Raw genomic sequence first — 69,945 nt, 5'->3', positions numbered from 1 at the left:
AGGCTCAGTGTCTGTGAAACACCCTTCCCAGGCTGGATGTGGCTGCTGGAGCCTGACTTTGCTGAGCACGGGGATGTGGCACCTCACTGCTGCGTGCATTGCAGAATTACAGCCCCAAATGGCCTCAGCTCTCCTCATTGCTATGGCAACCTGCAGGCATCGTGGTGTTTGGACAGGAGGTGTGTGCTTTCCAGTGGCACTGCATGCCTTCCTGCAGAAATGAGTGTTCAAACAGAGGAACCAGGAGGGAAAATCTTTTTTATTTTGACTAAGATGCCTCATTAGTTATTTATCCAGGCCTCGAGGCACTGTAACATATCATTACTAATACAATCACATCTCAGCAGTCTTTAAGGAATGAGCTGAACAAGAATGCAGGCAGCTGGGCACTCAGAAACATTCCTTCGTGCCTCTTCATCACCATGGGAAGTTCATCCTCAGCTGTGCAGCAGCTCTGCACGCACTGCTCCTGATCTGGATGCAGAAGCCACAAGCAAGTTTGCAAACTGTTCCATCACTGGCTAATGAAAAATTGTGCAGTGCTGAGAAAAAAGGTGAATGGAATAACAGATCCCATGCTTCATTTGCAGAAAGGGACAAAATAACAACAACAAAACAACAGAACCAACAATTTGTGGTTTACTAGATATATTTAAAATACAAGATTAGAGACTTCATGAACTTGATATGGAAAAGCTGCAGGAAGCTGTATGTGATCTTTCTGGCCCTGGGAATGACAGCTTGCTGCACGATGACAGCCTGGCCCAAAGACATGCATATGTGGAGAATTTGGTGTATGGGGGCTATAAAGGGAGTTATCACACACTGACTGATAGCCACGCAGTATGGAGGAACCTCATGCAAAGTAATTCCTAATCCGAAGTAAGCCACTGCACAATCTTTACCCCAAGAATTTGCAACATACCAACTTTGTCATGTAAATGGGTCATTTTGGCAGGGTTTACAGTGTGCTTATCACTGTTTGTTCATGACTCCTTCAAGCTGGGACCAGAGATCAAGCCATTGAACACTGACTACTAGCTTTGGGTACTGCCCAGCAGGAGCCACGACCTGGTGCTGGCATCAGCGCTGTCAGTGATGGCATCCAAACCACATGTGTTTAGGAAGCAGTCAGGAGTCATTTCTCATCAATCAGCTTTTTCAGTTGGGTTCATTTAGTTCCAAGCTGGCTAATTACTGTCTCTTTACGATAAAGAAAAGACTGCAAGCCAGGCAGAATAATTCCTCCTGTTACTGGTGCCAAGATAGCATGTCTGTGCCATACGGAATGTGTCAATTTTATTAACAGTAAACAATGGCTCTTCAGTTAAGCAATATCTTAGCTTTCTCTGGCTCCTAAGCATAAAAAAGAAACCAAATTTCAGTCCCTGCAGATAATGAGCAGAGATCACCACAGCCACAGAGAACTCCACATCCACACTGACAGCAGCACATCCACTTCTGTTTCGCTTTGATGGCTGTTGCATGAAGTTAAGAATTAAACCAATCTCAAATACATCCTTGGACAAACAGCTGTGGAGAGCTGCGTTGCTGGCTGTCAAGGCACAGGACGAGTCCCTAAAAACATGGTAATAAATAGAGTTGTATTACCAAACATTTTAAGCAATTCATTGGAGTCTGACAATAAAAAAAATCTTCTCCCATTACCTCTCAAGAACAGTAAATGTGGAACTGAGCTACTACTTATATCAGAGGAACACCATTCTGACACTGAAATGCCAGTGGAAACCAAGACCTGCAAGGTGCCTTGCTCTTGCTTTCTATGTCCACTGAATGCTGCAGTAACTCACCCTGTGAGCTGGAACTGATGTGAAGGCCTGGTGTTCCCAAGCATGCTCTGCAGCAGGAGGCCAGGCCTTGATAAACCAACGTACACCACTCGGTTCCTGCTGTCCCAAGCATTAGGCTGGGTGCTGCTTCTGCACCGAGTGCACGTGGGCTCCATGAGTGCTGAGCCTTGACAGCTCGTGCCCAGTGCTGCCCATGGGAAATGGCTTGATTTAGCCTCTCTCAAGCAAAGCCCTATTGAAAGCAACAACGTGACTAGAGATGGGTATTGTGTTATTAGATCCCCTTAGGGTATATATTTTGTAAAATCATCTACGATGGGAAAAACATTTATATAAAGAAGGATGTCATGACTCACTTTCCAAAGCCACGGAGATTCAGAGCAATCACAAAATCGTTAACAGCACAGCCACCCCCTTGTAGTATTCCAGAATTTCTAAATACAGAATTCCTTTTAGATTCGGGTGCCCATTTCTGTTATCTTGAAAGTATTTCTGGAACTCACAGCCTGACTCTTGGCCAGCTTTAAACAAACAAACAGGGAGAAATATTTGTGTAGCTAGAGTGGTGTTTGCTTAACGAGTCCAAGCTGAAGGATTTCATTTTTGCACTTCATTTCTTTAATGCTTGTGAACCAAAGGAAAAAAAAGAAAAGCTTTGGATGTTAAATCACAGCCATTCCAGCTATTGGCTTGGAATAACAATCATTCAACTTAGCAAATATCAAACGTGGGAAGGGATTTTATCTGACGCATCTATATGATCATGTGAACTCCTTCCCCAAGGAGAAACGGTCTCTGCTGGAGACTCAAGAGGAAAGAACTTTTTTCTCTTCTTAAAAAAAAAATTAAAAATACAACACCAACATAAGAAGCCACTGTTACATGCTAACTGCGTCCTGGCTCAAATGCAAAAATGCAACCTCTGAAATGTCAGCTGGTATTCTGGGAGGATTCACATGATGTGGAAGACTGATGATGAAGCAACATCTCGCCTGTTTCAGAACTTCATCTTGAAAAGCAGAATCACTGGTGTGGGAAACAGTGGAGAAGGAAGGCAAACACCAGCTAAAAGAAATATCTGTGGCCAGCACGATCCCACACTGCTCTTTATTGTGAGAAGAGACTGGGTCAGGCACTCATCCGACTTTAAAGGCAACACTCGGGTGGTTAAGTCAGTTCAGACCGTGCTGAGGACAGCCCTGGTCAGGCTGTGTGCTTCTGCATGCTGCTGCCTCCCAGCCCCACTGCGCAGCTGCTCACACTGTGAGGCCGTGCCCCAAGTAATGTCCCAGCAGCAGCCGCTCATTTGGGCTCTGCATTCCCTCCCTGGGAAAATGAGCAGGCATGGTGCTGGGATTTGCCTCTTTCTCTCTTACTGCCTCGCATGGTCCTGTGGCTCTCCTGAAGCTGCACAGCTCATTGCTGCTTTTTGTGATTCCTGACTTTTCCTGCCCCTGCTGTTTCACTGGATGTTGTGCCACGGCAATCGCTGACCCAATAGGGCTGCCCAGCTGAACTTCAGTGTGGGCTTCATGCGGGAGATGGGATCACAGAGAGAGGGAAGTCTTGGTCTAATGAAAAATATATATCAGGAGAGGAAAAATAAAAAAAATATTTGAAGCAATGGATCAGGCAATGTTGGTAAGCCCATGTGCACAGTGCTCAAGTAGGAGATCAACTTGTTTCGTGTCCATCCACTTTTGAAGTGGCTACTTAAAAGCAGGACCTTTGATGCCCTGCACAGCTCGAGGTGCTCTACCAGCAAAACCAAGCCCAGCTCAGCCCTGCTAGGAGCAGGGAGCTGACACCTGGCTCTGTGCTCACAGTGTCACTTGCAGGGATGGGACACGAGCCCAGCTCCAGCAGCTGCTCTCTGCTGCAAGGCTCCTCTTGGGACAGCTGCTAGCAGCAGTGTCAGAGCAGGGCTCTAGCTGCCCCAGAGGGCTTGCAAAGCTGCAACGGCCCTTCTGTGCAAGATCCTGTTCCCCAAAGGGCAACATCCTGTGCTGCTTGCAGGGATATCATGTTCATTCATTACAAAAGGACACCTTTCACTCCGTCCTCCTTTTTAGCAGCCATCTGTTGCTAGTCCTTCTCATGGTTCATTCACAGCTGTCGCTGCAGATCTTTTGTACAAAATATTCCCTCCAGCATGTATATATATATGTTTAATAATTACTATAACCTTTTTTTTACTGTTGCTGTCATTTAAATGCTTCTCAATATATTTAAGTTTCACTAATGCTTCCACAAGTAATGAAATAGCTCAGTAATATCACTGGATAAAGATGAACATTTCTCCATCTGTTTTACCAATAACTTACAGCAGTTTCCAAACCAAAGCACATGATCTGAAAAGAACTGAAGTCAGTGAAAATATTTCTGGGGACATATAAGGGTTTGGAACAGAGAGATTGAACAGAGGTGTCCTATAAAATAAATTGCTGGCCAAAGAAAACTGGAAAGGCACAGAGATTACAATTCCTCTATCGTAACGGGAATGACTCATACAGTCGCATAGTCAGTTGGGGTGAAAAAGAAAACAGTTACTCAATCTCTTAGGGATTTAGACACAGAAGAAGATATTATGCAAGTTTTAGCAGCGTTACTAATGGCCTTGAAGCACACAGCGTTACTATGACTCTCACTCAGCTCGGCGGATCACAAATAAGATGACTCATGTGTCCATGACATGATAGGAAAATAGTCTAAGAAGAGCAGAGGCAGGTGTTAATGCAGTCACAGTGCATTCAGTCAGGAGAAGATGAAAACTATAAAATCGTGAGCAAATGACTGAGGAGAAAAGAAGCCTGCATATTTGAAAGCTCAATAGGGTGGACTAGGTTGAATTTGCTGGTCTCCCACTGCAGGGGCAACTGCAGCAAGTAACACTTGATGGCCTTTGTGTGTTAGTGATGAATACGTACCTGCATCAGTGGTGTGTGATAAGAGCATGCCCCATCGAAAGTGGTCTCAGAGCTCCATAAACTTCATAATATTTATACTTGGGAGGACTTTCTACCCTGCTAGAATGTAATGACTTTGTAGAACTATTAACTCTATCCAAGTAAAGACTGACAACTGCAAGTGGTTTCAGCCATGACAGTGCTGCACTGTTGTCTAAACGCTGACTTTCTCAGAGATGAGGGACTTTGATGGCTACTTCGAAAGTGCAGTTTAAGGTCTGTGCTATGGAATATAGCTCAACCCAAAGTCTGAACTAAAGAGCGGCAAAAACAGTTCCCCACAAAAAAAAAATCTGAAACCCTTCGTGCCCTGAAGATCCAGTCACAGTTAAAAGCGCAGTTAAAAGCACTGTTTAAAGCTAAACACTTCACAGAAGTGCAATAGTTAGGTAGGTTTTGTTAGAAAGCTGACACCAATACCTTAAAACTCTGAAGTTTATGCAGTCCAGTATGCAGGAAGACATTTGAGCCTCTATCCAGGTCAAAGCACCACTACTGCAAAAACACAGATCGCACACATCTCTTTTAAAATCATACAGATGATTTGACCCAGACATTCTAATTTCAGTTCACTTAGTTAAACAACTGCCTGACAGATTCTGGACATTCAAAGGATCATTTAATTATAACCTGGATCTGTTGCTTGCAAAAACACATCCCATGAAGAGCAGGAACCCTTGAATACTCCAAGGAGCACCAGGGAAAGTTCGGAATTTTTGTTATCATGAAAGGGAGACCCTTGAGATTAACAAGAATAGCACTAATGCACAAGCTTGAGTGACACTCTCCTATTAGCTCAGCTGCACAAAGAACTGCAGAGAAGTATTTTCAAATGATTCTATCTGACACAGTAGTTTTAAATGCCACCTAATTTGGAGGAAAAAAAAATTCTAGGTACTTCAAACAACAAATATATAGGTATTAATGAGATATAACACATGTAAGGAATCCTAATTCTTATTCTTTATTCTGCTGTCAGAAGTGATTAATGCAGCAGAGCGGGGTATTTTTGTAAAATGAGGATAACCTCCTGCCATGTCCTGTCTCGTTCCCATAGCTGACAGCAACCAGGCTGACTTCATCCTTATCGCCTGTTAGAAGTGTGTGCTTTGGGATGATGTTACACAGAATCAGAGGAGTATTTATGTGGGGAGGCAAAATGAGCACTTGGAAATGTTACGCTGACAGCCCAAGGAGAAAGCCTTCTACCTCTACTCTTTGTCTTTTCTTTGCACAATCCAGTGGAAGATCTCACTGCACTTAACAACTCTGCTGGACAGGTATTTCCTGTAAAGAAAACAGTATAAGCCTCAGGATTTAGCCAAGCTTCATCCCTGTCCTGGTAATGCACTTATGAAGCGATCTATCCAAGATTGCTGGGAACACAGAATTTTGGCCTTTATTATGCATACATTCATGTGCACAGACAGTGAAATACCAGGGATGTGGTAAAAGCCTTCTTACACATCCAGCTGCTGCACCCAGAAGGGACGATGTGTTAACCAAAAGGCTCGGTATGATCTGAAGGAAGCACAATTTCAGTGATTTACGGCGTGATCTCCTTCTGAAAGAAGCCTGTGCCCTTTCATGAGCGAGGCTGACAGGAGGATGGTTCTGCTGACACAACGCTCCAGGCCTTAGAGCCGCTGTGGAAAGCAAGCGTCAGTTTTACTGCCTGCTTTCTGCCTTGGCGTTTCGGGTGGCAATGAAGCTGTCATCCTAACTCTTTGTCACGGAGATGGAAGCAGGCTTAGCGATGTGCAGCAGCTGGGATCACACACATGCTGCAGCCCGGCTGCTTGCTCCCAACCCCGACCTCCGCCATTTCGCAACGCTGACGCTAATTAAGGACTTCCTGAGCGCTTTCCTAAGCTTGAGAGTCAACTTTTGTCACCCTCCCGCTGTTACGCCCTCACAGCCACCTCTCAGCCATGCGGTTTGCTCCCACGCCAGGCTGTTTTTCCCAGAGGACCCAGCCCAGACCCAGCGCCCAAAGGTGGGCACAGCCGCAGGCCCGCCGCCATGGCGGCTGCCATGGTAACCACGGCGAGCCGGAGCGCCCCCTGTGGGCCTCAGGGAGAGAGAGGAACTGAATGGCTACGAGAAATGCCAATCACCGCCCTCACAGCGATCAGTCTCTCTCATTGGTTATTTTGTTAATAGAACCACTCACTACTTAAGCTTTTCAACCAGTCCGCGCCTTGCTTCCGTTCCGATCCTTCCGTCCGCGGTTCCATCCTGCCTTCGTATTGGCTAGCGGCATAGAGAGCGTAGCCAATGAGCGGAGGCGGGGGAGCAGGAGACGGTCACCTGACTCTCGGGGCTGAGGGCGGAAGCAGGAAGTGGCCGGCGGGCCCGGTGGTGGCGGCGGCGCCATGGGGGCGGTGCTGGGGGTTTGCTCCTTGGCCAGCTGGGTGAGTGGCGGCGGGGCTGCTCAACCCCGCTTCATTCCGATCGGTTTTTCTCCCCTCACCTGCACGCTATGGCGGCGGGGGCCTCGAGGTGAAGAGGGTTTGCGGGGCGGGTCTGGTGGGTGGAGGTCCGGCCTTGTCAGGGACCGCGGTCCGGATTTTGCTCCCTGGGGTGGAGCGAATGCCGGGAGGTAGCGAACCGCAGGGCTGTGGGGCAGAGGGAGCCCGGGTCGTGTCGTGTGGGGCCGTGCCAAACGCGGGGTCGCTCAGAACTGCGGACCGAGCGTGACCCAATTGCGAGTGGCGCTGACTGAGAGCAGCTCCGAGCCCGCAGCTGGGCTGTTCCCGTCCGCTTGTGGTTGCGCAGCTGACCTCAGCCCCCAGGCAGCGCTTTCAGCTTCAGAGAGAGCTTTGTGTTTCTTCAGATTCCCTGTCTGTGCGGCGGTGCCTCCTGCCTGCTGTGCCGATGCTGTCCCAACAGCAAGAACTCCACCGTGACGCGCCTCATCTATGCCCTTCTCCTCCTCCTTAGCACGGCTGTTGCCTGCATTATGCTGGCACCGGGGATGGAGGAACAGCTGAAAAAGGTATGGAGGAGAAAATCTCTTGTTTACTGTTTGCGTATCCGGAGCTTGTGCAAATGGCTGTTGATTGGTTTTACTTGGAGTGGAACACAAAGGAGGCACAGCACCCAAATGACCTGGGAGAGTCCCTTGATTTATGAAACTGAAACTCAACCAGGCCTGACGCTTCTCAGACATTACTGCCAACATCTGTAGCTTTCCACCTTAATCTTTCTGAATGCTTTGAATGCTTGCAGTGGTGACCTGGAGAGAAAGAAAAATGGCCGTAAGATCTGTGCAGTCTGGCTGAGCAGAAGGTTTTTTGTTAACAGATTTTCTAGAGGAGAGCTGACTGGGAACCATAACTGTTAGAATGCTTAAAGAATGTGATTGAAAATACAGAAGTGAGTTCACAGCTAAATTTGTCTTTGCTCATTTCCTCAGGTACCTGGATTTTGTGATGAGGGGCTTCACACTCGGATCCCACATCTGAATGGCTTTGTCAGCTGTGATGTGTTTGTTGGATACAGAGCTGTCTACCGAATCAGCTTTGCCATGGCGGTGTTTTTCTTTGTCTTCTCTCTGCTCATGATAGCTGTGAAAACAAGTAATGATCCAAGAGCTGCAGTGCACAATGGGTATGTCTGTAAGCTGGCCATCTGGTCTTCTAACTTCTTTCCTCTACTTCTCTTCTCAAGTTTGCCATTGTGCTCAACAAAGAAATTGTTTCAGTATATGTTAGTGGTTTGAAGTTTCCTTGGAACTGAATAAAGAGTAATACTTAAGTCTTTTAAAAGGCTTCCTGTTTGTGTAACTTAATCAGTGTAATGGGAAGCTAAACATCACTGCTAACACGAAAAGGAGGTGATCATCTTCTCTGTGTTTCAGCAGAGATGCTGGATACTGTTTATTATGTATCCCCTTCCTTGTGCTGTCTGGCATTTGTTGGGTCATCCTCTGGGCCAGTCTGACTCAATCAGAGAGTCTGCATGCAGTGCAAAGCCTTAACACCATTCTTTAGACTGTTGAACGCAATAATTAGATCTTGCTTTTCCCTTCTCCAAATTTAATGGTACAGAGTTAGCCTTCCTCCCATTGAGAATGTGCTGCTGACTCATGTCTGTTTGCTTGGAGCAGGAGCTGCTATGCAGAATTCTGGCTGGCCTGAAGTCTGCAGCCCTTTAGGCTGAGGGCTCCCAGCCCTTCCTGTTGCCCTAGGTGCAATGCTGCGTTTACCCTTTTTTTTTCCCAATTTAGTGAACTTCTAATCCCACTACACAAAACTTCTTGCTTTATTTCTTAGGCATTCACCTGTGCACAGTGGGCTGCTTGCAGATCTTGTAAAACTTGAATGTCGTATGCAGAGTAATACCCATGCTTTTAACTTTCTTCTTCTAAAGGTTCTGGTTCTTCAAAATAGCTGCCATTGTGGGCATCATGGTCGGAGCATTTTACATTCCTGAAGGGCCTTTCACAAGAGGTACAGTTAAATCAAAATCATAAAATTCTGTTTAGTAAACCCAAACTTTGTCACAGACTTCCTGGGTTCTAGTTGTGACAGTGGAAGTTACCTTGTAGAAAACACAGATTCTGTCCTACTTCTTAATAATGTTATGGTGATCAACTGAATTAATGGCAAGGAACAATCTCTTCCAAGTGCATAGGTGCTATGTATCACTAATTCAATACTCTGTTAAGTCAGCTTCTGGGAAGAGACTTCTGATGCGGTTCTGATTGGAGGCATCTCAGAATGCTGACTGTGATTAATGCTAAATAATGCCCCAGAGTCTCTGAGAAATCTCTGCAGGATATTTTTACTGTCTGGCCACATTATGGGAACCTCAAGAGAGTTGCTGAGCCTCAGATAAATGTGGCTTTACAGTGTACACAAACAGGTCTCGTGTTAGATCTTAAATTCATTCAATGCCTTGGGCTAGACGTTTCCGTGCTCATCAGCTACTGGAGTCATGCATGAAATAGCAGTCTCCTTGTGTGCTTCTGAACTGTGAGTGACAGTTAGTATATAGTTTTGGGGTTTTTTGTTAATTGTCTGGAGTAGAAGTAGCTTTTATCCCTTTTCCTGGCTTAGCATGTAAATAATGACAATGAAGCTTGTTTTGTTACTCCTTTTTTCTAGCCTGGTTTGCTATTGGTGTTTGTGGAGCCTTCTGCTTCATTCTGATCCAGTTGGTGTTTCTTGTGGACTTTGCTCACTCCTGGAATGAGAGCTGGGTTGGGAGGATGGAGGAGGGAAATTCAAAGTGTTGGTATGCAGGTAGGAATCTTAAACTGGCGGGGATTTGTCTTGGCTGGCCAGAAGTCTGCAGAATATCACGTACTACTTTGCAAACATATCCCAGTATGATACTGTACAGCCTTCATGAGTCACTACTGTAAACATTTGGAACTAATAACCAGAGTTGCCTTTTTCTCATTAAATAAAATGCAAAATATTCTAGGCTTGTGACTAGCAGCTCTGACAGCCATAATAAACAATGCTCAACTTGTCCAGTCTGCAGTGTGAGTGCAGAGCTAGCAGCCTGGTTCTCTTCAGTTCCGACTTTATCACCTTGTTGACTCAGAAGGCCAGTTATGTCAGTGATAGTGGCTGCAGTACAGCAGTGTTCCTTGGCACATTGCTAACTTCCCTACTGAAATTAATGCTAATAGTTGTGGTTCTTTGTTCATAGATGTCAATGCTGTAAAAGCATTTTCTAGCTTCATCTCAAGAATACACAAGAATGAAAATGTAAACAGTGACCTTCAGCCCATGGAAAGTGTGCAGAAAGTGCTGTCCTTTTGGGTGCTCTGGCTTGTGACCAGCTGAATTGCATCTGGAAAACAGATCTTGTTCCCCTGATGAAAGCATTGGCTTTTCTCTGAGCCACACTGCCCAGAGAACCAAAGCAGGCATCTGGCCACATTTAATAAAAATGCCTTCTGCTAGTGTAGCTTTCTTAATCAGGTTTGGATGTGAGGAAGGGGAATGGTCCCTTTACACTGGTTGTTAACCTGTAAATCACCCTAGTTGCTCTGTTAAAGCTTTATGTCCTAGAATAATAATTATAATAATAATAATAATAGTTATTTTTCCCCCTTCAGCTCTGCTGTCCTGTACAAGCTTGTTCTATGGCTTGTCAGTGGTTTTTGTTGTGCTCTTTTATGTTTTCTATACAACACCTGAGGATTGCACTGAGAACAAATTCTTCATAAGCTTCAATATGATCCTGTGCATTGCTGTATCTGTTGTTTCCATCGTTCCAAAAGTTCAGGTACTGTTTATTTTATTCTGGTATACAATGCAGGAAAGTAAGAAGGGTGTCATACCAACACAGCCAGGCAGAATTGTAATGCTTGGCTGCCATAACAATGCTAGCTGGGGATATTTAAGGAATAAAGATTAAAAAAAAGAAAAGCTCTGAGACAGATGCATTCTGTGGTGATGCATTTCCTGAAGATAGGCTTTTTTGTTGTTGTTTTTTTGCTAACATTGTTTTGAGGTTTCCATGGGTGTCACTGCTGGCATGGCTCTGGTGGTGAAGGTTCTGGCAGAACAAAGTGCCCATAATGGAAAAAGTAACACAAGAACGGAATTTATTGCTGTAATGCTCCGGCTTCATCATCGTGTGAGAGTTTAATATCAGTAGGAAGCTTTCATGTTACTTGATTCTGAACTGGCAGCTCCAAATTGCATACTAGATTCATATCCACAAAACTGTTCAGCAAGTTGGGGTTAACTCGGGAAAAATCTGTGGCTGAGTCTTGAGCACAGAAGATCTGGGTTTGGTTTCTTTAGTCCTGCTGTGTTTGAGTTGCTTGCTGTGTGAATTATACTATTGTAAGTTTTATTACTCCTGTTTTTTAAACAGTATGAAGCCCAATGCATTTCTGAAAATTGAAATTCATAGGCATTCATTTACCTACAGTGGCAGCTGCCCTTTTCACGTTGGCTTGTCTTTCAACAGGAATATCAGCCTCGATCTGGCCTCCTCCAGTCCTCTATTATTACCTTTTACACCATGTATCTCACTTGGTCAGCCATGTCCAACGAGCCTGGTAAGCATGGATTTGTTCTGAGTGACATATTGGTGTGAAATCATTGGTGTGACTCAGTGCAGATCACTGCATGAGGGCTGCTGATCTTCTGTCTAGATAAAATCTAATGAAAAAGTAAAGCTACCTTAACTATGAAAATGCCAGCTTATCTCTTTCTGGAACTAAACTGGTGTTTTTGTGAAGGAAATAAATCAGATATGCTGATTTATTTATTTAAATAATAACGCATTGCTTAACTCACAAGAAGGAAAAAACATCGCGTGCTGATGTTACCTATGGGGAATCAGAGATGAGCAGTTAAAGGGAATGGTGACTTAGAACCTTCTGCCTTCACTGAAGCTGTTGAAGCTCATCTAGTCTTAATTTGCCTCAAAATTCCTTTCAGAACGGAACTGTAACCCAAGTCTGCTGAACATCATTACTCAGATAGCTACACCTACAATTGCTCCAGCAAACACCACTGTCATACCTGCTACTCCAGCTCCGCCCAAGTCCCTGCAGTGGTGGGACGCCCAGAGTATTGTTGGATTGGTTATATTTGTCTTCTGCCTCCTGTATTCCAGGTGGGATCTGCACTGCTATCAAATAGTAAACAATTGGGGTTTGTCTGTCTTTCTCATTTGACGGTGGCCCAGCAAAAATACCTGCTTTTGTTCATATGCTGTGGTCTCAGGCCAAATACAACTAATGAAACTGCATTCTGTTTTGTGTATGACCATAAGCTTTGTTAGCCCAACTGCAGTAACACAGCAAAATGTATGCAAGGCCTGGGCTAGAACTGCTGTATGGTTGTGTGTGGTTTGTTTTTTTTTTTTTTTTTTTTTTTTTTGTTAACAAAAGCTCAGATGTAAGGAGCATCTTTGTGGTTTTCAGATGGACTTCACCAATGTCATTTGCTAGTTCTGACTTTCACTGTGATCCTCTTCTTGTTTCATTAGCAAACATAGCTACTTGAAAAGGGAGTTGTTGACCATGTTTTTCTTTGGGTCACACTGCAGTATTCGCTCTTCAAGTAACAGCCAAGTGAACAAACTGACCCTGTCTGCAAGTGACAGTGCCATTCTGGAGGAGGCTGGGGGAACAGGCAGCGGGGCTGCAGAGGAAGGAGAAGTGCGCCGTGTCGTGGATAATGAAAAAGATGGTGTCCAGTACAACTATGCCTTCTTTCACTTCATGCTCTTTCTTGCCTCTCTGTACATCATGATGACACTCACAAACTGGTACAGGTAAGAGCAAGACAGAAATTGATAAGCTGCGTGCCAGTGCCAGCATTTCTAGGAGGATGGGAAGCTCCTGCTCAGGCTACTCCTGACAGGCTGCTGAAGGTGCTCCCTACGCCAGTTGCATTAGTTGTGGCTTGTCATTTTTGAGTTGCTGAATTAAGGATATAAAAAAAACCTGCGTAAAGACAAAAAATCAGTGCACTCCTAGTGGGGCGCCTCTTCTGCAAAGGTGTTAAGTGTGCTTACCAAGCTGCAGTGCAGGCAGCAGGAAGGATCCATGTAAGATAATCTCCATATAAGAAAAGGGGTCTCCTGGGATGCCTGTCTCAGGCCAGCCATAAGCCAAACCTACTGGCTCTGCCAGCCTGGGAAAGCTGTGCAGGGACATGCTGCTTAAAGAGGTGTTTCCCAGATCTGCTGGGAATGCTTGCACATACCCTCAGCTTTTGCAGCTTACAATAGCTTTTCCCACAACCGCAACAGTGTGTAAATTAACAAATATGCTTGTGGAGCAGCAGCTAGCAGGAGTCTATTGCGCAGCTCTCTGGAAGACTTCTTTTAAGAACAGCACATCAACGTATGCAAGCCGATCTTGTTTGGAAGTGGAATAGAGAGCAAAAGGCCCGAGGAGCCATGGGGAAACTGCTGGTTGTCCCACCAGTCTGGCACGAAGGCCCTGGTACTGGAGTGTCCAGGAGTCCTCTGAATTTCAACTTGATTTGGGAAGTAGAAGGAATAGAGGAAAGCATCTTCTAAATCTAATCGCTTATTTCTTTACTTTTCAGCCCTGATGCGGATTTTAAAACAATGACAAGTAAGTGGCCAGCTGTGTGGGTGAAGATAACCTCCAGCTGGGTTTGCCTCCTTCTCTACCTTTGGACCCTGGTGGCTCCCCTTGTCCTTACTAACAGGAACTTCAGTTAAATAGCTGCATCTGTCTGGGCCTACGGGAGCGGGGAATTCTTTGCTTAAAGCCAAAATGTTCATGTATTGCTTTAGTTATTAAGGCAAATACTGTCTTATGTCAATATTAACATGTGGGTGGATGCACAGTTAAGTATTGCACAATGCTTGTTGCAGGATCAAAATTCTCAGTTACCCTTCTATTTTAACCTTAAGTCATAGTTATCTTATTACTGCATTTATGAAGCTCACTACTGCTGTGCTGTCAAGGCACAAAAGAAAATTTATGTCCAGTAGCCCCAACCTTAGTATTAAACAAAATACAATTTATCTAAATATGAAGTAATATATTTTAAAGAACAAACTATGTTCACAATAGTGCACTGCTGCTAACACTTCTTCCTTGAAGTGTGAGCCACACCGTTTAATTTCTACATTCCACTACACACGTTTATTTAAAGCAGCTTTTTCAAATGATACTTACCTTCCTATGGTGTGGCAGAAACCCCTCATTCCCCACCAAAACAACCAACCTTTCAGGCTGGAAAGCTGTTAACTCTAATTCCTTTAAGCACAAGCTTGCCCCTTCTAAGAGGCAATTTCTATGGTAACTTCTTTGGTAGTATGTTTGACAAATATTGAGCAGTAAGTGTAAGACGAGCTTAAACAACTTTATGATTGTGGTGGAAAAATAGAGCTTCTAATTAATTTTCACTTCCCTAATATGCTTTTAAAAGTGTCTATGAAATGATTATTATTGGCACTATGGTATTTGCACTGTAAACTCATTTGAATAAAATGGACTAACTACTGGAACTCGCCCAGCTCTGTTGAGAAGTGTTAAGGATTGAGGCAGTTATTCTCTAAGGCAAAGTGTTATTTACATGATTAAAATGTTAGCTGGCTGCTGCAGTCACCATGGGGATGTGACTGGACACTTTCTCCATGTAAGCAGTAAATCACAATGTATTTCTTTTGAAACAACCTGCATCTTCTCTGCAACTTTTCTGAACGTCACATCCTGTTCCTTGAAATTCCTCTGTTATCATTCAAGCAAAAATTTAGTTCTGCAGTAAAAAGCAATTCCTCTTGCAATATAATAGTCCTGCAGTTATGCTTGGTTGCAGCCATGTTTTAGTGTGGAGTTAAGTGTACACTGCCATTTCCCTCTTCCAGTAAACTACCCCAAAATGACACAAGGCAACTGTATGGAAAGTACCAAATTAGCAGCTGTTACAGTAATGTATTTAATCACCCAGTCATGCATCATAAAATTACATATTTTGACCACTCCATTTTTATAAAATGCAATATAAAAATAAGATTTTGTCAAAATAATGTGTACACTTAACCATCCACCACCTCTAGGCCCACATACAACAAAAGGCAAAATTACCAGTTGGAATAACACTGTGATTAATTCATGCCAAGATGACATTTAACAAAAACAAGAACAACCAAAACATCAACCCCTGTCCTGAAAATACCTCAGGGTTTCTAATACCCATTGCAAGAGTATAAATTCAAGTATCTTTATGTACAGTATGCAGCTAACTCTTGTCCTACATCATGCTGAAAGCCATGGCTACCCCATACAGTTTGAGTACAGTTTGAATTTGTCACGTGTTGGGCTGGCAGGGATGGCTTTCCAGAGGCATGTAACCTCTGAAAACAAGGTTCTGTCAAGGAGAATAAGATGTCAGATCAGTTTGAGTGCTGTGAAGTGGGCAGGGGGAAGAGGAATCAAACCCTCTAAATTAAACAGCTTTTCCTACCTGTTCTCTTAACCTGCAGATAAGGAGACTATACAGTTAAAGCAAGTGATTATTTTCCAACTCTGACATGATAAATATTGAGAACAGACTTTTTTGTTTGCTGGCAAGTGCTAAAGCCTAAAGCATGCTCTCAGCTTTGTAGTCAGGTGCACATAAAACTGCTGTGCTCCCTGAGCACTGGCTTCAAACCTAGAAAGGGGTAGAGAGACAGCTTAAGCAAGTTCTAAAGCCAAGGAAGAACAGATCTAGAAGGAATAGTTAAAGGCTTGGTACAGGTAAGTGTGGTTGAAGTGATGTATCATGACATAGAGGGTGCAGCTTTAAGAAGTTTTGGAGGTGTAACACAAGCTGTTTTCAGCTTGGATAACGTATCATTTTCTATTAGGTTAAAGATTAAAAGAAAGATTTAGTTTTTCTGTAAGCACAGGAGAGAAGGGGTAGGTGAGACGGGTTTGTTTTACTGACCATGCAAGAGAATATATGAGCCTGAAAAGGGATTGGTTCCTTTAAAGGTTCCTCAGGTGCAGCCTTCTGCTGACTGCCCCTTTTTTCATGTGATGGGTATTACACTGAATTCTGAATATTCAGCTTCCTTCTCCAGTATTTAAATAAGTGGATCAAAAGAGCTTTCCTAACAGAGCTGTCAAACAGTTTGTTTTTATTTGGTTGTATATTGTGGCTGGAATTAAGAGGCATTCAAAGGCTATAAAGACCAGACCGACCTCTATGTTCTGTCAGGTAAACAGTGGGGGCAGCCACTTAGTTTTTGAAGTCATGGCCTGCATACTAAGGTCTAAATCAAATCAAATCTCTGCAAAACATGCACCTCATTTTGGTCAAAAGTGAAGAGAAAGTTCCTAGCAGTACTTCTTTACTTTATGTAGCAGGAAGCGTTTGGTTTTTTTTAAACCTATGCTTAAGGTCACAACCCTCAAAGAGGAGTAAGACTTATAAAGGTAGGGAAAAAATGCTATAAATGAGGGAAATGAATTCCTTTATATCTTCTAAAGCAGGTCGAGTGATGAGTTCCTTACTCACACTGAAATTCTGGACTGCCACTGAGGAATAAGCCTCATTGCTCACCCCTTCTCAAAACCTGATCTGCTTTTATAGTGCTGAGATGAGAGGTCTGGCATTTGGCACCCCCAAGATTCTGGATGACGTGTTGCCAGGTCAGCAAGCCATGACTGCGGTGGCACAGGAGGTTTCTGGAAATGCAGTCATGCTGTAGGGGGTCTGAGAGGGAAAAAGACATTCAAGACAGAATTTGGCACTTTGAAAAACGAATGTCTGAAATTCTCAAGATACCAGTTTTTTTTCTTACATTCACAGAAACGCAGTTGGTGCTTAGGTCACACTTGGCACTACATAAGGATTTCAGCCAGAGGAAGTGCTCTACAGATAAGTCCCCTGGTAGAAGGGATGTTCTTTTTCACCAAGCAGTGAAATATTTCACCTTGAAATAATTGGGTGTGCTTTCTTGTTTGTAGTGAGGTTACCCATCTCTACACCTCTGCAGTGCAGAAGAATGTGTGCAAAGAGTGTGCTGACAGTTAAGCTCTAATTCTAGACCACTTAAACAGATGGAACTGAGGGAGTGGGAAGAGGTGACTAAAACGCAGGATACTTTACCCTGATGTGACACTGGAGTCTTAGTTCTGTTTCTAGATGAAGACCTTTAAGCACAGGCATACAAGTTACGGGTAAACATTACAGAGATGAGATTCAAGTCTATCTTCATACAAGAACATGACAACTAAAGACAAAAGAGATCAACAAAGCAGAAACCGGAGTTGTAACATTTCACAAAAGTGCAGACAGGCACAGTAAAAAAAATAAAATAAGAAAATGCTACAATACCAGAAAATTTAAGAATGTGCTTTCAAATAGCCTGTCTGCGTTTGGTTTCACAAAGAGTTAAATTCAAATCCTGTCCAACATAGCAAGCTTAAGAAGCACCTTGCTTTCCTATGGGAATGTTGGCTCCTTACATCATGCCAGCTGCTACAAAGCTGCCTCACAAATTCTGTGTGAGTTACTTACCAACTTTCTCATTGCAACCAGCTGCAGAAAAGAACAACTGACAACGTGGAAAGGTGGGTGACAGCTTTTCGCATTGGGTTCCCAAACCTCAGTATCTGAACTTGTATTTAATCAAAAGTCTCATTACCTGATCCGAGAAATTCACTGTCTTCTGAAAATGAAGATTGCTTCTGTTTATCCTGTTATGTTGCTGTCTTAATAGTTAACTTCTTTCTGTGAGAAAGTTTCAGAGAATTCCCATACTGCTATTCATAGATAAGAAAGCTTTCTATGTTAATTTGAGCCAAATATTCATTCAGATATTCCAGAAATGCCAGCTCACAATCTGCACCCAATGACAGGGGACAGGCCAAGAAACGCTTATGGTTTTAAGCAATCTCCACTGACAGAACTACATTTCACAGGGTTCAGAAGCAACTGACAGCTGTTTTTCTTGGATTATGGGTGCTTTCAGAAGGAGAAGGGAATGGACAACCATAAAGCTAGCAAATGGCCGCTTTTAACTGGGGTGGGGAGAAGAAACTATCAAAACTTACCATCCTACATTTCTGTTTTGATAATTAGAAGACACTGGCAAGTTTGCACCTTCCCCAAAGGCTGACTAGCTGTAGGAATTCTATATAACTTGGTAACTGTATGCTCTTTCCCATTATCCTCTGCAAACTCTGCCCTGCCCCCACTGTGCCTTCTTCAGCTTCCTTTGGTTCTACAGTGTAAAGTGCCTCAGCAGTCTGTTCCTAAACTGCAGGTTTAGGAGTAAGGCAGAGTTCACAACATCACCTACAAGAACAGAAGAGGTCTTTACTGCTATAAAGCTTCCCTTCACCTCTTAGTAGCAGTAATAGAGCTGGGGTTTCATGCCTCGCAAGGAATCATCACATTGCTTTTCATCGGCATCCCCGCTCACTAGCATGTCATGGGGAGAGCTGTCACACGGGAGAACCAGCTGTGAGAAGTCAAGCAGGAAATCCTCTTCGGAGGCCAGCAGCTGCTCGTTCCATGCTGAGATGTCCAGCTTCCCTGCAGTACCCCCGTATTCTTCAGGGAGAATCACTGGAGGAATGTTTTGATGAAGAGAATTCAGGTCAGAGCCATGAAGAAAAAACTAAAAAAGAAAGCCAAAAATGATTTTATTAATGCATATCAAATACTTTGTGGCATATTACTATCAGTTAAAGAGCTTGCTTTGAATTAAAGAGCAAATTTTAGAAGGGGTGGCTTTATGTGCAAGTGTCAGCATACAGCAGTGGGCAGGAGCTGTTAGGCACACTTGTGAGAATAAATCAAGTCCAGTGCAGCATAAAGCCCAGCAAGAAAGGCTTGAGACGTGTCAGTCTCTGCAGACATTCCAGGCTCAACTAATCCTCAAGTTCATTGGTGGGACTGACAGTATTTTTCCTTCACGGAGAGGGCATCATCCTTTGCTACATCCAGTCGTACAGCACCCACCCAGGGCTGTGCTGGACACTTGGGTAAGGGAGAAAAGCAAGGGGAGGACAACACCTCCCTGTGACACCACCTTATAAACACACAGCATTACTCGCCAGGATAATGCAACCCCAGGGATGGAGTCAATGTCCTGAACATACACAAAGCATCCTTATTCTTATACCAGTATCAAATTCTTCAAAGCCAGTTCAATCAAGTAAATGGCACCAACGTTCTTCAACAGGTTTTACTTGCAGGGGCTGAGCAAGGAACTTACAAACATCAGCATTAATGTTAAAATGACACAAATCCTTACCCGGTTTGCTATCTTTTCCTTCAGAAAAGGCTTGATGATGGCAAAAATGCCTTTGAATATACGAGGTTCATTAATTATGTTAACAGCTTTTATTCGAATGGGAAATCCATCCTGAAGGGTAAAGAAGATTTTTATAGCGCAGTTTAAAAAACATTTGTTATTTTCCTCTTTTTTTAAATGTCCTGAGGCTGCCTGCCAGCACAACCCCCGGTTTCCAAACTCCCATGAGATAAAAACATAAACCATTGTGGAAACAGAAATGCACCTTCTCACAGGGAGCAGAACGAGAGCCGTGGGCATGAAGCCAAGGGATGAGAAAACTGCACAGTGCCCTTGCACTGGGAAATGTACTGCTGCCAGTAGATCTTCATCCCCAACGTTGTTCATCTCCCCTGCAAAATAAGCCTGGGTAGTCACTGTCCTCGGGGTGTTCCCAGCCCTGCTGAGGATGCAGTTACAGAGCAATGATCCCAACTCCTCAGGAGGGAGCACGCCGTGCTGGGAGCAGTGAATTGGCTCCTTCTGGAGATGCTGCACAGCAAGGCTGATGCAACGTGTTTATTCAGGCCATAGCTTCTGGCCTTCGCCTCTGCTCTTCCTCTAAAATAAGGGGACACCCACCACTCTATCTGTGCAAGTTAAATGTGGGCTCAGTTTAATGATAATTTAGATCTTAATTAAAGGACTACGTGACTTCTTATAACGACATTCAAAGCCTTGCTAGTTTCATCTCCATAAACTCCTATTTCCCCCTGTCCTTCCTTATTCCCTTACAGATGCAGCAAAGAACAGAACCAGCTCAGACCAGAGTAAAAGCAATGAGGACCCAAACCCTTTCTAGTTTTCCTTATCTCAGTTCTTCAGCTAACAGAGCTGAATGTGAACAAAACTCGTCAGAACTTCCTACCGCCTTGATGCTTGCACCTTCCTATTTGGTACAACTCTCCCTGTGCTCACACTCTTGCTCTAAATTGCTCTCTGTTGCTTTCCTTCCAAACGTGCAGTTGAGATCTTTTTATTGCAGTCTCTCCTGCCACCCTCTGTGCTGAAGAAGCCTTTCCTCTGCCAGGGACTGGATGGAAATCCTCCTCAAATCACGCTCAGTCAAAAATCCCCTCTGCAGCAGGTTTTGGGCATGCCCTCACCCAGCACTGAGTGTCATGCTCCACTGTGGCTGGAAGAGCCATCTTTAAGCACAAACCACCTGCATACCAACAGCTGCTCCTCAGCATTCAGGCAAAAGGCTTTCCTCTGCTAGGCCAAACTGAGTGGCTCTGTTCCTCATTGCTAGCTTGCAGCACTGCCCTCTTCTGTTCCAACTCTAATGCAAATTAATTTTAGGGATGCAGAAGTCAAAACATGAAGGGAAGATGGAAAGCTCTAAGAAACTGCTGGGGCAGGGCCATGTCTTAACTCTCCCAGTAAAATCCAAGGTGCTAAAGTTTCTGGTAACACAGTCAAGAACTCTTTCAGACACAGAAGCTTTCATTTACAATGACCAAACTTATTTTCCCACCGGTTCAGGTCTTACCTGAAGAATTCCAATCACTTTTTTGGCTACAAAAGGACCAAAATGAGACGCCTTAGATAAGCTGACTCCTTTGTAGTCTGCCAGGATTACAATTCCATTCACCTGGGTCTCTTCGGACTGAATGAGTTTTTCTAACGTTAAGTATATGGCACGAATGTTCTCAGTAATCGGATAATTACTGGGTGTCCATCTGTCTGAGGTTACAAGACATGGATGGTAAGTCAAAAAGTAAATATAAGCTAACAATACACATTCCAAAAACTGATTTTCTATTTTTCTGGACTTTACAAGTCTTTTATGGCACAGTGCTAGTTCAGAGCCGCTTTTCTTAAGCAAGAGATCAATGGCAACTCGTGTTACTGCAAGGAGCAAAGCAGTGGTTATAGGAACCCTGATCTCCACCCAGCACAGCTGACTGAAGCAGCTTCAGCTCAGAAAGAAAGCAGGTAAATGGAAAAGAGGAGAACGAATGAAGTCAAACTTACAGCAAGCCTGGCAGTGCCAAAAGCACATCAAAACCTCTGCTTGTTTACAATGGAGTCAAAGTCACAGGCTCCTCTCCACTTATTATCACAGCAAATTACAAGCTTCTCACTGCAAGCCAGCAGCCCTGTCTTATTCTGAGTTACTAGCCAGTAATTCTTCTGGCATCACCTAACATTTCATCAGCCCACTGCACTGCGTTTTGGTTTTTACTCAACTGCAGTTATTGCTGAGACAGGAAAAGGAACCGGTATAACATTGGCTAATGACAAAAGTTCCTGCACAAGCTGGCTGTTCCAATTTCAGAGAGCACCTACACACTCTGTCTAATCAGCCAGTGCTCACAGTAAAGCAGGACACAGATTTTGGGCCCAGAAATGCCTCGGGGTTAGAGAAGCTACTCATGCATGTCAGTACCTGGACGGATGCAGACAACGTGGCGTCCCTCTGGGTCCAGGTGGGGCAGCACAGTGACAAAACCAGACTCCAGGACAGGCTTTATTGCAGAAGGCTTCAAGTTGTTGAAGACCTCAGGCCAGCTCCTCCGACAGCTGTGGTAATTCACCAGGAGCTGGAGCGCTCGGTCGTAATCGAATTTCCTGGCTCTGAGGAACCTGAGCAAAAAGGCATCTTCCAGGCAGGTCCCCAGGGAGGGGTAGTCTTTGCACACCATGTCTCGGAGCGCCTGCACGTCTCGGAGCCGCCATTCGGGTTTCTCTTGGAGCTCCTCCCGGGCTTTGGTAACGAGATCAGGAGACAGCGAGCAAACATACTTCGGCCGATCCGGCAGCAACTCGGCGTCTGACAGAGACCCCGCGGATGGACTCGTCCTCGTGCAGTCGCTGTCCCCTGACATCACGTGGCAGCAATCTGTGAAAAAGCAAGCTCACAAGTGACAAGCAATCTGACAGACCGCTACTGCATAAAGAACTGTTTGAGCTGGAGGAGACCTTTGTCACGTATGCATTTGGGATGTGCCGTGTCCCTGCCGAGGAACCGGCTCTAGAGCCCAGAGCAGTTCGGGCACTGCCATTCTGCTCCTGGCGTTTGGAAGCGCAGTGTCTCTGATCCTGCACAGCAGGTACGGAGCGCCCCTGGGTGCCACCCAGCCAAACACAGGAGTTAAACAAGAATACAAGTTGCACGAGATTTACACGGCTTTGCTGCACGGCGCAGGGCTTGTCTTAACACGTACTTCCGACAGCGTCCAACTGGAAACCACAGCCAAACGAACGGGATGCTCCTAAAGCCAGCAACGAGGGGAGGAGGGCGAGATGAGAAAGTCCGGAGCGCGGCGCGCCTCCTGCCGCCCGGGCCGGGAGCGGAACAAGGCGGTTCCATCCCCGAGCGCCGTTCGCTCAGGGCCGGCACCCGTCCGAGCGGCGGGCACAGGCCTCCGGAGCGCTCACCTGCCGGCTCGGGGCCTGGCCCCCGTCCGCACTCAGGCGGCTCTGCGGCCCGCCCGGCCCCGCTCCCCCGCCTCGTTCCCCTCCGACCCGCAGCCCCCGCCCAGCGGCATCGCCGCGGCCCCAGTCCCGGCCGTACCGGAGCGGCCCCGCGCGGCAGCGCCGTCTCCAGGCAGCGGCGGCCCGGAACCAGAACGGCTGCCAGGAAGCCCCGCCCCGCCCCGCCCCACCGCGCTGCGCGCACATCGCACCCACCGCACGCACCGCGCACACCGCGCATGCCGGCGCTGCGCGGTACCCCGGCCCGCAGCCCCGCGTGCGGAAGCCGCGTGCTGGGGTCCGGCAGCTCGGGGTCGCCCCCGCCGCCCTCCGGGGCAGAACGTTCCCCTCCGCGTCGCCGTGCCCAGAGAGCGGAGCTGTCAGCGAGGAGCTGCAGCCGCCACGAGGCCGCACCTCTGCCTCCCCTGCTCTGCGCCGAGCACACCGGGGCGCTCAGCACCTTCCCCGGCTCCGCAGCTCTCCTTCGGGCGCCCCCCGATCCATCGCTCCCTTAACACGAAGGTCGCTGCAGGCGCTGCCCGCTTCTCGTTCAGCCGGGAGAGGGAGCCCGGGAGCGGAGCCGGAGCCGGAGCCGTTCTGCCTCCGTAGCGCCTGAGATCGCGCTGTGTTTTATTTTTTATTTTATTTTATTTCATTTTATTTCACTTCATTTCATTTTTTAAAGAATGCCAAGAGAAGGGAGCGCGAGGTGCTGTCATTTAGGGCCGTGTGTCGGTACTTTGTGCGGCTTCCTGTTGGCAGCGGGATGAGGGATGTCCCCAACTGTGTTGGATCCCGGTTTCGTGCTGTGATCAGAAGCAGGTCGGGCTGGGCTGAGGAGGGGCTTTAAAACACCAAATGGAGAATGCCGGAGCTGCGAGCTGGGGTTTGTGCTGTAGGGTGCAGAGTGGGGTGGAATTTGCATCCTAAAGAAAGGAGATCGGTCGGTCCAAATGGAGCTGGTTAATTGCTGCTGCAGCAGGGAGTAGGTGTGGGTAGCTGACGGGATGGGGGACAGGCTGGCATAAGACAAAGAGAATAAGGAAGGAAAGCATAAATGAGAACAGTGTAGTGAAGGACTGGAGATGGAACGTAATTTGGGGTCAGTCCCCAAACACAGCAACTCCTGTCTGAGATCTCCTCAGGTGGAGAGCATTGAACTCCGAGAGCAGCGGGTGGTGAAGGGGAGGAAGGGAGGATCTGAGCCCGGAGCCAAGTCTTGGGGGGAGTTCTGAAGATTCTGGCTGCGATACCACAGGAGTGGTGGTGAGAGTTTCTGTAATTTACTCTGAGTGCTGTGGTGTCCTGCGATTAGAAACCAGTAAATGCAAAACACATCTATAAGGAAGTGAGAGCTAAAAAATGGAAGCAGGCATCCAGGCAGCCCTCCTCTACTTGGGGAGTCCTGTCCTTATCCTGCAGGAGGCAGGATGCTCTGCACTGTGTGCATGCACTCCTCTCCAGCTGACAGAGGGCTCCTGCCTCGTTGGCTCCGATTCTGCCACACTTTGCAGGAGCTTCAGCCAGCAGTTCAGCACTGCCTGACCTTGGAGCCATGCCTGGGCCTGTGGGGAACCCAGCCTTCCTCTGCTATTGCCTGGTTGGTGCCTTTCTCAGCTCTGCTGCTGCTGGGTGCTCCTGCCCTGCCATTGTGTTATAAATGGGTGGCTGTTGGTGTTGGTTGATATTTAATGAAGTCCGTGTAGTACTCTTCACTCATTTACTTATCCAAACAGTCTTAATGCCCAGCCTGGGAAAGTTATCTTGGCTTCTTTAAGCTTTTCCACCATTAGCAATAAACATTTTACAGTCTTGGCAAGCTGAGACCCAAAAGTGAGCATGACTTCAAACAGCATTGCTAGCAGAGAAGGCTTTAAACTGATATTAAATCTCTAAACTGAGCAAACATAACAGTCCGGTAATAAAGATAATCTGTGAGCAGTTCGGGCCAAGAGGGGCTCTGATCCCTGGGCTTCAGCCACTGCCTGTTATTGCAGCAGCACCGTCTGCAGAGCTCTGCCCCTGCTCTGCACATGCTCTGCCCACGCGTGCGGCAGGCCAGAGGTGCATGCAAAGCACTGGAAACAGGCTGCACTATGCAAATGCATGCAAACCTGTCACACCTGCCATGGGAGCAGCTGTGTGCAGGCAGACACCTCGCACCCAGAAGTCATGGGAACACGTGGTGGGCAGACACACAGCGTGACACAGGCACACAGCCTTACCCGGGGTTTGAGAAGGCTGCTTTCCTCTTTGGCTTTACTAGCTTTGAGACTAGCAATGGTTTTGCAAAGCCTTGGTGAGGAATGTGCTTGGTGGGGCCTCCGAGTGTTTTAAATATTGTGGGATTTCTGTAGTTTAAATTTATTCTGAACTGAGACAGCATTTGCCTGATCTTCTGCTGTGTTTCCCAGTGCCTTTGCACGCTGGAAGGACAGCAGCTGTCTCTACATGAGGATGTGTGCCTGGCAGGATCGGGGCTTGTGGGGCTGTGAGTGCTGCTCAAGGACCCGTGCTGCACAGGTGAGAGTAGCAGGAGCAAGCACGTGGGTTTCATCCTGCAAAATCCAGTCTGAAAATGGTGGAGCCAGATGAAGGAAGCACTGCTTCTCACTGGATTGGAGCAGGGCTTTGCTGTTTCAGCCAGGTAGTCATCACAAGCCCTTGTGTCAGTGGGAAGCAGTTTGTGTACCTGTGTCTTCTCCCACAGCTGATGTCCTGCAGCACTGCTGGTCTCTGTCCTCAGAGCTGACAGCAGTCACAGCACGCCTGGCAGTGCTCCGGGTCCAAAGCCAGAGGAAGCCTTGCCATCATAGAGTCATTAGGATTGGAAAAAACAAGTAAGACCACCAAGTCCAACCCCCTGCCGCCCCACTGTACCCCCTAGCCTTGTCCCCTAGTGCCACATCCCCACGGTTCCTGAGCACCTCTAGGGATGGTGATCCCAGCACTCCCTGGGCAGCTGTGCCATTGCATCACCACTCTTTTGGAGAAGAAATTTTCCCTAATATCTAACATCAGAAATAAAATTCCCAAACTGCTCTTCTTCCCAAGCACACTCAGTGCTCTTCACCTCTTCAGTGCAGAGCACACCGTTCACCCCAACAGCCCCTTGCACAGTGAGCTGAAGGAAGTGTCTGCGTTCTTGTTTGTGCTGAGCTGTGCTGCTCGTTCCGCACGTAACGAAGCTGACACTATATTGCTGTGTTTATTGGCCTGGCTGGCAATTTTTCAGGTGCTAGGTGTGTTTATGGCTGTCAGGGTCACACCTTCATTAGGAATGGGGAGAGGGATTTTAAACGTACCCACAACTTACCCTTCCTCCTCCGGCCTCTTGGTGTGGAAGGGGGATGTGCGGTGCCTGGCCCGCATCCCCAAACTGGTTGGTGTTTGTTGCGCTCAGCCTTGAAGGAAGCACAGCCTGGCACACAGAATTGCCTGGCTCAGCAGTGCCACGTTGCTGAGCTGTCCCTCCCGCCTCTTGTTTTTCAGGGCTATCTGTGTTTCTGTGTGCACTTGCGAGTTTAATAGCAGCAATAGTTGCTTTTGTCAGAGATAAAACTCATTTGCCTTGTTTATTTATTTATTTATTTATTCTCTTGTTTGTTTCTTTCCACCGAGATACGAAAGCTGTGGAAAAGGCTCCAAAGCCTGTTGGCTGTTTCAGATGAGGGTTATATAAGGAATATGAAAAGAATGCATTTCTTAGTGGCCAGGGTACCTAAAAATACCACTTCTGCAGATCTTTGCTTGGACATCGTGAAAATATCTTGCAGCTGGAGATTCTGATCCCCAGGATAATGTCCTTAGTTCACACAGCAGCGCTGAAGAGGACAGTAGAAAGCTCTCCTCCCCAAAAGCAATGTCAAATAGTTGTCTTAAAGGCCAGTGCAGCTGTCCTCATGGAGGACATCTCCTGTGACATGGGACATTGCCTTTGCGGAGGATAAAACACCGCCAATGCGTGGCAAGGCCAGTGCCATGTTGTGATTCTGGGCCGGAGGGACAGGTGGGGTGAGGGCTCTGGCTGAGGATGCCACGTAAGGACGAGGTTGCCTCTGGGGCATATTGTGGGTTTATTTTCAAGTGAGTTGAAACTAGCAGTGAGAAACCTTCTGTAGGGACTGCACTGATTTAAGATTAACCAGGTAAAGGGCAACCTTGATAGAGTAATTCACAAGAAGGGATCCAGGAGAATTTATTGCTTCAAAGATTTGATATTGCTTATATGGTGTTATTAGGGCATAAACCCAACTGTGGTTCACAGGGTTCCTGTGGCAGGCAGGGGAGCCCTGGGTTTAATTTCACATTCATGGTGAGGAACTAACATCTCTTCCTTCTTCTGCCTGGCCCAGCCACTCAGTCACTGTGTTTGCTGCAATGCCACCTGTTCAGCCATGGCACTGGGGCTCTGCTGCTCAGCCAAGGAAGGGAATGCACTTATTGAGGGAGTGTTATTCAAGGCCTACCCTACTCTGGGGCCTCGGAGTGGAGGTGTACATGAAGCGTTGTCTCTACTCAGTCCTCAAGCATAGCTTTGCGTCTCATACCTGCTGGCAGCATTCACTGACACAGCTGTCACTGAAGGTCAGTGCATGGCTGCAGCTCCCCCCAGGGCAGGACTGCCCTCATTTTGCATTGGAGGAGCAGGTGGGGGATGTGTAGGGCATCTCCTGGGGGTCAGAGCTGGATGGTGGTCCTGCCCCTGACCTAATCTGCAGCACTCTGATCCTCTCTGCTCTCTTCCCGTTATCTTCCTGGGCATACTGCAGCTGAGAACAGGCTCCTGTGATCGGGAGAGCAGGTCATTAAGAGCCTTCTCTGATTGTCAGTGTATTTCTTCACCTTTATGACTGGAGACAAGCTGACTTTCACTTTATTGTCTCATTGTGCCCTGTAGCCTCAGTCTGTCTTTGGCTGCACCTGCTGCCTGTAGTAGTTGGCTGTGTGTGAGCCAAAGCAGAAGCATCACCCAGACTGCTCCAAAATGGCCTTTAAAATACAATGAGGACTTCAAAATGCACGGGTTCAGAATGCTAATAACGTAGTTTGGCTTCCATTACTTGACACTCAGAGTGTGGTTAATTTTTTAAGCTCTCTGGAATCATAGAAGGTAAATATTTATTCTTCATGTGTTTGGTTGTTTTTTTTTTTTAATGAAAACTGAGTTTGCCATTCAGTCTTATGGTTCCAGCACACATGGCCTCAAGGCCTCAGCCACCAGCTAACATTAAGATTAACATGAAGCAGTGGCAGCTGGCAGCAGTATCAAACACTTGTTTGGGCTTTTTTCCTCAATGCACACACACTTTGTGCTTGTTCAGGCAGGGAGATGAGTACCATGATTTAAAATAAGTCCTCCCAGAAGAAAGAAGTCCATCTGTCTGGGAAAAGCTAGAAAATATTTTGTGATTTATTCTTTTTTCTTCTTCTTCTTCTTTTTTTTTAATGAATACAACTCTAGTGAAGAAATATTCCTCTGTTTCCACTGGAAGGCAGTAAGCAGCACAAATGGATGTACAGCATCGAGGAATGCCGGGTGCAAATGGACCAAAAGGGATCCCCACAGAGTGTCTCTGCATACAGGAAAAGGGGTTGCTGAGGTTGGAAAAGACAGCCTGCTTGTGAAGTTTTTTTGCATTTAATTTCCCAATTATAAATAATCAATGTGATTTACAAAATAATTTACAGGAAATGATTGGCTTCATCATTGCAATAAATTACTGGGTATAATGCCACCAGCTCTGAGAGATGATACAACACTCGGGATGCCACCAGCGCAAGGCGAGGCGGTTCCTTTCTGCATTGGCGATCGAGGGAGGGATCTGCAGCTCCTCTGGCCCAGCTCAGATCCATCCCAGGGACCTCTCCGGGCCCCTTGGCAGCTGTGGGCGCCCACCACAGGGCACGGACCGTCAGGAACACGGTGTGTGGATGGTTAGATCTGCTGCTGCCCCAGCGATAGCTTGGGATTGTTTTCTTCCATGCTGGATTTTCCAGAGCACAGATGCGGGGCATCTGCTGCCGAGTCTCTTCTGATGAAAAGCGCTCGTTCCAGGTTTTCTTGGCACCTCTGCCTCGGTGCTGCCAGCAATGAGTGAGAAGGGAAGCCTGAAGTTGCTGTGTGAGCTCCAGGAAGGCTGCTGGCTGATTTCGGCTGTAAACCAAAGGTCGTATTGGTGTGGCTGCAGCCCTGGCAGGCCTTAGACAAAAGCACGGGGCAGACAGGAGACGAGGGCTCAGCCAGGGCAGTGCTGCTGGTGCAGGCTGCAGGGATCTGACCCTGACTTCTGTCAATCCTCACAGCAGGACTTGAAGTGTTCTGCTATGAGGTGACTGTTCCCAAACCCTCTGAGATCTGGAGGAGCCACAAGGAATTCTTATCCTGTTACGAAGCCCTATAAATCTGTTATCAGCCACTCACTCTATGCAAAGGGAGTGGCACTGAGCTGGACACATACCTCAGAATTAGGCTGGCTCTGAACTGAACTACTGGGTCACAAATCCCCTGGCATGAGGCAGCCCATGTGTGAGGCTCTTTCCCTTTCACATGTCCTGCCCCTGCTTCTTCTGAACCAGCACCACGCGGTCCTCTGGCTGCTCAGAAGCAGCACTGGGCCTGCTGGTATTTCGAGCAGTGCTGCCCGCAGCCAGCCTGTGCAGGGCTGGCCCCATCCCGCTGGGTGACATTTCCTGAACCCACAGGCTGCAGCTGCCCTATATGGGTGGTGAGCAGTGTGAAAGTTTGGCAGTGGCTGCCTCTGAGGCCTGGGGTGGGCAGCCCCAGGTGAGGAAACAGAAAAACCCATCCAAAAGCAGAAGGGTCCCAACAGTGGAGAATCTTGGTGGGACAGACTTTGCCCCTGCATCAGCTGGAAAGGTTTGTTAGACCTGGCCGAGGGCTTGGTTTGCTGGAGAGTGACTGAGGAAAGATGTGGGATGGGCTGTGGCTGAGGAGCAGTTCTGACAGTGCTGCTGGGCAAACCCCAGCACGCTTTGATGCAGCAGTGCTCCTGGGGCAGCTCCCACATCAGTGAAGCTTGGCTGCCCCAGGGGCTGCCTGGGGAACCGGCACGGCTGTGGGAATGAAGCCTTTCCTTTCACCCAGCACAGCCTCCTGGTTTGGAGGATCACTTGTTCACAGGGTCTGGTGTACACTGAATGGATGCTGAGAGGTAGCAATGGCGGAACAGCTAGCTGCAGTGTCCCCAGCCAGGACTGCAGCCTCCCGATTGGGAAAGGCAGCAGTCTGGCCCTTCTTGCAACGAACGTGGGTTTCAGTAAGGCTTCAGTCTTAGCTCTGTGACTCGAGGCTCTCCGTGGCATGTGCTGTCTGTAGCTGCAGGAAGACAGCTTTTGGTAGTGGTGGCCTAGTCCGATAAGCAAGTCCGTGTGCTCGTGCCTGAGGTCCTCAGGATGGCTTTTTTCACAGTGACGGAGTCTGCTCAGGCTTTTCTCCCACATGGTCTTCTAAATGTGGCCAGCTGCTCTGCAGGCTGCTAGATGACCTCCTGCTTTGTGATGGCAGGCTGTGGGATGGAGGTGGGCTGTTTTGCCACAGTTGCAATGGCTCCGGGCAGCAGCTTGTACTGTTCTGGCCCTGAACCCGCAGGCGGAGATGGCTGAGGTGTTTCTGGAGTAGCTACAGAGAGAAAAGCAAAATTAGAAGAGGGTCAATAGACCTGATGGCGCTGGGATTTGTCTTGTCTGTGTGGGGTTCAGGTGTAAGCAAGAAAGAGGCTCTGTATTTAAACCCTAGCTCCCAATGGCTTGCATGTTGGCTGCATGGCAGTCCTGACACACAGACCTAAGTGTCCTGGAAGAGGCATAATAATGAGCAATGGATGAAGAGAGCTGCTGCTTTTTAATCTGTGCTGGCCACACTTTTTGGTCAGCTGAGCTCATCTCAGTCCAAATTCCCATGTGGTGGCCCTGAGTGAACAAAATTCTCCTACGTTTTTGCAGAGGAAGTAGTGTGTGTTTGAGGCATTCAGGGGAAGGGGAGCCTTTCCTTTGATTTCATTAGGCACTGGATGGGATCATTCATCCCTGAATTTAAGGGCTATGTAAAAGTGGCAGTCTGACACGGAACATCTTGTTGAATCAGTTTATCTAGTCTAATCTAATCTAACCCACTTCTCTGTTTGTCTTTCCCTCCTTTCTGCATAGGAATTTCTCACACACTTGATCAGAGGCTCTATCTTGCATTGAAGTTTCTTTGCAAGGTAGAAACTACCTCCACCCACGCTGGAAAGCTCCCATCTCCCTGGTGATACTCACACATCTGCCCGTTGTGCATCTGAGGAGGCATTGTGTTGGCCACAATGACGTTTGTTCCCAGGTTCTCCTGGATCAGATGAGGATGCAAGGGGTGGTGAGCATGTGGCGTTTCACTTGATGAACCTAAAAATGTGCATATTACTTTTGTTGCCACAGTGGCAGACAGAGACAGCTCAGGAGGGCAGGGACACACTGTCAAGCTGATCTTTCAGACCCTTTGGTTTTGCTGGTTCCCTTCTGACAGAGGAGGACTAGAGAAAACGCTGGCTGGCAAGAGTTTGGGGGTTGCAAAGTAAAGCAGCTCTTCAGGGGAATAGAAATGGAGTAGTCTGTGTTATCACAGCAATTGACAGGTGAGATATTTTTATGCAAGTCAAGGTGCTGACCTGGAGGTGGAGGCCGAGTCTCCACCTTTTTCAGGTGAACAATGGATATGTAGTTCCCAATGGAATGGTGATTAGGGAGCACCGAGAGCGCTCTTGCAGGACCCTCGCATACTCACCTCCCAGCAGCATCTCCTGCAGCAGGTTGTCAATCTTAGCCATGCCAAAGAGCTTGACAAACTGGATCTGCTCTATCATCTGCCAGGTGATGCTCTGCAGCACGGGCAGCAGCAGCAGCAGCTCCCCAAAGCGGCCCCGTGAGTCGTATTGCCTGTCATTGATGTAGTCCTCCAGGCTGACCTGCACCTGGTACCGCATCCGCTTGATCTTGGAGGGATCGCTCAGTCCTTTGGCATCTGAAACAACACACAGAGCAAAGCCATCTAGGCTGCTCCCCTAGTAACTGTCCTTTAGTGATAGCATGAGCTCTGGGCACAGGCTGAGGTGAGCTGTCTGATACTCTACTGTCAACAGCAGCAGGTATTTTTCCTCTTGGGCTGACCTCACCCCTCCCTTTAAAAACAGTTTGGGCCTGAGAGGAGATCAGGCAGCATTTCCACAACTTCCAGCTAGTATCAGTGGGCATAACAGACTTGTTCCCTGTGCTGGTGACACTTGCCTGCTGTAAGCTGGCTCATACCTGGGTCGAAGAAGATGATGGCTTTCAAGCAGGCGTATTCATTGTCATCTATCTGCAGCTCCTGGAAGGGGAGGACCAGCTCATCTAGGATGCGGATGGCCACACGGTTCACCTCTACCAGCTCAGGGCAGTTCCGCGGGATGATGTGGTCATTCCCTTTGGACAAGCAGCACAGAGACCATCACCTTGACATTGCCCAAGCCTTCATAAGGGTAGCAAGGAGTTCAAAATCCAGGGGACTAATGTTGAGATAATTTTACAATGGAAGCCTTAAGAAGTTTCTGTTTCAGTCCCATCCCTATTGTGGCCCACCAGAAATGATGATCTGAGTTGCCAGAGCAACCTATTGGGAATCACTCAAGCAAGAAGAAGCTGCCTGAAGAAAAAGAGCTGTTTTCTCAGCCATACCACTGCCTGCTCATGCTGAGCCAGAGCAGTGATGTTCACTGTCCTCCATGTTTGCCACAGGAGTGTGTCAATGATGTGAGTGTGAGCCAGGCCTAGCTACACCTAAAGCTTGTGTTTGGCTCCCTAAAACAGAGAAGGGCTCAATCCACCACCCTGCAGAAGGGATGCCTGCAGACACTGAGCCACCCACCCCTTTAGCCTGGCAGGGAAGCTTAGCAGAAGCAGTTGGTGGGGAGCAGAAGTGCACTCTTTACCTAGCAGCAAGACATCCTTGAACACCATGGACCTCTTGGCAACTCCCAGTAACAGATGTTCACCTGCATGTGCCCGCAGCAGTGCCACCTGTAAGAGTAGGGATGCGTTACTCGTGTGATGCAGAGACAGACACAAGGCTGAGCTGTGTTCAGTGGCCCAGGATCGGACGGCCAGGAATGATTCTTCCCCAAGTGCCTGTGTGAGGGGAGTTGATGTTTTGCTTTATCTCTGAGCAGTGCCCACATCCTGCTGAAATCCCACTCGTGGAGATCCACGTCTGCTGGCTGCTGGGGTCACCCTCTGGTCACCTTGCTCCTTCTGCAGCAACGGGTGTTTGGGCCAGGGAAGCCAAGGGGATGTTTTTCTGCCCCAGTGTTAATGATTGAAGTGTTTCATTTTATACCCTCCAGTGGCTCCTGAGAATGTTCTGAATCTTTCGCTCTCCTTCAGTTAAAAATTTCAGAGATTTAGGCAGAAACAGAAGTTAACAATTGGACAGCCTGACACAGAGGCCTCTTAATGTCCAGCCAGGATCCTCTGCTGAAGAAAACAATCATTAAACATTAAAGGAGAGATTCTGAAAAGTGTGTCCTGTTGGGAATGGTTCCCTTTCTCAGTGTGTTATCTCTGAGCATCTGACAAAGCCAAGCAAAGCCCTACCCTGCCCGAAATGTCCGGAGTGTGTGTCACCTGGGGAAGAAAGCACTGATTAGAAAAGATGCTGATGTCTGAGAGAGGGCTTGTTTTTTTCAGAGGGTGTAAAAGAGTTATGCAAAATAAACAGAGTGAAGGTCCTTGCAAAAAGACTATGCATGCATGATGCTGGGGAGCCTTTATCTGTATGCCAAAATCTAGCTTCTCTCTATCGCTATCCAAACATGGGTGGATGTGTTCGCTGAGCTGCTCGTAATTAGCAGAGCTACACAAAACTGAGCTTCCCCATCTGCCAAAAATTTGAGAAGGTTGAAAAGACTGCACTTCCCAGTGGGCAATGGAGCCTCATGGAGAGCTCTTCTGCCTGTTACAAATTCAAGAAAAGCTCAGGAAACAGAAACACCGCTTTGTTTGCATAAAATTTGTGGTCTTTTTTTGTTTGAGCAGAGTTCACGTAGTTTACTTCAATGTGGCAAAACCCTCTTAAGTGATATTTGTTCTTTTGGTGATCAGCCTGAGGTACATCGGCCTGTTCTCAGCCAGGGTAAACACAGAAGTTGTAACACATCAAAGTAGAACTTTAACGATAAATATAAAAGTTGTAACACAACAAAGTAGAACTTTAACTTTGAAATGAAATGGCTTTGCCCCACCAAGCCCAGCGCTTTGACATTTTGGTGCAGAGGAAAAATGAGTTGGGTGTGACCTTTTGTATGTAAGTGCTGGCAGAGATGACTCATTCTCGGGCAGTATTGCAGTGGCAATGTACCAGCGTTTCCAACATTCAGTGTTCCCACCAGACATGTCTTGACCAGCTCTCATGCCCCTTGGGCACTGGGCTTGTGCATTTTTGTTCACTCCTGCTCCCTGCCATTTCTGTCCTCCCCGCATTCCTCTGGGTATTTGCTGTCCCTGTTCTCACACTGTGTCCCTCGAAAGCATGGATGTCATTAATTCCTTTTGATGCAGGTCGTCTTTGCCCTTTGGGAGCTGCCTGTTGTAGGAGAACAGCGCAGGATGACCATAGCAGAAGACCTCCTCCAGTTTGAAGCGCCTCCTCCCCTGTGGGAAGGGCTCCGACGGCCTCCTTAGGTTTTGATTTTGCAATGGCAGGGCTGCCAAACTTTTCTTCTGTTGAAAAGTCTGACAGCCCCGCAATTGTAAAATGAGCTCATGTGGAAATTGCTGTCGTTTGCAGAGCTGTTAACCAGCTTTACTGCCTCTGTTCCAAATGGCAGAAGGATGCAGGAGGTTATGCAGTGCTGCCCCAGGTCTCTGTGAGGCTGCAGCCTCTTTGCTGTGCAAATGTCACTCGCCATTGGGCTCCATTTTGTTTTTCATAAAATTTGAGTTGCATTTGCCATAGGAGTTTAGTGGACTAGCTGTTGCTTTGAATAATGGAACACTTCCACAGAATGGAGGAAAAAAAAAAAAAAAAAAAAGGGAAGCAAGTGCTGTAAAAAGTCATTGAAAGAGCTGCTGGGTGATTACTGAAGATCTCAGCCTGGGATTTTGTGACCAGCTGGATCCTCTCACTTTCTGTAACAGGACTGGAGATTGATCCAGGCTGACTTTTTTTTTTTTGACTGCACAGTGGCTAAATGGGAATCCCCGAATCCCTTCCTACGTGGGACACGAACCATCCTGGCTGCCTCCAGAAGTGATGTTCCTGCCCATCCCCCTCAAACGCCAGGGCACAGCCATGTCCTGTAAAATCTGCTGCAGATCTCTGACATTTGGGTTTAGCAGCAAAAACCTCCATGTATCTCTTTGAGGCTGCCTCAGGTCTTGCAGAGTTACTTTACAGAGCAATTCAAACCCACGGTGCTTACCCTGGTTAGGAAACTAGCAAATGTCAATTGATCATTCATGTTAAATGCAGATATATTCTTGCTTTTTAACTCAGAAGAGAGATTTTCTTATTTGGGAGCAAAATTGTGTTTAGTTTCAGTAATTCCACAGTAGGAGAATGGGTAGAAACACATCCCCTGGCAAGAAACAGAAAGAATGATAGACAGATAGTTTGATTTTAAGTGTTGAGCAGACCTTAGGTGAGAATTCCTAAGTCTGACTACTCTAATCATTCTGTATAGCGCCTTAGGTTTTCAAAGCGCTGCACATGCCATAATTAATAAACAATTGACTGGCAGATACATACAGAACGCACACCTGATTGTGTACCTAACTTGAGCTCGCTGTTATCACCGCTGCGCTCATCGGCTGATTATCGCACATCAAATGGCCTGCGGTGGCATTGTATGGATGCTGCTCCCAATCAGGCCGGCAGTCACGACAGCGGAGCAAACAATGCTCATTTTCTTTGAAGGTCTCAGCCCTCGTTTGGCTTCCCGATGCCATCACCGGGGCAGAGTGAGGCGGGGGGACAGGTCTGCTCACCTGGTCGTCCAGGGGCAGCTCGCAGAACGCAGGGATGTACTTGGCCCACTCCACCAGCACCAGCAGCTGCTGCTTCATGGACTCGCACACATCGGCGATGTTGGCGATCTTCTTCCCTCGGATGTCTCCGTTCATCACAAGGACTGGGGATGATATCTGGGAAGAGAGAAAGGATCCCTCAGCAGGAGAACAGACGAATCCCAGGCTTGGGAAGGTTTGGGTGCTGTGTTTAGCGGGCCCCGGCAGTGAGATTACTATGTTTTTGCACTGAGAATTATTTGTGATCGCAGAGGCAGATGGGGACATTTCACATACTAAGGACAAACCTAAGAGCTCTGCAAGTACCATCACTCCAAGGAAGAACATCTCAAACCCAAGCATCAGCTTCCTGCCCCATTCCCATGCATAGCTGATCACCCAGCTCATCTGACAATTTGCCCTTCGTCACCACTTTATCCTCATGCTTCTGTAAGCAATTAACTCAACCCCGTCACTGCCCTCCGCCTGCCCTCTCTGCTCATGTACAACATCAGCTCTTCCTGTCCTGTTCCTGCCAGCTCAGACCCTGCCACCTCCCTAAGGAAATGGAGTCCAAATACCACCCGAGGTTTTTTTCAGGTTGCGTTACCTGGAAGCTCTCCAGCTCTAGAGATATTATTGAATAAATAAGATTGCAACAATCTCACCGTGTATTACCCTAATCAGAGAGCCCCGGAAGGCTTAGCAAATAAAACCCTGATCTTAGAGAAAACAGCTCCTCAGCAGTATCTTGTTCTAATTAGCCAGGCATATAAAAGTTACCAGTGTAGTATGCAGGAGTCTGCCTTGTTTAATGAATGTGCCTGTGCTGTATGGGAGAGTGACAGCTCCCCTACATTTGTCAGTAGTTGTAGTTTTATCAGCAGACCCCACTTGAACCCTCCACCTCGTGTCCACTACAGGACTCCAGGCCCCAGGAATGCCCGTCCCTTGTAGGTCTCAAGACCCCATGATCTCACCTCTGTGGGAGCAGCACCAATGTTATTTTCAGAGGGCATGTAAATACATTAGGACCTGTGTAGGATGAAGTGAGACACGGGATGAGCTTGGACGTGCCACCACTGTAGAGGCTTGGCCTGCAGCCCTTCTGGCTTATCCCCCCTTGAAGGGGGTGTCCTTCCAGCCATCCCTAGAATGGATTCCTGTCCTGGGGGCCGTCTGCAGGGCCACATGAACATGGACTGCCACTCCAGCTTGAACCCATCTTTGTTTCCATGAGGACAAGGGGATGGATTTTTAAATAGTTGTTTTCCATTCAGTGAATGCTCTAGGAAGTAAGCTTTGGCAGTATGTTTGTGGAAGTCAGGAATTTCAAGAAAACGCTGGAAAGAATATCTACATTAAAAAAAAAGAAGCATGAAACCGATTCCTTGTGGAACTGTGCAGGCAAGCAAAAACCAGGAGTTCCTGACAGGCACTGGAGAAGGGAGGCTGCCTGTGCAAGGTCACAGCTCCTTGGATTGCAATCACTGCCCAGTTCTCTTCCAGCAGACTCCCCAGCGCAGAACAGACCATTGGCTATTATTGCAGCACAATTTAAGGAGCATTGAAGGGCTGGTTTCACGTAACAAATGCCTTTGAAAAACCAGAGTTGAATTGGCAGATAAGGTACTTAGAAAGGAGGAGGTAATTTGAAGACTCAGCTGTTAACTACTCAGCAGCCCTAGTGCCTGTATCAGCCGAAGAGGAAAGAAGAGCTACCTGTTGTGCCAGGACTTCTGCCTGCAGTAAGACGTTGATGGAGGGCAAGCTGCCATCTTCGTAACTTGATCTTCGGGTGCTGATTCGGTCCCGTTCATTTTGTACAGCTGCAAGAGAGGATTTTGGCACAGATGCAGGTTGTTCATGGAAACACACAGAAAAAGCTATCAGATTCTTGTAGCGTTCTCTTTCGCAAGGCTTTGGACCACTTCCTGAGCTGCAGTTTCCTAGCTTCCCTGCCTGCCAAGGCAGAGGTGCAGCTGTGTCTGGTTTGTGACGTGATGCCTGCAGGAGCTGACTACATTTGCTCATTCTTTTTCACATTGTCTATACTTGGCTTTGTGGGGACTGGGGTGTTTCAGAACCCCAGTGCTTGACTCAAAACCTTCAAAGTTCAGTGGGGGAGTTTCATCTCAAGGAATCTGTTTCTCAGTATTTTGATTTCAAGGTATAGGATCTGTTTCTTAAGGGAATGCCTGAGAGTGTGGCCATGCTCACGCAGGTAGCCCAAAGCTTATGTGTGAAGTCAAGTGGCCAGGTATCTGCATGGCTATTTTATCTGTCCATGCAACATCTGTGAGCTGCATTTGAGAAGCTCTTGTGCTGTGTAGGTGCAGCTGCAAACATCTCTCTCAGCTTCAGTAAGGGAGGAAATGCAGAATAGCTCCTATGCATCTATGCAGAGCCGCTGAGTGCCTTTATACCTTAATGTAGAGAGTCCCAGGCAGATATGAGCCCAGCATGCCTCCCTGCTTGGTGTGCTCTAGGGAAGGGCCTGGGCCATGAGTCTGAAGCAGCAGCAATGCTGAAGTGCAGAGTTTGCCTCTCTGTGCCACGGGGCTGTGGGCTGGCCGTAACTCACCACGGCCAAGGCAGTCACCCAAAGCCATCTGCTCAAACAAGGTATTGATCGATGGCAAGGGAAAGAGAACAGTCTCTTCCTTAGGCCGGCGGCTCTCTGGATTGATACGTTCTCAATGTATAAATCTGCCTGATAAAAAGCAATAATGAGGCTGGGCCAGAAGCAAAGCCCTGCAGTCAGCGGCTGTAAATAGGAGCTCTCAAGGTTATGCTGCTTGTTATCAGTAGCAGGCCCCCGAGTTCAGTCACGCCATGATGTTTTCCAAATGTTTGCTCAGTATTAGCTGGTCATGCACCTAATGTAACTTCTATTGAATATTAACAGACAGCAGCAAAGCTCTGGGCATAGGATGAGCGGGCTTTGCGGGGAGAGGAGGATTCCTGTGTTCTACAAGAAAGTCAAGCCCAGTTCCTCTCAACACCTCATCTACTCTAATAGGGGAGAAAGGTTCCTGCTCAGAGGCCTTCCCACAGGCCGGCATCCTTGGGGCACAGCTTTTGTCTCTCCTCCAGCAGAGCCACCAGTGGGGCCACCAGCTGACAGGGCCAGTGGCAGCCCCAGTTGTCCCTGCTATGCTGAGCGCTGCTGCGAGCTGAGCAGGGACTGAATTTATCTCCACTGTATCTGGGTTGTGGGGACCTGGAAGGCTGCAGAGGCAGAGATGCAGGGAGGTTAGTGGGGTCACCTGGGCCATGCAAGCCCAGGTAGAATTATAACTGAAATGCTCCACCTTGCCCTGGGTCTTTTCTGTTGTGGCTGATGTATCAGATACAACTCAGCTCTCTGCATAGGGCCCACAAGAACCTACCTCCACGTGAGCAAGCTGAGGGGCAAAAGGGTTGCTGCATGCTTTTCTGCAGTCCTGACATGGATTTGTAGGTGACACAGCAATTTTCCCAAAGTGCTTCTGAATGACTCAGACCTCTTCTGAGCTTCAAGCATCTCAGTGTGAGGAAGCTGAAAGCTGTGGATGTGACTTGTGGGTACAAGAGGGGGCATGGCCCTGTGACTCTCTCCTGGCTTTGTCTTTGCTGGCATCTAAATAGGCCCCCTGGAATGAGTTCGAGAGCACACAAAGCCTGCATGCTTTGCTGGGAACCTTAACTGAGTGCAAGGGTTCTATGCGGCTTGAAGTGGGCAGCTGGGCCTTCACAGGGCTCATGGCAACAGCCAATATCTCCCTGCCTGCCATGAGGGAGGGCTGGTCTGTGCTGAGGGCAGGGAGGGGAAGGCACCCACCTTCCTTCTTCATCCCTGCTCGGAAGCACTTCTTAAGCCTGCAGTATCGGCACTGGTTTCTTTTGTCTTTGTCTACCACACACTGCCTGTTAAACCTGGGGAGAAACAGAGGTGTGAGGAGCAGTGGGACTGAGCCTGTGAAGAGGAGAAGAGAGGAGAGGAGAGGAGAGGAGAGGAGAGGAGAGGAGAGGAGAGGAGAGGAGAGGAGAGGAGAGGAGAGGAGAGGAGAGGAGAGGAGAGGAGAGGAGAGGAGAGGAGAGGAGAGGAGAGGAGAGGAGAGGAGAGGAGAGGAGAGGAGAGGAGAGGAGAGGAGAGGAGAGGAGAGGAGAGGAGAGGAGAGGAGAGGAGAGGAGAGGAGAGGAGAGGAGAGGCAGAAGTGGGCTGAAGTCCCCACATCTCTCCAAGGCATTGTTGGCTCCAGGAGGTTCCTGCTGACCTCTGGACGGCATCACTGGCACACAAACAGCTCTGAGTTGCCCGTGCTTCAGAGAGGAGATGGCAAGCACCCAGCTCCTTCCTACCCACTTGTATCACCACATCGATTGCAGATGACGGTGCATTACACCGATCTCCTGTATGCAGCATAAGCCTGGTAGCCATTTGCAGCATGAATTTCACTTGCAGATATGCTCTAATTTGCTGCTGATTGATCAAGCTTGCAAAGACAAAGGCATAAAGATCTCTGGAAGGGCTTCCAGCCATGCAGAGTTCTGTAGCTCTGAAAAGGCTTGTTTGTAACACACTTTTGAAAGCCCTAAGTTAAGAGTTGCTCAAATAGATGCCAGAAAGCAGATCTTTAAGCACTGCCATAAAAGATCTGGTGTCAAGAGAACTGGGAGCCTTGGCTTTTCCCACTGGAGCTGTGGAGAGGGGGCTTCCTGGGCAGACATCCTAAACAGCCCTGAGTTGCAAGCAACCGTGTGCTTCATGTACATTGCTGTCCAGAGCTTATTGCTCAAATTTTTAGAGTGATCTTGCTGCTCACACTCATCAAGTGGCTGTCAGGAGTGGATCACACAAAAAATCAGAGTGATTCTGACACTCTAAGCTGAGGATTCTTGATTTCCACTGCAAACCTCTCAGTCTCAGCTGCTCAGAGCAGCAAGCAGCATGTCACAGCAGAGCTGAGGGCCTTGTGCTAGCAGCACCAGGTACAGTGTGTGAGTGGTGCGAGCAACATGCTTGTCCTGTCCTGTCACGGGACACGCAGAGATGGGCATGCTGCATTACCAGCATGTTGCCAGAGAAGTGTCAGAGCAAGAGCTGTTCCGTGCACCTGACTCTTTCCAGCCAGAGGATGAGGTCAAGGAAGACACTGGAGAATATGGAGAGAACGAAGGGCCGTGCTGCAGAACTCAGCTTTGCTGCACAGCTGCTGGGGGATGTCTTGTCCCCCTCTGTCCTTACCTGCAGGAGTACATGTGGTTCTTCCGCACACTCCTCCTGAAGAAGCCTTTGCAGCCATCGCAGCTGGAAGCCCCGTAGTGCTTCCCTGTGGCACGGTCCCCGCAGATGGCACACAGTGCGCTCACCCCAATGCTGTTGGAGGTGTTGAGGTTGGCTGCTTCTGATGGAGATGTGTCTGCTTGGGAAAGGACACAGCAAGAACACAGTGAGACAGACAGCTTACATCTCCTAACTCCTTTTCCAGTGATTTTCTGAAGAACTGGGCAGCTGCAGCAGTTCACAAGCAGTGATGGGTGCTCTGGGTATCCTAAGTCACTGCATCTAGAATGTGCTAATGCCGCTGGTGTGCCAGGGCCAGCAGCTCTTCCCAAAGCTCGACTCCAGCAATGCCTTCAGGCTATGCAGAAACCCGTTTGCAGCTGTCACAAAGCACAGCCAAAATTCCTGGGGGATTTGCAGATGCTTTTGGCCTCTGCAGCTTGGCCAGAGAATGAGTTGGTGCAGTTAGAGGTGAGGCTTTACAGCTTGGGATGAGCTGCTGGTTTGATAGCGAGGTGATGGTGTTATGGCCCTGAAAGAGGCTTCAAGTGAAAGAGGCTATCAGTGCACAATAATTGCATAAGGCTTCAGCTGGAGAACTTGTGGGCAAACACTAACCGTGCAAAGAAGGACTGATGGAGCCAACCCAGAAAGGACAGCACTATAACATGGAAAAAGGCTGTATGCTGGGTATCTTCCAGAGTATGGGACATGAGATGCACCCTGCAGTCCTTACAAGCTGTAAGGGGGCTGGCACGTGTACTGTGTTTTTGGGAGGGTGGGGAATTGCAGCAGCCCGGGTAGGAGAGGACACCTGAAAGGCTGAAAGCAAAACCATACAACCCTACACTAAAATCCCTCCAGCAAGCCAAACAAACCTCAAGGCTGAAGGGATCAGCTCATTATTCAGGTGATCTAATTGTCCCCTCCCAGGCACATTTTCTTGTATCAGCATGGGACTCAGAGGAAGTCCCATTTGCAAATGATACCTAGGATCTACAAAGCCATAGAAACCTGAGACTTCAATACTGAAGTACATCGATCCCAACAGCCACCTCAAAGGACAGTAGTGGAGATCAGCAAGCCAACAGAGGCTAAGAGCATGACAGAATCACAAAAAGGATCTCTAAGGCACTGCTCATTACCCAGCCTGCATCCCATAGCACAGAGGTGGGCATTGCACAACCAATGGGGCTCCCAGAGATCGTTCACCTTGCATTTCTGAGGATCTGGCAGCCACTTTGAGGGGTGAGCACTGACCTCCCCAGGGCTATGGGGAACAGCTCAGTGCTCCTCATCTCCCCTCTCACCTTCTCCCTCCCCACACCCCCCTTGGGTTTGGCAGGGATGCAGTTAACGCTTACCCAGAAGGGCTGCAGCTGCTCCCACCTGGCTCCCATCAGAGAGGGGCTGCAGAAGGATAAATGCCCTGAGAGGGCTGGTCCTAGGATGGGGGGGGGGGGGGGGGGGGGGGGGATTGTCTTTGCTGGCTGGGGCCTGTGTGTTGGAGAGGGCTAAGGTGGTACATCAGTTGTAGGGCTTCAACTTTAGTTTCTGCTTAGCAGGAAAGGGGTTGTAGTAGGCTCTGCAGCAGGAAGTATGCAGCCTTCTCATGCTGTCCCTTGATGCAGATGTGTGGGTACAAGTGACCTGAAGTGCATGCTGTGATCCTAGCAGTGAGCTTATGCAGGGCATCTCCTGCAGCTCTGGTGGCAGCTCTCATTTCCCTGCCTGCTTTCTTTCTAATTCCTCACATCCCTCTTCTATTGCTCTCCTGAGTCACAGTTTGTTCCCTCTGGGCCTGGCACACCCTGCTATACCGCAGGGCTGAGGTGCTGTGTTCCTGTGCCAGCTCAGGACGCTCTTTCCTCTGCTCCTCAGCGCCAGGCCCATGTGTCCCTCACTTCTGCAGGGCAGAGCAAGCAGCTTTCCTCCCAGATCCCTCCTCTGATTGCACCCAGAGGGCTCAGCTGGATGACGCTTCTTCCGGGAAGAAAGTTAAATTTTCGGTTTCATCTAGACATAGAACTTTGCAACAGGGAGGAAAACAGAGCCAATCCATATCCAGTCTCTCTGCTCATCTGTCTGTGATAGTTCACATAAATCCCTCCTAGCAGCTTGTGTTTCATGCTGCAAATAGGTAAAGAAGTTACCAAAGAAATCACACCCTCTTGGTCTAAGAGCTGACCAAAAATGGAATTATTTCTTAATGGATAACTTTCCAATTAAGCTTGCTTTTATAATGCCAGAAACGTGGGCTCCTGGCTGCTGTGGTGAAGTGAGTTTAATAGCCATTCATTTGGAGTTACAGTTAATTTGTGTGGGACCTGCCCCCTGCCAGGAGCTGGGCACATGCAGAGCAGAGCCAGTGCCCCATAACCCAGCTGGCTCATCTGCCCATAGGCTGTGGGATGTGGCACTGTGCCTGAGCTAGACCTGTAGAATCCCCGACCTAGCGGAGCCCAGCTCACAGCCCCTGTGCGGGGCAGCTCCCCTGGCTTCTCCCTGCTGGGAGCAGAGCTGTGCCTTACCCTAAAGGTCCTGCTGCTCACTGGTGGGGCTGAGGGGTGGCTTTGGGGTGGGTAGGGCCTGGCCTGGGCAGGGGAATGTGCAGCTTCACGGGGAGTGGAGTTCCATCCTGGGGAAAGCTGTGCTGCAGGTACTGCCCTGTGGGAAAGGGGTGGCATGGAGAGAGGGGGAAAAAGGGCCTGGGGGTCACTTTCTGCAGTATGCTTAGTTTAGTCATTAACTGTGTATTTAGAGAGACTTTAGGGGGGACTTGGAGAGGAATCTCCTGTTATCGCTGGGCATCTGATCAAGCAGAATCCTTGGTTCCCAAATGGATGGGCCACTGTTGCAAATCCTAGTGGGTTCAATGTGATCCCACCTTGCTGAGGGGGCCCATCTCTCCCTAGCCAGGGCTGCTGTCTCCCTTCCAGCCAGGGCCACCCCCAGCCCTGCAGCACTGTGGCCCCATGCTCCCCCTGCACAGCAGCACTGCAGGGCCGTGGTCTCAGAGCAGCCCTGGGGCAGCCCTTGGGTGGCATTTTGGGATGATTCGCACCCTGGCCAGGCAGCAAGCAGCTTTCTGCTGTTGGGAAGATCCAGCTACAGCTGCTCCTACATGGACAGGGCTGGCTTTCTGCTGAGCCACGGGTAGCATTTTGTTGGCAAAATGGTTCTTTTTTTCCTTTCTGTGGGAGCCTGGGAGTGGCAAGACCCATCTGCCCTCAGCTCAGGCTGAAGGCTGCTGAGGACCACAGATCCCATCCTCTAGGCGCCAGGGCACCCCTCAGCCACCTCGCTTTCCCTCTGGGGGCAGCAGGACCCCTGCCGTGCCCCCCGCCCTCCCCAAGCCATTCGCTGACTGCCCTGGGGACGTGTCCCCCTGCAGCCCCACTCGCCCCATCACCGCCGGAGGGGACTTACCGCTGCCCATGGCCAGCACCTGCATGTTCTCAAACTCCAGGGTGGTGTACGCCGGGTCCAGCGCTGCGCTATAATCGGCCATCTCCATGTCTATCAGGGCTTTGGAAAGGCGCATTATCATCGGCAAACACGGGCCAGATTGTGCCGATTCCCTTGTCCGAGGCTATTGGCCCTACTGCCTCTCTCTGCCTTCACTGCGTCCCCTATCTGTTGTCTTTTATTTCAAATATTTCTCTGAAAGGATTTGCTGAGCCTCAAGGCCTATACTCCTCAGAGGGTGGAGGCAGGGGTTAATCTTTAATCATCTCACCCACTGCTAACGCTGCATGGCTGTTGGTTGTTTTTTTTTTTTTTTGGTGGAGCAGCAGTGATTCTTGTTGACTGTTTATGATTGCATCTCGAGGCGCTGTGCTGATCCCAGCTCCCAGGAACCCATGGGGAGAAGCACTCACCGCTCAGGGAACACCTTTGCGGGGCTGTCGACCTTGGTGCTGGGCTGCGCCAGTGGGGGGAAGGCTGGAAAAATCCCTGCCTGGGGAACAAGTTTGTGCCCCACTTCTACCTCTGTGTTCCCCTCTTTGCCTTCGCTCCCTCCCTCCCTCCCAAAGCATTTCCCTTCCTCTCCCTTTCCCTCCCAGGGAAGGTCAGTGCCCGCACTGCGATTTACACGTTGCTATGCAAAGTAACAACGTAGGACTCATTTTACTTCCCTATAAACCCAGTTTTACAGGGGCTGAGTGCCCTATAAACAGGTCCCGCTCCTGAGCTGTGCCTAAACAACCTTTGGGGTGAGCGTTTGCCTGAGTGCCAGGCACGCAATGGAGGGGACAGTGAAGGGACGAGCGGGGCTGGCAGGGTGCACTGGGCACAGCCGGGCTGCGCTGTGCTGGCAATGGGCTGCCCGCTGTTGGGCACACCCTGGCCTGGCTTTGGCCTCTTAAAAGTTTCATTGGGTGTTTTATGGCGCAGCAGGGCTTGACTCTGTAGCATGATTTTTCCTTCTATGAATTCAGCCAAGCAGAGCTCTCCGCTGCATCAAGCCTGCTGGCATCACCAGGGCCTTGTGTCAGAACCCCACTGAGCAGCAGCAAGCAGCAGGGCTCCTGCTTCCCTCCTGCCTGCCCAGGAGCTCTCTAGGCCCCCTGCTTGCCCTCTACAGGGCTGACAAGTTTCAGTGCAGTTTGCACCACATGACAATGCAAGATTTAATTGATTACCCAATGGCGTCGTCTGGATGGCGCAGAAAAACAAGCAATTAATGATTCAGCATCAGCTTGCTCTGCATTGAAAACCTCCCCTTGATTTCACAATCAGTACCAGGTGACCGAGGCCACACGCTGCCAATTTGGGCTCCAAACTTGCTTGTGTTTGTGCTTCTCAGTGCACCAGTACAGCCCTAGCTTCCCAAGCCATCCTAGCCATGGTGTGGCCCTGAGGTCCCTGGCCCCGCAGCGATACGTACTGTTGGTGCAATGATTTGCTTATCACATTTAAAAGCACTGAGGATTGTTCAAGCAGTCCTTGTCTCCCAAAAGCATCATGTACCAAGGGGTACTTTTATCTTAAGGCTACAGATCTGCAGGAGCGAAGCAGAGAGCAAGGGAAAGCTCCTGATTTCTTATTTAGGGCTGACAGTAGGTGATCCTTTTCTGCAGGGAAAATAGCCTCTCTGCACTTGTGTGGTCAGTGGTTCTTCCCTTTGGCAGCAACAGCCCTCAGCCAAAATTGTTGTAATGATGTGCGCCAGGGTGGAGGTGCTGAGGCAGAGCACAGCCCCGCGGTGGCCTCATCCCAGGGACCTCCGTCCCAGCCCTGCTCAGGCCACGGTGATCCCTTTGATTAGATAAATGCTACAGACACTTGGTCAAATATGTGCAGGATTTGCCACAGTGTCTAGTAAAATACCATAAAAGCACGGCCCATTTTGCTCCATTCAGCAAAACAACCCTTTTGCTTCAATAGCCTGCTGACAAAATAAGGCCATTTGCTCCTAGGGCAGGAAGGATTAAGAGGGCCAGGAACAGAAGACGGAGAGGCACTGTGTGCAGGAGAGGCAGATAAGGAGCAGGGAAGTTTGGGGAGCATTAGGTGGCTCGCGGGGCAGGGCTTTCCATCTGCATGTTTGTGTGGGCTGTCATTTTGTTGCTACTGGTGCCCCCTCACAAAACCCTTGTCTCAGCACTGGGGTGAAGGACATTGTGCACTTCCTTTGCCCCGGGGATGGGCTCATGGCATAGAGACCCTGCCTGCAAACTGGGATGCTGGGAGCCCTCATCTCTGTCCCACATCCCCACACAGTAGCTTTTGGGGACAGCTTGCCAAAGTCACCATGCCCTGCAGTAGTTAATAGGACCACGATGTGCCGCAGCTGCTTTGGGATGGAGATGTTTTTTTGTACCCTCCAGCTATGCCAGGAGATGGCTGTAGAGGAGCCATTACAGCTCCAGGACGTGCAGCCTTCTGTGCTAAGTGAATATTTGATTTTTATCAGCTGAGCAATAAATCCTCCTGTCTTTTTCCACTGCAGCACCTCATGACACTAATTCCACTTTATATATTTGGCAAATTAATCCCAAGCAAAAGGGAATTCCCTGAAAATAAGATCTGTGCTTATCAGTAGATGAGGATCAGGAATAGATTATTTAATGGAGTGTTTATGGTGATTGCATTCGGTATACCATGCTTGCTAGCTCCTGGTTTCAGGTGGGTGAGCCTCTCACAGGGCTCCTCCACAACGGAGTGCTGTAGGACCAAAGGACAATTCAGGCTGAAGGGGACCTCAGGAGTCTCACGTACCACACAGGGCCTGCTGAGAGCATCATGGGCTGCTCAGGGCTTTGTCTCATTGGATCACGAGCATCCCTAGTGCAGGAAAGCTGTGAACAAGGCCAGGGCTTTTCAGGCAGCCCTTTGAGGCCACTGCTGTTCCACCAAGCAAGCAGGTGGGGAAGCACAGAACTGAGGAACCAGACAAGAAACGACAGTCCCAGGGGAACGTCACGGCGCAGTCATCCCCACACATGCAAAGGTCCCTTCTGGTTTTTTTTTTTTTAAACTCCCCTTTGAAATTTCAAATTCCAGTTTGTGGACAAAGTCCTGCCTATCTGAGAATATAGATCTCCAGCCACTGACCAAACTCCAAGCAGTCCCGAGGGCTGCGTTTCCCCTTGCCCACGTGTGTCTCTGCTCTGCCAGGATCGCACCACCACTTTTGCACCAGAGCAGAGCACTCCAATGTGCTGAACGTGGATTTTGTGCCTTTCAGCCCTCACTTCGGCAGCTTCCTTCCTGAAGGCGGAATGGAGACGGCTATCTGTAGTGACCAGGTAGGAGCCTTATCACCTGCAATCCATTTGGGCAGCCATAGAAAACAAGAAGGTGAAACAAGGGCTTCCATTGTGCTTATACCAGCAATTTTAGCTCATCATTGAAATTAGAGAAGGGAAAGGTAGGCAGCTTCAGAAGGAGGACACTCTTGGAGGCAGAACCTCTCCATATGGTTAACTGATAACTCCGGTTTGCCTCTTCCCTCTCATCTTTTCCGATTCTCCTGATTAAGCTCAACTTATTCTCATGCTAATCATTTCTTGACCTGTTTATTCTGCATTAAAAAATTAACAGAGAGCAGTTTACTGCATGACTTGTTCACACAGAAGTGACACAGGTTAGCAGGCAGGCTGTAACCCCGCACAGCACTTTTGGATCCAGCACCCATGCGCACACCTCGGGGATGAGAGTTTGTTCCTGTTTTTAAAGAACAGCTTTTTCTAAAGTCAATACGAATCCCCCTCCCTTCATGCCTTAGGTATATTTGCTCTGTGGCTATTTCCAAATGGGAAAGATAAAGCCAAGGGCTCGTGTTTTGTCAGACTTTCTGTAAACAGGGCTACTTAGGCCACACTGCCAAACCCCTTTGCTTTCTGCCTCGGAGCGCTGTGACTCGCGGAGCAGTGTTGGTGTGTTCACAAGCAGCTCCACGGAGCATGAAGGGGGCTGCAGCACTTTATCTGCCTGCTCTACAGCACATGACTCGTGGTGCTTTATTTTCCCCATCGCTGAAGCTGCAGTGGCTGTGGCTGGGACAGATGCTGGGTGAAGATCAGCACTGCACTGATGGAATTGGATGGAGACGAGCTCAGGACATTCCTCACCAGTGCCGAAATTGGAAGCGCCCAAACCGACCAGAATAACCCAGGCCATAAAATCACCGGGGGCAGGGGATTGCAACTTGATGATCCCTGAGGTCCCTTCCAACCCAAGCTATTCTATGATTCTATGGTCATCTCAGTGAATTGAGGCAACGTTTGGACATGTGTAACAAACACCTCAAAGGAGGTAGATGGCTCCACTCAAATCCTCTCCCAGAGCAATACGTGCTTCAGCTGAAGCTGGGATGGATGTTGGAGCTGGAGGCCATTAATGAAGCTGAAATAAATAGCTGCTATGAACATGGGGACAGACAGAGCATTTCAGCATACACTGCTTCAGCGGTAACACTGTGCTACTTTCATCCCAGGAGCAGAAAAGGGTTTATTGTGCTGACTAACAAAGGTCTGAACTCGAGGAAGTAATAGTTGTTGCTCCTAGGAGCTGTTGTTCTGCAAGGACAGTAGAAACAAAGAGTTTGAGCTGCTCTCAGGATGGCAGCTGCTCTCAGAAACATCGGAGCATTTGCCCAGCTGGTTTGTATTTGCAATTGCTCTGGCTGCATTGCAGCCCTTAAGAACAGTATTGGCATGCTGGGAGCTACAAGTGTGTGCTCTGAAAATCTGACTGCTGTGTTTTTATGCAAAATCACACCATGGGAACAAGCAAGTAAGAGGGACTATTGCATTCATCCCGTCCCATCACACTGCAGACTGCAGCTCAGCCCAAGTCACAGCTTTCACCTCTGGTCCCTGCTGTCCCACCTGAAGCCCTGTCAGCTGGGAGCACTGCACTGAATCCCAAACACAACCGAACGGAAACCCAGAAGCTTTCCCAGGAGGCTGCTGCCCATCTGGGAGGAAGTCAAGAGAAGCTCCAGAACGGAGCTGCTCTGTGGTGTTTCGGATTTGCTGTGTGTCAGCAGGTGCTCAGCTCAAATCTGGCAGTTTCAGCCCCAGTCTGTAGGGGAACAGAAGGCGTGGAGAAGAAACAGTGGTGCTGGAGAGCAAGCTTGCTGCTAGGTTTCCTGCAGGGCTCTGTGCTCTGCAGGGAGCAACGGGCAGCCATGGCCCTCTGTTTCATTGACTTGATACCTGATGTTCTTTATACACGTGTAACGGCTTGGGGTCATTCCAGCTGGTGGAGAAATAGAGTAAGGAGAACAGCCAAAATCAACAAAGGTTACACAGCAAGTTTTACCTTTCTTTTCTCTTCTATTTTTTGGAATTTTTTTATCTTTTAGCGAAGGTGAATTTCATCAGCACCTGCTGGTGACCTCCAGGCACTGCTGGGGCTCACAGGATCGGCCCTTTTTAGCTCATGGAATTAGGGCAAGCAGCTGCAGAGCTGCTCTGGGACTGACCCGAGAGCTGCAGGCAGCAGCAGGGCAGTGCAGGGGAGCTCTGACCCCGCGTCCTCAGAGGACGGGCATCCCAGCTCAGAGTTCCTCAGGGTGAGGAGCATCATGCTGAACCCGGTGGACCTGAGTGCTCGAGCCGCCCTCCTTCTAGGGGAACATGTGAGGAAAGGACCACGTGTGTGTGAAGGGAGGCAGTGCTGGAAGGACAAGGGCTGCCAGAGGGGGGAGCTGGTCGGATCCTAGAAAAGGTATAGGTGGTGGAGAGTTAAAATTTGAGAGCTTCTAGTTTCTGGAGTCAAAAGAAAATGGCTTTTCTCTCTACAGGAGTGCGACTGAATAACCTGGGCTGTCCCTGATGTCCTCAATGTTCTGACAGAACAACGGCCAGAGGAGCAAACAGGAGGAACCACCACCAGGAGCTCACTGGTGGCACCTGCAGCCCGTGGACACCACGGCAGACACCTCTGCAGCACTCCTGCTTACTGTCACGGAAATGAAAGGCTGCAGCAGCACGCAAGGTGTGGCCGTGTCTGAATGCTCTGCGTGCAAGTTGTGCACTGCCTGGGCAGCCCAGGGGAGGGGACCACTCATCTCAACAGTCCCCAGAGCCACTCTGCCAGGACACTGCAGCACCCACTGCTAACGAGCAGCATGACAAACTGCTAATTCCGCTTTAAGTTTTTGACCTATGTCTCCAAGAGAGAATAACGTTATTATTTGTCCCCTAGCACTGCTGCATGGCTCAGTGCCATTGGCCTCTTCAGCCATAAAGAAATTAAAATATATTATGACCATAAACGACATCGTTTGAGGAAACGAACCATTTCTAGTAAACGTATCTTGGATGCCAAAGCCATAAGCTTTTCTAAATCAATCACCAGCTGATGCAGGGTACAGGTATGTGCCGGGAGCAGCTCCCACCGCGTGCCTCCCCCGGCACGGGGAGCCCATCTCGTGGCTCAGAACATGCAGCTCTTATGAGCACAAACCCTGCTTGCAAGAATTGCCCAAATAACAGCACCCCAGAATAAGCTGCAGGCAGCCTCTCCCCCCACTCCTCAGCACCGATGTCCCCCTGGATGGGAGGGAGCACAAGGCCAGCGTGCGAGTGGGTACCTGGTGTTGCCCGGAGTGGGTGACATCTGCTGCCATTCATCTTCCACCGCTCAGCTCCATGGGCAGAGCTAGAGAGTCTCAGCCTTGCGCAGGGCCGTGCAGCTGGAGACCCCCCAGCGGGCTGCAGGGAGAGAGCCATGCCCAAGTGGGAGCTGGTGTGGGATCGGCTAATCCCTTAATGCTGGTCACAATGAGATTTGATGGGGAGCAGGAGTTTGTGCCGCAGAGCTGCAGGTTTTAAAGGGTTCTGGCCGCTGCCCGGAGGGGAATTATAAGGTGGCTCTGGGTCTGTGCCCCTTTCCCGGTGCCCACAGCAGTGCTCGGGGCTCCCCGGGCCACCTTGCAGAGCTGCCCTTGCCTGGGCTCTGGCCTGCTGCAGCGTCTCTGCGTGCAGGGCTGCCTGATCCTGCATGCAGCTTTGGAGGCTGGATGGAAAATGTGCCTGAGCGCGTTTAACAGGAGCGGGTCTGGCCTTGTGGGAGAGGCTGGGAGCTTTCACTTTAAAATGTTTCTATATAAATACCCATAACCCGATATCCTTGAGAAACAACCTCTGTGTCAGCTCCCAGCCACACGGGCACGGCGTTACACGGGCCGGCAGGTGGGCGCTGCTCGTGGGGTGCCCCATCTCTGGGCAGCCTTCAGCTTTGTGCTTGTAGGGCATTGAATCCTAAGATTCAAACTACCCCTGGTGTCAGCACTGCAGGAGCTCTGCTGCCCTGTGCTGCCCCAGTCCTCTCCTAAAGAACTGGGACCTGGAAAGCTCTGGGGGCTGATGTTTGGTGAGAAGCTCTGCAGATTGGTTCCCCTTGATGGGAACGAGGGACTGCGCGTCCCAGACAACCTGAGCTTTCAGCGAGCGAGATCCCCGCTCATGCCTTGTGCCATGGCTGAGCCCACCAGGAAAGAAGGAATTTTCCAACTGCCAAAAGACATTAAACCTAATCTCTAGCCCCTCTCAGTGCCATCTTGAAGGTACAAGTCCAAGATGGCAAAAAATCCTTACTAGATTGTCCCTGTCCCACCTCTGTGAGTCTCTGCTCCCATCCAGGGTTGCCTGGGGCTCATCTTAGTTCATTGGGATCACACACAGCTGCTGGAAGCTGCCAGAAGGCTCCTGGTGAGTTGTGGATCAGGAGTGACACTTTGCTTCGAAAGAAGGCACTGTCTGGAGATGGGAGGAAGATTCAGTTTGACTTTGAGGTTTCAGGAGGGCGCTTGGTAGGAGATGTGGGACCGGGAGGGGTGGCCAGAGCCCCTCCAGGGGAGCAGTGAGGTTGGAGATTTGGGTAAATGTATTTTCAGAAAGAGCAGTGATGCAGCGCCACAGCTGCCCGGGAAGTTGCGGGAGTCACCGTCCCTGGAGGTGTTCAGGAAACATGAAGATGTGGCACTGATGGACCTGGGTTAGAGGGCACGGTGGCCTGGGTTGGGGTTGGACTTGGGGATCTTCATGATCTTTTCTAACCTCTACGATTCTATGACCCCAGCCCGGCAGATACCCTGCCCCACAGTGACAGACATGGGCCCGGAGCAGCCACAGACGCTGCCTGGAGGCAGGGCTGGGGCTGAACTGCCCATAACCCCGTGACACCTCCCTTCACCCATCGTTTCCACGCCTGGAACAGGGACACACCCTGTACACACTGGTTTCTCCCAGCCGGTGGCAGACGCCGACACAAACCTGCGGCAGCACCCACCTCAGCTTCCACCAGGATGTCCTTGTGTGGCAAAGCCTCAGCCCCTGAGCACCGCTGGGACACGCGTTCTGCCACAGGGCTTGAGGCTCTGCCGTGCAGCAGAATTCCAAGCATCCCGTCAGAGCGAAAGGGAACGAGATGGCCGAGCGTGGCAATGGAGCTGAGCCCCGCAGGCTCCGTTACGGCGCTGGGCCATAAATGCTGCTGTGTGTGTCAGCAAACATGTTGAGTGGGCTCGACTATTGATTCTGACCACATAAAAAGAGCGTCGTGCCACTTGTTCAGGTTTGCGCAGGTTTTACAGCTCTTGTTCTGAGAAGTGCCCATGTATTTGGTTTTGCTCCTTCCTTCAGGGCTATCTGTTGACATTGGCTCTCTTAAGCAGAACGTTGAGCCATGCCAGGAAGCTGAGTGTACAGCTCTCCCCGCGTTTCCCACTTTCCCAGGGGTTATCACCTATAAAATCTCGCACACACCCATGCTGGGACAGCTTTGCTGTTCAGAGCCAGGTGAAAGGTACCCACTTGTCCTGTGCTGGGGGGGTTTGGGTGCCTGTGCCCAGTGCTGGGCGCCAAGCCACACAGCCTACAGGTGAGTTTTGGGGTATATATGTGGTCAAAGCTGTGAGGAAGGTGCTGGGAGAGCTGCTTCCTGGCCAGCTGGGATGGGATGAGCAAGGTGAGGGGAGAGACCTCACAGGGTTGTGATGACAGCTGATATGAAAAACGGCTTGGATGTCTGGAGGAAGTGTTGGAGCTCCCAGACCACTGTCTTGGAGATGTCCTATGCGTGGTGACCTGAGCTTTCACACATTCCTCACCTCTGCTCCTCATCCCACTGGAGATGCCAGCACTGGCTGTACCCATGCTGGGGGCTCTGAGGGTCCATGGCAATGGTCCCCACCCACCCTGCTACTGGGGCTCCTGGCCCCACAGGCTGCAGCTGGAGTCCCTCTAGTGGCTGCAGCATTTGGGATGGGAACTCTGGTCACGGCTTTTTGGAGGTTCCACTCCTCAGCTGGTGCCTCTCCATAGACACAGCTCTGCAGGAAGCTGCTTCTTGTGAAGTGCTGGGGCGTCTTCTCGAGCACATCATTATTATTTTCAGGCTTACTTATCCTGAGGGGATTTCCTGGGTGATTTCTGTTGATGCTCAGGCTGGAGTTGGACATGAGCCATTCCTGGCAGTGATTGCTCCTGGCTGAGCTCAGGAGCCCCGGAGGGAATGTGGTGCCTCTACCCGATACCGGTGAGCTGAGTCATCAGATTTGGGTTCACAATACAGCCACTGCCTTGAAGTTTGCCTTCTATGAAAATCCTGCAACATTTGTTATTTCCACAAATATTTCTGCCAGGAAACTTGTTTGCTTGAATATTTGAGGAAAGCAAACAGAGAAGGAGCCCAAACAGTTGTCGATGTTTTTTTTTTTGCAGCATTTTGCTGTGTTCTAACCCTGACACTTCCAGACTCTCACTGTGCTCCACAAACCCTCTCTGCCCTATGAACTACCCCAGCACTTCTGGCCCTGCTCCTGCTGCAAATAACACTGCACAGTAGTGCTTCTGTTCTCTTTGCCTCATAGAAAATACTGTCATGTTCTCAAGCAAAGCTGAGGACAAGGTGTGCTGCTGCCCTGGAGCAGAGGAAGTGGCACTTCTCGGTGTGCTGGGAGCGTCCCCAGCTCTGCCGTGCCCAGAGAAACCTCCACCAGGCTCCAGCAAACAGCCCTCCAGATCCAACCAGTGCAGCTAATTGATCATTCCTTTTGCTTCCATCCAGTGCTTGCTGCGAGATCCTGCTCAGCTGCTACTGGTCTCTGTAAATGCCCCCCCAGCACTGACATTACGGCCACCACAAGCCAAAAGCAGTCCCAGCACCCAGCAGACCCTGCAGCCCTCATGCAATGGACAAGGAATAAGCAGAGGTATTAAGAAGTAGCTGACGTGAGTTCAAGGGGAACAACGCTCAGTTTGAGTTGTATCTAATGGAAGCTTATGAAAAATGAAATCCATTTTGCAGTGAAAAGTAGTTACTTCACAGGGAAAAGCAAAAATATTCAGAAATTCTGCCTGCTTTTCTGTTCTTCAGCAGAAATTATTCACCACATCTGACCGAAATGCCTGAGCAGCTCTGACGTCTCACATTTTTCAGCTGGTTTCCAAAGCTGCTTTGCTGAGCTCGCCCCAATTATGCGCTGCTGCCTGCTGAAACCACCAGGGCAGGGCATCCCTGGTGCTGCCAGCTGCTCCCAAAGTACATTGGAGCGGTGCTGGCCCTGCTGGGGTTCAGGGCAATTGCCCTGGTTGCTGCAGTCTCATCAGGAGGAGGATAAAAGCAGAGAGAAGAGTAGCTGCACACTGAGCACGCCCACACCCCTCTCTCTGTCCTGCAGCCCCTGGCGGGTGCTACTGAGGATGCTGAACATGCCCCAGCCCCGCCAGCCCTTCCTCCACCTCTATTTGGATAACTTTTTCACCCGTTTAGTTTATGAGGACTCCCCTCCTTCTGCCAACAGTCTGAGTCTCCTCTTGCTGCAGCCTGGGAGGCCTGTCTTTCTCTTTTATAACTATTTTTCTACCTCCCCCTCGCGAGGCCCCAGCTCGGCAGCCCGGCCCCAGGACAGACGTGTGAGCTGTGCCTGCATGGAGCACGCCTTTGTTTGTGCACATGGGGACAGGGGTGCAGGTGGGATGTGCAGCCATCCTCCCCAAGCTGCCCTGCAGCGCCCGGCTCACCCCATGGCCATCCCTCAGTCCGGTCCCCAGCACAATTCACACTGGCAGTGTGTACCTGCCCACGCTTGAGATCACCAGCGTATCAGGGCTGGCAAACCGCTGCTCACCCAGAGCCAGAAGCAAACGGATGTCACAACTTAATTGTAAGTGTTGTAATCCAACAGCTTGTTCAGCTTTTTGAGGATCAGCAGCCTGCAGGGGCCATCTCTCCCTGCAGAAACGTGATGGCTCTGTTCTGCAGGGCAGGTGACAATCCGGTTTGGGGACACTCAGACCTGCCACCTCACACTGTGCTGTCACATCCCACGGCTGTGACATCCATGTCCTTTGTGCCTCCCCTTCTGTTGAAATGAGCATCAGCATCCCATTCCACTGTGACCCCAGGGGCAGAGCCCCTTCCTCTCCCATGGGCACGCAGTCTTTGTTTCTCTCACTCACAGCCTTCATTGCCTGTCTCCTCACACACTGCCAAAGCAGCACCAGCTGGACATATCATCACCAGCTGCACCAACCAGACAGAAAGCTGAGCATTTTTCTGAGCCTGCTTCTATGTGAGAACTCCCAGCCTGCCGCTGGCTCCTGTAGGATGACAGCAGTCCCAGAGCTCCAGCGTGCCAAGGATTTACAAAGAAATGAGCAACATGGCAAAAATGAGTACAGCAAAGGGCTTCACAGCTGTTACATTTCTCTTGTTCTCTGTAGCTCTCCATACCACAATCAGCCCAGTTCAACCTAGGGATGCTACTGCATATCCTGTGCAATTCCATTGAGACGGGTCATGGACCACTGAACTGCTGATGAGCAACGTGCCATCGTGGAGCTGTGTGTCAAGATGGCAGCATTCTGAGCCAAAAAACAAAGCAGTATGGAATGTCTTGAATGAAACACTCCTCCCCTCCCCCCCAAAGCAGGGATACCCCCAGTCTTCCCTTTGAAGATGCAGGGAGTGAGGCTAAGCATTCTCAGGCCTGGAACCAGAGGCACCAGCACCCAAAACTTGGCCATGAGCAACTGGAGTGGCCTGGAGAACTGCAAGGCCTTCTGAGCTTCTGCTGCAGCACATCAGGCAGCTGGAGCAGAGGCTGGTGGGGCTGTGTGCTTGGGAAGGGCATGGGGCAAGGGAGAAGAGGAGCAGAATGCCAAATTAGACCAAGAAGAGGCAAGGTGGTGTGATGGAGTGGTATAGAGATGTGATGGAAAGCTGGGGGGATGTGGTAGAGAGCCACCAGGAAGTGCTAAGAGAGCCACAGAGATGTGATAAGAGAACACTGGAGATGTGACAGAGAGCACTGTAACTATGAGACCTCATGTGCTGGGCCCTTGCTCTGCACCCTGGGGCTTGGGATCCCCAGGTCACGCAGGTCTGTACCAGCCCTGGCCCCTAAGCTCCCAGAGAAGCCACAGCACAGGTGCTTTTGAATGCAGTGGGTAACAGCAGGGTGATGACAACCTTGGCAGGGGGTTCTTTCTCCTGGTGTCCACGTGCATTTGTTGGCAGTTGGCATCCAGCCCAGCAATTGAGAGCAGCAGCCTGGGGCTGCCCTGGCACCTGGGGCAGAGCGTGCTGCCTGGTGCCTTGCACCACAGAGCCTCGAGGCTGCCATTTGCTCAGGCACTAAAATCCCCTCTGGGAGCCGTCCTCAGCATCACCCCATCCCATCCCCTTGCACCAGCCAGTAGCACTGGTGGGCACCGTCCCTGCTCCCACAGCCAGGGCACACTGCAGAACACACAGCCTTTGCTTCCAGGCTGGCTTTGTGACCTGGGGCAGCACATCAACTGCTTGCAGATTGCATGACTTGTGCCAGAACCCTCTCCCTATCCAAGGCAAGCAGTCCCTCTGCAAGCAAGTCAGCCTTGCTCCGCTCCCTCCAGCACCTTCCTTCTTCTTCAAGCCCAGCAGAGTGGAAGAAAAAATATATATATATACCTCTATCTATACATACAAACAAGAAAAAAGGACCCTTTTTCTGCCTCCGTCTCAGACTTTGCACGTGGCGGAGCAGTGGGTGGTGGGGCAGTGGCGCCGGGTGCCGCCGTCCCCTGGCAGCCCCGCTCCCCGTGAGCAGCCGGGCGGCAGCGCGGGCGGTGGGATCGCTGTACTCACCATATGGAGCCTCCATCTTAGCGCTTAGCTGGGTGCTTACATTGACCATGTCTCGCCGGGTACCGCTATGGGGACTCGGGGCAAAAAGCAGAGGAAGTGTAAAAAAAAAAAAAAAAAAAAAGTAAAATAAATAAATGAAAATGTATTTCTAAGGAACTAGGTGAAGGCAGGAGAGAGTGCGGAGAGGCAGGGCGAGAAAACCTGCCTCTCTTGTTATCTTATTGATTCGCTTAATCAGGGCTAATGTGGGTGGAGATGTTAAATAGTAACCAAGCTCTTATGGAAACCAATCTGCAAGGTGCTGTCGCTGTAGCTATAGTAACTGCTGCCAAGCTAGAAACTCAAACATGGCTTTTACTGTACTCTTTCGGGGCTCCTGCTTCCAGCCGCTGCCAAGGCTGGGGCAGCAGAGGCTGAGGTTTGCTGCGGGGAGGACGGGATGAGCTGTGGCATTGCTGGGCCTGGACACAGAGAGGTTTGTGGTCACTGAATGCGATGGAGAAGAAAGGCAGGCAAGGGTAAAACCACGTGGCCCCAGGCTGGGGATGAGCTGAGCTGGTCTGGTGCGTGCTGGGGTACAGCCCAGGCAAGGCACAGGGCTTGTCTTCTCCGTGCAAAACCAGGGGGTCACTTAGGGATGGGGAGCAGTGGGATGCAGGGTCGTACTCAGAGCACAAGGCTGGCATGGGACATTTGCAGCTCCCTCCCCATCTCCACTCCCTGAACTCTTCCCCCTGCACTCTCTGTTTCTGATGGTGTTTTTGCATGATCTGTTTGTGCTCAGGGAGCAGCGGCGCAAGCTGGCTGCATTTGTGGGGTTTGTGGGGGGACCTGCAATGGCCTGCGGTGACCCATGGATATCTGTGTTCCCTGCTGGACTGCACAACCAGGAGGATGCCAGATGACCTCCTGCTCACCAGGTGTGTAGATGCAGACCCCAAATTAGGGCAGAGCCCTGCAGAGAGGTTTGAGGGGCTTCCATGGGGGAGCACGCTGCTTGTTGTCTTTCCTCCTGAGATGCACATTGCAGGAGCAGGGCTGTCTGAGCTCACCAGCACACCCATCCTGAGCTGTCCCTGCCAGTCTGGAGACATTGCCCTGCCTCCTAGCAGCCCAGGCTGTGTCTGAGCCCCATTGTTTCCTCTATACCAGACTAAAACCCTTCACAGCAGTGTGGGAAAGACAAGTCTGGAAGAAATCCAAGCCACTGGCAGATGGGGATAAGTGGTGGCACCTTGGGTCTCCCTTCCTGGCCCATCTCTTGCCAGCCTCAGCACTGTGGATAGGGCACAGTTCTGAGCCATAACCCTCCGGCATTTTAGCACCAGTGTCCCCGCAGTGCCCGGTGTCCCAGCATTGCTGGCTTCTCCCACACGATGGAGCAAAGTGCTCAGCATCTCACATGCTTGCAGCCCTGCTGAGGGCTCCTGCACGTTTCTGCTCTTTGGGGTTACCCCAAAACACAGTACATGGCTCCATGTCACAAGGGCTTAGCAAGGAAGGACAGACATGAGCATTTGGGTCTCCAGACTGCTTTATTGGGTGGGGGGCAGATCTGGGGGGGCACGTGCAGGGGTGGCACACTGGGTTCCAGTCGTTTGTCCCAAAGGGACAGTTTGGTCACTGTATGGCTCCCACCCAGCCCTGCGCAGCAGGGCCTCGCCAGCCCCGTGTGCCCCCAGCACCCCAGTGCCCCCCAGGTGTGAAGCAGCTGCAGATGGTAGCGGTCCCAGGGGGTGTCCAAAAAGAACCCCCAGAGTGGCAGCACTGGGGCCAAAGCAGGCTCTGTGTCCTGCCTAAAGGCTAAAGCAGCACAGGGAGGGCTGGGCTGGGGAGGACAAAAGCATCGTGGTGCCATAAATAATCCTGCTGCCCCTGTCCCCATGGGGTGCAGCAGGGAGTGGAGCAGTGCCGCCGTCCTAAAACCAGCTCACTTGGTTGGATTTGAGTCCTGTGAAGCACATGTTGTTAGAGCAGACCCCCCCGTAGGTGGGTGGGCAGGCAGAGCACGGCCTCCCTATCTTGTACGGCGCTTCCCCGATCCAGTTGCCCCTGGGAAGAGAGGAGAGGAGAATGAGCATCACCCCTCGCACAGCACCAGGCACGGCCGGCTGCCCGCACCCACTTACTTGATGGCGTAGTTGCAGACGAGCAGGACGGCGCGGCGCCACGTGCTGCCCCAAACATGCATGTTGCTGCAGGCCTGCAGGGCGCAGCCCAGCCTGTTGGAGGAGGCCCACACCATCTGTGTGCGACACAGCACTGTCAGCCCCGCTGGGTACGGGTGGCAAATTCAACCAGGCCCAAACCGCCTAGGTGTGGTGCCATGCCCACCCCAGCGCTGCTCAAACACCCGCTTTTCGATGTCCCTTTTCTGTGCCTGCAGCGTGCTGTGATGCACTGCCTGAGTTAAAGGAGCAGCCGAGTCTGGGTCATGTCTCCAGTTCACCGAGTTGCATCCCCAGAGCTGTCCCTGAAGCACTGCCAGCCTGGACACAGGGAGGTGAAACCCCTCTGAGGAGACCCGAAGGAGAAAGGCCCCTCCTAAAGCCGCTGGAAGCTGAGTTTCTCCCTACAAACATGCATTTTGCACATTCGTGGCCCAGACAGCCCCGGGCACAGCTGTGCTCCAGACACTCGGGCAAACACCAGAGGGGTCGGCCCGAGGCAGGGGGGCAGCGGGAGGCTTCCAGCTCTGGCTGGAGGTGCTGTGGGATGAAGGGGGGCATTCATGGGGCCGGGCAGTGCTAAAAAGCCACTCTGTGATGCAGGAGATGATTCATGGCCAGCCAAGGCGGGAAGGGACTGTTTGTTTTTTTTCTCTTCACAGCCTCTGAGGTGTTAGTGGGATAATGAGGAGAAACAGAGGGAAAAATGCTCTTGGACCAATGTGCCGGGATCGATCCAAAGGGAAGCAAGATCCCAGCCCTGAGCGTGTGCAGGGAGCAGAGCTGCAGCCCCAAGTGCCATGAGGTCCCCGGGGTGCGTTTGCCCTGGGGAATCCCATCCTCTTCCACAGGACTGCAGTGCAGATGCCCACCCACTCTAATCAGGGACTCAGACCCCCTGCTTAGCGGGGAGCTAGGGCTCTCACCTGAGTGTAGTGGCTGCAGACAGAGCCGCTGCACTTGGAGGGACAGCGGGGGTTGCACTCGCGGGGATGCGGGAAGGAGTAGTGCTGCTGCTCGTGGTGCCACGACCTCACCATGTCCACCACGGAGCGGTACCTGCCATGGGAAGGCTGTGGTGTCACCAGGCATCCCATTGCATGAACACTGCCCGAGTCTAAAAGCTGAACTTGGGGGAACCCGGCTCCCCTCTCTTACCTGCCCGAGTGGATGGAGAGGTTCTGCCCCACATATTTCATCAGCTGGGGGGGGCCGTGCTCCCACACGCACCGTGCAGCCCAGGCCTCTGCCGCCCTGGCCAGCCGCTCATCCCACACCTGGCAGGGGAAAGGGGAAGGGAGGGGGAGGTTTGGCCTTCTGGGGGGAGGCAAGAGGAGAAATCCGCTCCTTGTGTTCAGAGGGACACCAAGGAGCCGCTCCTGTTCTGCTGCTGGGACAGCTGCTTCCTTCATGCATTATTTAAAGCTTCCTCACCCATCCTGAAGTACGAGGGGAATGAGCCTCAGCCATGCCCGGGAGAGTTATTTGGCAGGCAGGCATTTAGGATGCTCTGGGTGTCTGGCACAGAGCTTGCAGGCAGGAATGCCTCTCTGTGGCTGCTGGTTGTTATTTTTGTTTTGCTTTGTTTTTAATGAGATGCTACAAGGAAAGATTCACAGGGATGTGTCCTGCTCATATCTCTCAAAAGGTCTGGATGTTAAGCTGTGGGCAGCAAATCCTTAAGGCACAGAAGGGTTTTGCCCCAGCAGCACAGTGAGGAGATGAAGGAGGACAAGCTGATGGTGGAGGTGTCTCTTTCTGGAATAGGATGCTGGTGACCCTGTCACTGGAGTGTATGTGTCCCTGGACCAGCAGCTGTGCCAGCTCTGTAGGCCAGGGGCACCTGAAGCACATCCTGGAGGCATGGAAGCTCCAGGAGAACTCAGGAACTCCTGGCCCCTCACAGCCCATACTAGAGGAAGGGTGGGCACGCTGGGGTGCTTCAGGCTGCTAGGAGCTGGTCCAGACCCACCTACGTGCCCAAGGGCACTGCAATGATGCCAGCAGCTCTGCTCTCTGCTGCAGGGCCTCCCAGGACACCTGCAGACACGAGTGAGGCCAGTAGCTCCCTGCACTGCTGGGACAGTGGAAAAACCCCACTTCTAAACCTGGGGCAGGGAGATAAGGGACCCACATCTGCCCCAGCTTTAACATGGCATGCAGCGGTCACATCCAGCGTCCACTGCCACCTCTCCCCTGGGGGAAAGCTCTGGGCATGCAGTGCTCTGCCCCACACCTGCGATGCATAATATCTCCAGGACAGGCACTGAGCCTCAGCACAACAGCACGGGCGATGCACACTCACCATGTACTCCATGTTGGCAGCAGGGGGGGACACCTGTGCCCGCACCTGGTTGTGGTAGTCCAGGATGGCATTCATGTCACGGGGGGACAGGTACCGGCGGCGGCGGCTCCGGGGCATCCCTGCACCTGGAGCTGGACCCGTCCTTGTGCTGCTAGGAGGGGACAGGAGCTCGGTGGCATTGGGCAGCACCAAGGAGCTGGACTCATGGGCCAGCCAGCAGAGCATGCTGGTGAAGCAGAGGTGCAAGTGCAGCAGTGGCATTGCAGCGTGGATCTCCCGTCCCTTCTCCTGGAGCGTGGCGCTGGAAGAGAAAACATGACCTGCACCGCTTCGCTTTGCATCGCTCATGCAAGTCCCATTGCTCCAAATAAGAACTGATAGAACTGTAGAATATTCCAAGTTGGAAGGGACCCAGAAGGATCATCAAGCCCAACTCCTATAGCTTCCTTTGTCCTTTTCAAAATAAGTGTTTTAAATGAAGCTCTGATAACCTGCAGCTCCCGTTGGCTTGGCACAGTAACACTGTGAGCAGCAGGGAGATGTCTGTGGAATTCCTTCTCTTGTTTCTTTTAAGAGACATCAGTGCAGGATCTGTCCCAGTTTTCATCTATCCCACCTACCTGCCACACAGGGCTCCCGAGGGGCACAGTGAGAGCCTGTCCCGTCCCCTGCAACATTTGGATGGTGAGAAAACCCCCAGAACAAAACGGGCAGCACAGATACAAAAAAACAGCAGCAGCAACAACAACAAAAACACTTAGCAAGTTTTAAAACAGAAAGAAGTCCTACTGAGTCCCTCTCTTGGGGGAAAGAGAAATAAACCACCACAAAACTAGGATAAAAAATAAAAAGGGAAACGCTGGAATCTCCTCATCCTTCAGCCACCGCATCCCCGAGCGCTCCCGCTCTCACCCCGCATACCTGAAGCAATGAGCCGAGCGCAGCCGAGCCCGGCACCGCGCGGGGCCAACCTTTGCAAACAACCTGCACCGGACACGTGTGCCAGAGATTTAACCCAGGCGAGGCGGGCAGCCCACGGCAGCGTGACGCAGAAACTGCATCCTAACTCGTCCCCCCGGGAACGTGCTGAGGTTTGGGGAGAGCTCTGCCGGGCGGTTTATAGCCGGCTCTCGGTGCACGCCTCTTGCACACGCAGCCGCTGCTGAGCCCCACGCGCTGCTGGAGGGAGAAGCCAGCACAGCTCTGCGCGGTGCTCCGGCAGGCAGGAAAGCTGCTTGTTTCAGTGGTGTTTGTTGTCGTTGTTGTTTGCTATGAGATACCTACAAGGAAAGATTTCCTGCGATGTGCCCCCTCATTCTCAGCCCCCATTGGGTCTGGATGGGGAGCGATGGACAGGAAACCCTGCAGGCACAGAGGGGTTCTGCCCCGGCAGAACAATGAAGGGACCAGGGGGGACCCTGGTGTTGTGCAAGCTGATGGCAGAAGTGTGCCTTCCTGGGGTGGGATGCTGCTCACCCTGTCACTGCGGTGCGTGTGTCGCCGCTGGCAGCTGTCCTGCACAGACCATCCTGCAGCAGCAGGTGTGTTTTCCTATAGCATCCTGAGCTTTGTTCCCAAAGGCTGACAGAGTGATCACTGGCTGCCAAAGTGACTCCTCACCCCAGTGCTGGGTGGAAGTGACCCTGAGGCTGCTGCAGCCACTGGCGGCACTGAGACCACTGTGTACTGGGGGGAAGCTGCTGCTCAGGCAGGAGAAATGGGTAAGAAAACGGTGCTTGCAGGGACCATAGTTTGGTGGCTGCTGTGCTTGTTCACAGCAACACTGGATCCCTGCAATGGGGGATGCTCTAAGCATTCCCAACACAGATGCACACCGCCCATAACCACAGTGGCAGAGCAGGAAGGCAAGAAGCCTGGCACAGGCTGAGCATCCCCAGCAACCACACTGTGAACCTAGGGACACGGGGGCTCGAGGAGCACCACAGCCACATGTGGAGTGGGAATAGCACCCCAGCGCAGAGCTGTGCATACCAGTGCAGCCTCTCCTTGCTCTGGGACTCTGCTGGAATATTTTCCTGCGCACAATTTTGCCCGTGCTCAAGCTTTTGTGGAATTTGCTCTCCTGTAGGGTGGTGGGAGATATGTTCTGGAGGGATGTTCCAACCTGCACCCTGTGGAGCCAGCCTCTGCATCTGACAGCAGCCAGCCTAAGAAGGGCATCAGGACTGCTTTATGGGGCGGCTTTCACAGTGATTTATTACTTTACAAAAGACAGAGCCCTGCATAGTGAACGCTCATCCAGTGCCATGGGCTGCAAAGCTGTGCATTTGAGGAAATAGCTCTTGTTTCCCTGATTTGATGTGCATTGGTGCGATGGCCTGGGGAGGTGGACCTGCTGTGCTCCTGCTGTTGTGCAGGAGCTGAACTGCAAGCAGCCCTGCTTGGGGACAACAGGGGGTTTGCCCTGAGAGCAGAGAGAAAGTGCTGCTTAATCAGCACTCTGCGAGACAATCCGAATTCCAGGAACTGGAGGGGTTTGTGTCCCTGCCAGGCGTAATATCCTGCAGCCCAGACTGGCCTGGCTGCCAAAGCACACGGCATCTGTGGAGAGCAGTGTGCGGGGAGCCAAGAAGCACACGCATTCAGCTGGAGGCAGCAGCAGTGCCGGCGAACTCGTTTTAATGTGCATCAAGGGAAAGAAAAGAGATAAATCACTGGGTTTGCTGTCTCGGCAAGGATGCGCACCGGCGATTTTAGGGCTGATGCGCTTAGCAGGGCTCCTCAGGCACGTCCGTGTGTCCAAGGGCTGTGACTCTGGGAATCCTCCAGCAGCCACATGCAAAGGTAGCAGTGGGGCCATCTTCATGCAGGATGGAGTGAGGTGAGGCTGGGGCTGAGACCTGCCTGGCACCCCTGGGCTAAGAGAAGGACAATGCAGGGAAGTGGTTCTGCTCTTCACCAGGTGCAGCAAAGCAAGGCTGCCCTGGTGCTGACCGTGGCAGGACAGGAAGGAGGATTTTGACAGCTTTGTGCATTTTCAGAGCCATGCAGTGGTCAAAAACATCAGTAGCCAGCTTCTTCCTCCTGGATCGTGGAAGGGGGTTTTCCTTCTGACTTAGAGGTCGGAAGATTTGATCTTCGTATTTTACATGATAAGAAAACTCAAGCTGACTTCTCACACTTTTATTTGCGAACTTTAGAAGGGAACACACAGCTAAACTGTCACCTAAGTGTTTTCTTCAGGACTGACATTTTAAAAATGACTCCTCCAAAGCATTCCTATTGTCATTTCCTCTGGCAGGGAGATGTCAGCATCCTGGTAATGCCCAGACCATGCTCCTCAGCTCCAGGCTTTCATGAAGCCAAGATTTCACACTGAATTAGTCAGTGTGCCCCCCACCCAAGACAGAGACAGATCCCAAAGCCTTAGGACTTCAAAACTGTCCTTATGGTTAATTAGGAGCATCCCCTTGGAATGTTGGGTCCTTTTGAACCGGGCTGAACCCTGAAGGAGAGATGCAGAAGGCAACAATCCACCTGTGGAGTGAATTCCCAGCTGCCCTTCATGGCCAGAACACAGGCACATCACACTGGGATGGGCTTCCCCCTGGCAGGTGAGGGAAAGGCTGTTCACGTAGTCTACCTGGCCTTCAGCAAATTTTTGATACTGTCTCCCACAGCATTCTCCTGGGGAAGCTGGCAGCCCATGCCTGGCACAGATACATTCTTTGCTGGGTAGAAAACTGGCTGGAGGAATGAGCCCAGAGAGTGGTGGTGAATGGAGTTAAATCCAACAGGTGACTGGTCACCAGTGGTGTTCCCCAAGGAACCGGCCCTGTTTAATATCTCTATTGATGATCTGGGTGAGGGAATTGAGTGTACCTTCAGTAAAGAGGTGCAGATGGCACTGAGAGGGGGAAGTGCTGATCCACCTGAAGGCCCCACAGAGGGACCTGGGCAGGCTGCTCACTGGGCTGAGGCAATGGGATGAAGTTCAACGAGACCAAGCGTTGGGTTCTGCGCTTTGGTCACAACAACCCCACACGTTGCTACAGGCTTGGGGCAGGGTGGCTGCAAAACCGTGTGGAAGAAATGGAGCTGGGGGTGTTGGTCGACGCTCGCTGAACGTGAGCCAGCAGTGTGCCAGGGTGGCCAAGAAGACCAACAGCATCCCGGTGTGCATCAGAAAGAGCGCAGCCAGCAGGACAGGGAGGTGATCATCGCTGTGCTCAGCTCTGGTGGGGCCGCACCTCGAGTGCTGTGCTCAGCTGTGGGCCCTCACTGCCACACAGACATCGGGGCCTGGAGCGCGTCCAGAGAGGGGCAACGGGGCTGTGAGGGGTCTGAGCACAGTGGGGACTTGTGGGGAGCAGCTGAGGGAACTGGGATGGTTCAGTCTGGAGAAAAGGAGGCTCAGGGGAGACCTTACTGCTGTCTGCAGCTCCCTGAAGGAGGTTGTGTGAGGTGGGGGTCAGCCTCTGCTCCCAGGTAACAGCGACAGAAGGAGAAGTGATGGCTTTAAGTTGTGCCAGGGAAGGCTGAGGTTGGGAATTGGGAGAAACTTCTCAGGAAGAGTGGTGATGCAGTGGCACAGCTGCCCAGGGAGGTGGTGGAGTCACCATGACTGGAGGTGTCCCAGTGCCCTCCATCAAAGCGTACACCCTTAGGCTAACAGGATCTGAAGTGATCTCTTCCCTAAATAGGGAGGTTACAGAAACCGCCTCTCCCAGTGTCCCTGGAGCCAAGGTCCCCCTGTGGCACGAGGATGGAGCTGGGGAGCTCTGCCAGCCCCAGGGAATAATTGGGCCCTTTGAAAGGTGAGAAATGTTTCCGCAGACTCTAGAAATAAATGTCTCTGAAGTTGAACACTGTGGACGGTAGTTTCTTGCAAAGGTGTAGTTTACTGTAACTGGGCTAAGTTTAGAAATCCACTCACCAGACCGTGTGGACGCTGCTCTCAGCGCCACTCATAAGATAGTTAATTTGCTGTGGATGCCATCAGTCTTGCAAACACATCAGGCGGTATTTCTGTGCAAGGTTTCACTGCGCTTGTTGCCTGGTGTCTGCGTGCTCAGCTGTTGGGCTCAGTGGTAGGAAACACATCGGTCCTTTTGTGTAGCCACAATATTCAGCCTCCGTCCCATGATGCTGGTCAAGAGTCCTGGTGGGAGCTCCCCATCTCTTGCCAATATTGGACCTCCACAGCATGACCATTTTCTGCTGTTTTCCCCTCAGTAGCTGGTGGCCATGCCACAGCACAGTGTGCATCCCCAGCCCACTGCCTGCAGCTGCTGCACCAATGCTGGGCATGGAAGCATGGGTTGAGCAGCAGCTCCTAGTGCCAGCAGTGCTGCTGTTGGGGGCTACAGCGACACAGCCCCCAAGGCCCACACCCGGTGAATTCAGGACACCCTGGCAGCCTCACTGTGTAATTTTCTTGCTTGGACAGGTGTATGCCACAGCTTGATTGAAGCCCCTGTGTACTCAGCTTGTGCAATTTTTTCTTTCCAAGACCAAAATTAAGATAGAAATGGAGCACCTGGCACTGGCTCACAGGCGCATTTCATGGGACTGCACAGGGAAATCTGTTCCTGTTGATCCTCTGCTGTGTTGTCCCTGTGCCCTGGTGGCCCCTGCACCCACTGCACCCACTGCCCCTGCCCATACATTGAGACCAAGCTGCTACCAGGGCAATGGGATTGCTGTGGTACCTGCCTGCTTCTGGCACTGAAGATGAACCCCCTCCCAGCTATTTTTGCTCACTTTTACTGTACCTGAGCACCTAGAGGCTCCCTGGCTTGTGCCAGCAGGATGGGTGCAGCATGACGGCCACCTGCTATTGCCAGCCCTCCACTCTCCCATAAAGATTGACTGTGAATCTTTGCCAAGAAATCTCCTTTTTCTCATGGGGCTTCCAAGCTTTCCCACGTCCAGATGGTTGGAGCTGAGCCATCAGATTTCTGCCTGCCTAGACAAGAGATTTCTCAAGTTCAACTGCAGAGGCACAGATGTTCACAAGGACCATTTTGCTCAAAGCAGGACAATGGTTGGGAAAGCAGAAAATGAAGGAGGAAGTGATCCTTTCTGCTTTATTTCCTTAGTCCTCACTGCCTGACGCTGCCATGTTGTCCTGCAAATACAGCTTGGGCAGCTTCTGCCCTGGCAGCCAGGACTGTGATGGCAGTGATGGGGCAGCCCAGGCATCAGCTGCTCCTCCTTTCTCTTGGTCTTCAGTTTATTAACAAAACGTGCACACTGGGGGCTCATGTGCGCTTGGCTGGCCAAAAAGCAACCTCCTGGTTTTTGGATTGCTGTCTAATAACCCAAGGCTGAGCCAAGCACATACGTGAGGTATACAGGAATGGAAATCAGAGCTCTCATCCAAAGCATTTGTGGGGAGATGCAGAGACAGGAGCTCTAAGTGACATGAGCTTTAACAAAACACATCCAAAGTGGGAAGGATGCATTCCATGTCTCTCCAAGCATGGATCTGTCCTCCTTGGGCTCTCTATCCTCTGATCAGGGAACGTGTGGACATAGAAATCCCAGAAAACCCCGGTACTGAGGATAAATACCTCGCACGGGATGCCCTGGGCATTGGCAGCTGCGTTGAGCCCCCACTCCCAGTATCAGGCTTTGAAGTACAAAAGGCTGCACATGGGCAGATTCCTGCAGTTCATCAGCTGCTCTGGGTGTCACTCAGGCTGTGGAACAAAGGTCTGTGGCTTATGCCAATGCACCCTTGCTATGTGGCCTTGTCTGTGACAGGAGCCGGGGAGGCTGCTGGGTCCTGGACTCTATGCAACTTTGTCCTCCCTCTTGAACAAAACCACATGCAAGTGACCATGGCACAGCCAGCTCTGCTGCTAAAGTGGCACTGCTGAGCTGGCTCCTTGTCATATGAGGCACAGAGCTCAGAGCCAAGCGTGTCCTCACGCAGGAGTTTGTGCTTCTCTCCAACCTGGGACAAATACAAGGGTGGCAGTGCAGCTGGGAATGAAGCCAAGGTAAAGCACCCTGGGGCTCCCACCTTGTCTCCATTACAGTCCCAGAGCTTCTTCTTCTGTTTGCCTACAGCCTCTGCTTGTCTCCAGCTTGTCTTCACGTGACTAAAGGACAGAAGTGTGGCATTGCCCCAGGTCTGTGGCAGAGCATGGGGCTCAGTCACCAGTAGCTGGGTTTGGGCTGCAGGAAGGAGCCTCACTGCACACCTCTGCAGCTTTGTTATCTGCCACTCCTCTCATTTTTGTTTTCCCTTTCTCTTTGTTCTTATTTAAGCTGGCATTTTAATGCTGTACTGATCAGAGAAGGGAAGCTTGGGAGCATCTGTGGGGTGCTCACAGCAGAGCCCTGTTTCCAAACCAGACACCTCAAGACATCAGAAAGTAGAGCGTTACCAATTCAATCAAGTTTTATATGATTTTCTGTCTTATGACACCGAGGGCTTGCAGAGCCCACCACCCAAACTTGCAGTGACAGGTGGGAAACACGATGCGCTCTCAGCCTCTGTGAAGAGCAGCTGATGCTAATCTGGAGTAACCAGGCTAAGAGGCTACAAACAGCACCAGCAGCACTAGGAGCAGGGCTGCTCTTCTTCTCTGCTGTATGTGCAAGGACAGGACCTCTCTCTGCCCCATCCAGCAGCTGAAGGAGATGTCTG

General features: G+C 50.3%; 4 protein-coding genes across 7 annotated transcripts; 1 reads left to right on the top strand and 3 right to left on the bottom strand.

Moving 5' to 3' along the window:
- Positions 1–7,152: 7,152 nt before the first annotated feature.
- On the top strand, positions 7,153–13,954 carry SERINC3 (serine incorporator 3; the record flags this gene model as incomplete). The annotated part of the gene is made up of 10 exons (XM_079543417.1): positions 7,153–7,191; positions 7,614–7,775; positions 8,196–8,389; positions 9,152–9,231; positions 9,889–10,026; positions 10,854–11,023; positions 11,717–11,807; positions 12,193–12,370; positions 12,806–13,033; positions 13,816–13,954. 10 exons carry the CDS (start codon positions 7,153–7,155, stop codon positions 13,952–13,954), a joined length of 1,419 nt encoding a protein of 472 aa, XP_079399543.1.
- Positions 13,955–18,580: 4,626 nt separating this feature from the next.
- TTPAL (alpha tocopherol transfer protein like) lies at positions 18,581–22,365 on the bottom strand (the record flags this gene model as incomplete). Its single annotated transcript, XM_079543446.1, has 4 exons — positions 18,581–18,856; positions 19,496–19,606; positions 21,027–21,220; positions 21,927–22,365. The coding sequence occupies 4 exons, from the start codon at positions 22,363–22,365 to the stop codon at positions 18,581–18,583; spliced, it is 1,020 nt and encodes a 339-aa protein (XP_079399572.1).
- An 8,088-nt stretch (positions 22,366–30,453) lies between these two features.
- HNF4A (hepatocyte nuclear factor 4 alpha) lies at positions 30,454–57,900 on the bottom strand (the record flags this gene model as incomplete). Of its 4 annotated transcripts, none has more annotated exons than XM_079543332.1 (10): positions 30,454–30,596; positions 31,235–31,357; positions 31,737–31,973; positions 32,258–32,413; positions 32,920–33,007; positions 35,972–36,127; positions 37,712–37,818; positions 39,813–39,907; positions 41,220–41,394; positions 57,852–57,900. In XM_079543332.1, the coding sequence occupies 10 exons, from the start codon at positions 57,898–57,900 to the stop codon at positions 30,454–30,456; spliced, it is 1,329 nt and encodes a 442-aa protein (XP_079399458.1). The 4 variants fall into 4 exon arrangements, with proteins under 4 accessions (XP_079399458.1, XP_079399456.1, XP_079399457.1 ...); XM_079543330.1 differs by lacking the exon at positions 57,852–57,900 and adding an exon at positions 44,688–44,808 and having other exon boundaries at positions 41,220–41,397; XM_079543331.1 differs by lacking the exon at positions 57,852–57,900 and adding an exon at positions 44,688–44,808.
- Positions 57,901–59,770: 1,870 nt separating this feature from the next.
- R3HDML (R3H domain containing like) lies at positions 59,771–62,585 on the bottom strand (the record flags this gene model as incomplete). The annotated part of the gene is made up of 5 exons (XM_079543200.1): positions 59,771–59,903; positions 59,981–60,096; positions 60,946–61,078; positions 61,178–61,296; positions 62,325–62,585. The coding sequence occupies 5 exons, from the start codon at positions 62,583–62,585 to the stop codon at positions 59,771–59,773; spliced, it is 762 nt and encodes a 253-aa protein (XP_079399326.1).
- Between the last annotated feature and the right edge of the window lie 7,360 nt (positions 62,586–69,945).

This window comes from Tetrao urogallus (assembly GCF_951394365.1).
Source record: "Tetrao urogallus genome assembly, chromosome: 16".
NCBI classification, from domain to species: domain Eukaryota; kingdom Metazoa; phylum Chordata; class Aves; order Galliformes; family Phasianidae; genus Tetrao; species Tetrao urogallus.
Note: the sequence above shows the minus strand (reverse complement) of the source record. Positions and strands in the feature narration are given on the sequence as shown.